Here is a 71531-nt window from a genome sequence, read left to right as displayed (position 1 = left end):
GTAGTAATAGTTCAACATGCTTCCCAAACAATTACCTGTCAATATCTTCATTTTTTCTTGTTTCCCCAGAGACACGCCTCTGCCTTAGAAGGTTCACAAATGTAGCAAAATGCTTTACTGCACTGGGTGTTGGCACATGAATTTTGTGCAAACGACAAAAGATTTCGTCTCCTTACCTCACAGCATCTGTCAGGTAGTGCCAGCACAAATAGATGGTTTTGGAGTAGTACATCAAATTATGATACTGAGACTTGGGACTTGATTTTGTAAGATAGAGGTTGGAAAGCTCTGTGTTCCTGTAAAAGGCTAAAAGGAAAAAGAAGGTAAGTTAACATTTACAAACTTGTCATTGTGCAACGCCTGTTTTACAGCATAATCTTTATAACAAGAACAAGCTGTAGGAATGTAACCAAAGCAACAAAGAAACTAGATAGGCCAGAGATGGGGAAGGGCCCAGGTGCACGCATGCATAGCATACCATATCTACCCATCAGATTCTGCAAGAACTGGAGTGAAGAATTGCAGGATGGAAAAGGCAACCCCATTACCACCACCATTTCTCTGTGAAAGTAGATAAATCATACGGCTGTGGTGGCGTCTCTTTCCACTATGCTTTTTAGTGTTTGTGCTCAAACACACTTTATTTAAATAGTAACACCTAACATACTAGTCTTTTTTGGCCTGGTGAGGAAACCAACGGGAGAATTAAGTCCCCAGGACATAATTCCACCCACTTCTGAGGCCATCTACCGCTACTGAATTTCAGTATTCTCATTGGCTGATTATGGGAGTCATCTCAAAGATGCAAAGTTTTGGGTTCTAACTATGCTTACTATATGTCTTTAATGGACAGACATATAGGCTGCTATATGTGTTCTCTCTTACAACAGAGGCAAACTCCCACTGAATTCAATGAGAGCCAGATTAGGCTTTAAATCTATTCCTCCACTGTGTGTGATGGCAAGACTGAGGGTCTGGGCAGCTCCAGGAGAATCTCTGTGTGTGCTCTACACCCAGGCAGCTGCCACAAAGGAGAAAAGTTCCTCTGAAGCATCCAGCTGAACTTCTATTAGCAGGGTGGATGCTGCCTCATTTGTGTTCCTGCAGCTGGCCTGGTTGCCCTGGAAAGGGTGTAGGTGGCTTCAGAAGTGGCCACAGATTTCTAAGGGCTTGTCTACATGGTGAAATGGACTGGAATAGCTGTTTGGAAAAAGCTCCCCATGTTGACAGCTTAGTTTAATCCATTTTAGAAGTGGATAAAGCTAAATGGAACAAGCCAAATCTTATTCTACTGTGGAAAAGCTACAGCAAATTCCCCCATCCTTATTCCAGAATAACTTCCCCATATAGATGTTGCCTAAGAGAAGAGAAAGTATTTGTAAAAAGGCCACTCTTCATGGATGTGTGTCACAGCAGTCCCCCTGCTATGCAAACAAACACAGTAAGAATAAAGTTTAGGACCCAGTGTACCAATGGGTTTATATTAACCCTTAGAACTTTATTCCTTGATTGCTTGATTCCCCTGGAAAGACTGGAGAGAGGGTCTTGATAGCTGGGAGGGTGTGTGTATGTGTGTGATCTATGAGGAGCAATCTGAGAGGTTGCAAGTAAGTACAACAAACGTGAAGAGGTTTGTGTCACGGGGCCTGGCACGAACGCTGAATACATTTGTCATTCACTAATTTAAATTGATCATTTGGAACTGCAGATTTTTGGAATTATCCAAAGGCAATGTTACAAGTTATTTATTGTTCAAAAACCCCGCTCATAACAACATTTGTATGCTTCCTGTGTTTAATACAAATAATTTTTTTAAAAATGTTCTTGTTTGTTTAAAGCATGCTACTGCTGCTTCTGTAGGTAGATAGATATTGTATCTAGTGTGAAAGTAGAATGAATTATATTGAAATTATAATTCATTAAAGAAATGCTACTTGAAGAGTTTGTTGAAATATAGTTGTCAGGAAGAGAAACATTAAGCAGTGTGAGACAATGGGTCCTCAAGCTAATTAACTTAGAGCTCCTACTGAGCTAGGAGATTGGTAAATGTTAGTATGCAAGTAAGATATGTATGTATATTTGTCAGTTTCTGCTTTCTTTTGTCTCTTACGTTAAATTGGCTTTGGCTTAGCTGTATAAATAAGTTATCTTGAGCCTCAGAGAGGGGCTCACATCTGGGTGCATTAGCAAAGCGCTTTGCTAATAAACAGAGTGGTCTGACAAATTATGTGAGTCCTGAATCTGACTTTGACACTAGGGTGACCAGATGTCCCGATTTCATAGGGACAGTCCCGATTTTTGGGTCTTTTTCTTATATAGGCTCCTATTACCTCCCACCCCCGTCCCGATTTTTCACACTTGTTGTCTGGTCACCCTAATTGTATCTGGTACAGTCTTTTCCTGCTCTCTGTGGGCTTTTCTCCTCATTTCTCCCTACTAAATAGTGTACTGTGGGCATAATTCAGGCTGAAAGCGGAGAACGCACAGCAAAGAAGTTTCTTTGTATACATAGGATTTTCATTCAGGGTTACTTTGTCTGAACACATCTTTTTCTAAGCTATCTGTAAATATTTCTAAAGTACACTTCACATTGCAGAGTTCCAGACCTTCAGCCAGTGTAAACAGGCATAGCTCTGTCAAGTACAATGGAGTTCCACCAGTTTATACCAGCTGAGGATCTGACCTCTTGTCTTTAGCTCAGGAAGTCTGAAACTGCACTTTATGAAATAAAGATAATTAATAAGAAGATATAAAGACAATTGGCCAAGTCAGCAGGAGAGCTTAAAGAAGTCTAAATTAGTGCAACTAATATCTTCTTCTAGCCTTCACGCTATATATATATACATTTACACATCTTACAACACTCTCTTAGATTCCCTTACAGCTGCTTAGTCTCAAATTCCCTTCCCTTATGGGTAATTACTATTGCTTGTGAATTTGGTCCAGTGAGTTAAAGAGGTTCTTAGGAGAGGTAGAAAAGTGACTATGCATCTGTTTTACTCTCTTACTTCTACCAAGTTCAGTTTTTGTAAATCTGCTGCATTGAGATTTTTCAGATCACACTTTACCTCTTCCCTCATTCTGGCATTTTGGCGTTCAATATTATAACTCAGTCTCGCACATGCTATTTAATGAGGCCTTAAAACCAACAGTGATTGAATTGTTAGCCTTCTCCCTTCCCGACAACATTACCTCCTTCACTTTTCATTTCGACTCCCAGGAGCTTTAATCCCACACAGGCATCAAGTAACCGTTCCATTCCGCTGGCGCTGGTGCCCAAACGTTCAGCAATGGCATCTGAAGACAGGGGCCCTTCTGACTCCAGCAATAGATCAAACACTCCCAACTCACAGGCGGTAAACATAATCTGAAAGCAAACGGGGGTGGGACAGGGGAGTAAGAGAAAGTGCAGATGCCCCCCAATGATGAGTTCTAATGTAATTTCCAAGCATTATTTGTATGCTTACCTTTGAGACTAAAAACCCATTGTTGTATTGAAATAAGATCTGAGGATAGTCAAGATCTTGTGTGGAGCTCATTTTCCTTCAGCACTCTGTGAGAGATCCTCTTGCCTTTGTTGTTTAAATAAGCTAATTTTGCACTAGATACAGATCACACTGGGTAGTTCACTTAATCTGATTGGTCAGGGGCTTCCCTAGCCTCTTCCCCAAGGGGGTTGGGGCTGAGGTGTGTTGTTCTGTCCCATCTAGTGGCACGGAGACCATGTAGAGAGAGAGAGATAAAATTAGTCTGCTTTACAGCCTTAGCTAACAGCCAGTTGGCTTTTAGCTCATGCAGTAGAGGCTCGTGCACTAAGCTCTAGAGGTCCCACTTTCGATCCCACCCCCCCAAGACTGGGTTCTGTTGGCATTATGTTGTGACAGTGCCAAATTATTATTATGAATTACTGTGATTGATATGAATGACTGTAGTGAGCATGAGTTTGGTATGGCTTGGTACATCTGAATTTGCGAGAGGATTCTGGGAGCAGGGTTCTCTTGGCATCAGACAGTTGGTACTGAAATTTACTGAGAGTGTTGAAATTGGTTAATCAGAGACTCTATCTGTGTGTGTGTGTTTCAACTTGAAACTTTGGTCATATCAGCTGTTGGGCAGCTCGCAAAACTAAAGACAACACAAAAGACGTGATCAATGAGCTTGGAATATAATGAGCTGGATCAAAATGACCCTTTTGGATGGCAACACATTAAGAGCTCAAATGAGTGATTGATGAGAGGGCAACCGTCAACTGATCTTTGGTCTCTATCTGTTTTGCAGTCCCTTCTAAAATATAATTCGAAATACCAGTAATGAAACACCCACAGGCATATTTCTGGGACATGTGACTCCTTTGAGAGCAAGGGGTATAAGTACTAAGAATATCATATGTGCGGTGTTAATTGGTTAGTTAGTTCCACAATTAACATCTGAAGAGGTCTGTGATGCTGTAAGAGAGAGAGCCTTGGGGTAGCCAAAACCCTGCTTCAGGGGACATTTGACAAGACCAAGTACTTGAGAAGGAAAGAGAAGAGAAGAAAAGAAATCCCCAGCTAGGACTTGTAGCTATACCTGCTTTGTTTGCCAATCAGGATACTGTGCAAGGCCAACATAGTTACTGAGGGTTTACGCTTGGGAAATTGAGGCTTATTAGGACGAGCTATTGTTAGGGCCCTACCAAATTCACGGCCACGAAAAATGTATCACGGAGCATGAAAACTGGTCTCCCTCCATTAAATCTGATCTTTTGTGTGCTTTTACCCTATGGGCGTTGCTGCCTTCAGAGCTGTGTGGCTGGAGAGTGGCAGCTGCTGACTGAAGGCCCAGCTCTGCAGGCAGCGGCACAGAAGTAAGGGTGGCAATACCATATCATGCTGCAACACCCCCTACAATAACCTTGCGGCCGCCCCCCCCACACACACACACAAGCAGTGTTCCCTCTAATTTTTGACATCCACGTGCAGAATGAATTTTGTTATGTGCACCAATATGGAGGTGATGTGTGACACACCACTTTCATACTGGTGCACATAACAAAATTTATGTGGTGGGGGTGGGGCTGAGGCTTTCGGAGTGGGAGAGTGGGCTCAGAGCTGGGGCAGAGGGTTGGGGTATGTGCGAGGAGTGAGGGCTCTGGCTGGGGGTCAGAGCTTTGCGGTGGGGCTGGGGATGAGGGGTTAGGGTGTGGGAGGGGGCTCAAGGCTAGAGCAGAGGGTTAGGGTGCAGGGAGGGTGCAGGCTCTGGGTTGGGGCCTGGAATGAGGGGTTTGGGGTGCAGGCTGCCCTGGGGCTGCAGTGGGGAGAGAGGACTCCTCCAGCCCTCTCTTGCCACAGCAACTCAGAGCTGAGGGAGGGGCTCCTCTCCCAGACCACAGCAAGTCCGGGCAGGTCTGTGTTGGGGGTAGGGGTGGGGCTCCTCTCACTACCGCAGCAGATCCGTGCTGGGGCTGGCAGGGAGAGGCATCTCTCCCCGCACCATCCTGAACCCCTGTGTGGGCTTAATAGGCCGATATGTGGCCGCGCAGCTTAGAGGGAACTTAGCCCACAACTACTTTTTGGGTCAGGACCCCTACAATTAGAAATGTCTTGAAATTTCTGATTTAAATAGCTGAAATCATGAAATGTATGATTTTTAAAATCCTATGACCGTGAAATTGGCTAGACTGGACCATGAATTTGGGAGGGCCCTATGTATTGTATAACCTCTTACGGCTTGTGTGATTCTTTCTCAAATAAACTGCAGAGCATTGAGCAAATTGAATCCAAATTTTCACTGGTATCGGTTACAATCTGCCCAGCTGTGGGCCACTAAAGATCTGTTTCAATAAGGTGGACCTTAGCCCCCCTCTCCATGAGACCCTGACCCTCTCTGTGGCACCACCATTGTCCCGCCCCCACCCGCGCTGCCTGGACTTACCTCTGAGCTGCTGCTGGAGGTGGGCACCTGGACAGTAGCTGCCGCTTTGTCTGCTCTGCTTTCAGAGCCTGGTGGCCACAGAGCAGGAACTGCTCTGTGGGGTGGGCTACAGGGGGCCAAGGCAAATTTTAGAGTGGGTATAATCCCCTGCAAGCCCCTCTCTTCCCTTATCACTACCCCTATTATTAGTTGTGAGAAAGCTATGTTATAAAAAACACACTAGGAAGGCAATGTAAGTGTATGTAACATGTTGGACAGAAGAAATCTGATGAGGTTCAACAAGGATAAGTGCAGGGTCCTGCACTTAGGATGGAAGAACGCAATGCACCGTTACAGACTAGGGACCGAATGGCTCGGCAGCAGTTCTGCGGAAAAGGACCTAGGGGTGACAGTGGATGAGAAGCTGGATATGAGTCAGCAGTGTACCCTTGTTGCCAAGAAGGCCAATGGCATTTTGGGTTGTATAAGTAGAGGCATAGCCAGCAGATCGAGGGATGTGATCGTTCCCCTCTATTCGACATTGGTGAGGCCTCATCTGGAGTACTGTGTTCAGTTTTGGGCCCCACGCTACAAGAAGGATGTGGAGAAATTGGAGAGAGTCCAGCAAAGGGCAACAAAAATGGTTAGGGGACTGGAACACATGAGTTATGAGGAGAGGCTGAGGGAACTGGGATTGTTTAGTCTGCAGAAGAGAAGAATGAGGGGGGATTTGATAGCTGCTTTCAACTACCTGAGAGGTGGTTCCAAAGAGGATGGTTCTAGACTATTCTCAGTGGTAGAAGAGGACAGGACAAGGAGTAATGGTCTCAAGTTGCAGTGGGGGAGGTTTAGGTTGGATATTAGGAAAAACTTTTTCACTAGGAGGGTGGTGAAACACTGGAATGCGTTACCTAGGGAGGTGGTAGAATCTCCTCTCTTAGAAGTTTTTAACGTCAGGCTTGACAAAGCCCTGGCTGGGATGATTTAATTGGGGATTGGTCCTGCTTTGAGCAGGGGGTTGGACTAGATGACCTCCTGAGGTCCCTTCCAACCCTGATATTCTATGATAAGACACAGAAAATATTAATTTAATTAATAACAGTATTCTGTACATTTATACATAGCCCAGAATCCTTGTAATAACTTAGGCCTAAACTTAGGTTGAGTGTCATGAGCAACAGTAGAAGTAAGCCAGGGCAGAAGGCAAAAGTGCCTGAGAGCAGCCTCTGGCCTGAGTGTCCACTCATCACGGCGCACCAGCCAGCGCAGGTGGAGGGACCGGGGTGCCCCACAGTGGCACGGACTGACTGGTTGAAGAATTTAAATCAGCCAGTTACTTCTGTTAGGTTTCTCGCTGTTCTTTGGCTCTCTGTCTATAAAGTACAGACCGGAGAATCACTATGTATTTTATCAGCCAAAATAGCATTTTAAAAGCTAATGAGAAGTTACAGAAAGCAAAATAAAGATGTTTAGATGATAGCGTTTACAAAATGTCAAAAACCTGAACAGGGGATGTTACAGTCTATCAAGACATAATAAATCAGTTACATTAATTCAGGGTCTAATCATAACCATGGTACAACGGCAAACTTCTGTCCTAGTTCTATGCTGTTCTGAGTGGGTGATTTTAGCACCAGTGTGGAACTAACGCTCATTAAATATAGATCCATATTTATCTCCAGTCAAGTTTATCTGCCTGTGGATTTATGGAGTTGCTCATGTCAGTTCAACCACACAAGTCTAAAGCAGAATTTAGAAATTCAGACCAATAATCCCAGATCAGTTCAAAATTACCTTTTCCAGGTATATTTCACCAAGCATTGCCACCTATACGGCACAAAACTATCACTTGTTATACCCAAAATGTAATATGCAGGTATCATTCTGAAGCTATTTTAATTTTTCTGGAATTTCACCGGTATTGTAAACTTTAAACAGAGATTTAAATAAATGGGGAAATCTTTGGTTTATGAACCAGTTCACATATGCTGCTTTTTTTTTTTCTGTCTGCCTATGAAACTGTGGATTCTCTTGACCATAAAAAGCTTTATGTGATTTCTAAGCTGAACTCTTTGAAACACTCAGGGTTTCTCATAGTTCGTTTTTGTTGTAGGCAAGCACAGTTTCCTGTAACAAATAGCAGTAGTAGGCTTATTTAGTGTAATTAGTTTCTCCAGCCTCAGTACTCTCAACTACTTACAAATTTAATGTAATTTCCAGACGAGGCTAAACTTGTAAGTGAAATACAGCTAACAAAACATCATGCGTTTTAGTCACTTGGGCCTTGTCTACACATTAACCAGCATAGCTATTGCAGAATAAGCTATTCCACAATAGTGCCTCATGAACACTCTGTTTCAGAATAAAAGTATACCCCAATTATCCAAAGGTTGCTGGAGACACACAGCCTAAATTTAGACCTAAATTATTACAAGGATTCTGGCCTATGTGTGGATGTGTAGAATGTTATTATTTAGTAAAGCCATATTTTCTCTGTCTTCACTACATAGTGCAACTACACACAGGTTACATGCACATACAATTACCCTTCTATTGTATTCTCTGAGCATGTCTGTCTTTAGAAGCTTGTGCCACCTCTTTGGCTGAAGTTTAAGGAGAGTAGATGAACCTCCTGAAGAGGTCAAAAGCAGAAGTCAGCACTGAGAGAGAGGGGTTTACATTGCACTGTCCTACTTTAAAAGAATGCTATGCTTGAACATTCAGAAGTCATGGCGTGACTATTGCGGATGAACTCACAACCTTAACTCTGTTCATTGTGTGTTTGCACAACACAAACTGTAATGGCATATTGAGCTGCTATTTCTCCAGTAGCACAATATGTCATATAGTGTTTTCTACAGTGTTAGATACACATATCATCTTCTGCACAGTGTACCACTCTGTGTATACCAGAGTCCATTCGAGTTAGTTACATCCAAGATACTGTAGAATCTTTCTCTTAGTCATAAAAAGTTCCTTTCATTAGCTCAGCTTCCCCTGCTGGGATCTTATCAATCCCTTCTTCCTTTTATTAATAAGGGGGATTATACCACCTCACATGGTAGCAACATGGAAGGAAGGAGATAGAGGGACAACTTGCACCCACCTTCTACTATGGGTCCAGCTAGGGGATACGAAACAATAGGGCTGATTGCCCCATAACTCAAACTACCCTGAATTTTCTTCTTGGGGCCTCTTCATATGCAACCAACCTACACCTCCTCCTTATTAGCCCTTTCCTGGCTAGGTGTTACTCGTTAGTGAAGCAGTTGGACCCACATCTGCTTTCCCTGAAGTCTCTCTCTTGATTAATCCCAGGCTGCCCTTATATCTCCCAGAAGGCCTGGTTCTTAGTCACATGGTCTCCAACACATGACTTCTGTACTCATCCCCTTCATCTGGGGAGGCAAGCTAAAGTGTCACACATGAGACTGAATCCCAACCATTGTTCCCTCTAAGCTGTGCGCGTGTGTGCGGGCGCCCACAGATCCTAAACCCCACACACACGGCGAAACACCGCACGCACAACAATTTAAACAGAAGAAATTTTTTGCTCACACGGCCTGTCCAAAATTAGAGGGAACATTGATCCCAACCCCACTCTGCTTACCTCACCTCAAAAGGTGAATTCAGCCCAGGTCAAGGTGTCTGAGGGGTGACTTGCTTCCAGAAAAATTATCCTCCTAACTCCCAATACTCAGTGATCAGTGTTAGTATATAGGTCTGTTTGTTAGCCTGGGATAGAATTTGGGGTTTGACTTTTTGATACCCTTATACTAATATGTGTAAACAAAGGACAAAGACACTGTGATGTTGCTTCTGCCTAGTCAGCTGGATTTGTTAGTACAATGGGAACAGATAAGAGCAGTTAAAGTGTTACTCAGAGCATACTTTAAGATTGCCTCGACCCCTATCTCAAGGCAAAATCAAGCAACCAGGTGGGAGGGGCAAAGGGGCTTGGGGGGGGGGGAGCGATATAAAACACTAAAAGCCCAAAGAACTGCCAACCCAAGCACAACCTCATTCCTTACCCCTCCCATGGTGTACAAAAGGTGTGGGATGAAGACCCCCAGACTCAAAATGGAACATGACCAAAAATTGTAAGGGGTGGTACTGTGGGCGTGCATTGCAGGTATATTTGGGCCTGCTAAGAAGGAGGAGATGGGAATGGGGACACAGGCAACGGTCAGAGCTGGGAAGGGGAATGTGGGGTAAATGCTCTGCGGCGTCAGGGCTGGGAACAGAACACTGGAAAACAGACTCTGCCGGCGTGTAGAGCTATGGACATGCTTGCTTGGAACTAACCCCAATAAACATCACTTTGCCTACACTTCAGATTTGCTGTCTGCGCAACAAGAACCAGGGAAGTGGGAGGTTGAAGGGAAAGTCCTCTAACAATCAGTTGATACTCAGCTGGAATAAGAGTTTTTATTCCTTCCAAAACTCCCGTTTTTTAAATTATGCTTACCACAGCAACTTTGGTTAGCGTAATGATCGGTGCAGACAGCACCTCCACTAACATACAGTGCTGCATTTCTGTTTTAGTGTGAAGCTGTAGTCTTGTATATTGTTATGTGTTGTGTCTGGTCTGGGGAGATTAGTGGGCAGTCAAGTCCTGCCTGTATGTGCTAGAGTCCAGTGGTGAGCTGGAGCTGGTTTGCACTGGTTCGCGCGAACCGGTTGTTAAATTTTGAACCAGTTTTAGAACCGGTTGTTAAAAATTGTTACGGCTCCCTGAGCTCCCGGCCGGGGAGGCTCCCCCGGCCCCTCCCCCGTCTTCCCCCCTCTCCCAGAGCCTCAGCGTGCCACGCCCCTGGCACCAGTGCTCTGGACCGCTCCCCTGCAGCGCCTGCCGCTTTGAGCAGCATGGTCAGGGGGTGGGGCTGCGAGCTCCAGTGGGCCGCGTGGCATCCATACACGCTGCCCTGAGCAGCATGGTAAGGGGGCTGGGCCGGGGCTGGGAGGAGGGGTTGGATAAGGGGCAGGGAGCAGTTGGAGGGGTCGGAGGTTCTGGGGGGGCGGGCAGGGGACGGGGAACGGGTTGGGTAGGCGTGGGAGTTCCGGGGGTTCTGTCAAGCAGGGCCGGTGCAACCACTAGGTGGACTAGGCGGCTACCTAGGGCACCAAGTGGTGGGGGGTCGCCAAAAAGCGGTGCCCGCCCCCATATTTTTAAAACAGTGGAGCACAAGGCTGCCTGGCTCCAGAGGGGACGCCTGCGGCGTGGCCAGTCCCTCCCCCCGGGGGAGCAGCTGGCGGTGGAGCAGGGAAGAGGAGGGTCTAGCAGTAGCAGCTGTGCCTTCTTCCCCATGCCATGGGCCGAGCCAGGCTCCCCGCCGCCCCTGGGAATCTCGGTGGCAGCCCGCCGCCGAGAGCCCCAGGGGTGGCAGGGAGCCTGGCTTGGGCGCAGGGGGGGCTGTCTGCCTGCACCGCCGCTGAGAGCCCCGGGGGCAGCAGGGAGCCCAGCTTGGCCCGCGGCGCAGGGAAGAAGGCGCAGCTGCGCTCTGCTCTTTGGGCGGAGAAGCTGGGTGTCTACTCTGCCTGCAAGGTACCTAGCCAGGCTGCGGGGAGCCGCACGGATCTGCTGAGCACCAGGGGGTGGGCAGGTCCAGTCCCTGGCCTGGGGAATGGTGTATGTGGGAGCAACCCGGGCACCCCTCCCCCAGCCAGTGCTACCCCCTCCAACACCCACCAACCAGCTCCTTCAATCCTGTGCAATCCCTGCACCAACAACCCACCCTGTCCCACCACTTTTGCCTCTGGGCAGCCTCCACCCAGCCACCCAGCCCCCACCCCCAGCAGCCAGCCATGGTCACCTTCACCCCGCATCAACCTCGGGACCCCCCAGCTCACCCCTCCCTGCCACCTTCACCCCCCCTGCAACAACCCCAGGCACATACACACCCCTGTCTGCCAGCCCCTTGCAACAACCCCCTGCTGACCACTTCTCCCTTGTGCCACTCCCTCCCTGCCACTGCATCCCCTGCAACAAGCCCCTTTTGCCTCTGTGCAATCTCTTCCCTGCCACTACACCCCCGCCTCCTCCACCTCTTGGCACATCGCTTAAATCAGAGCTTTTTATAGGGAACCGGTTGTTAAGATTTTGGCAGCTCATCACTGTGCTAGAGTAGCTACTTTAAGTGTTCTAGAAATTGCTTTGTATAAATGAGTATTACAATACTCTTATCTATATAAAAGTTTACTCCTTTTCTGGATCCAGCTAAGCTCCTGGACTCAGTGGTATCCTGTAGCATGAGTGCCACAGACAGTGTGGGGGGAAACACTTCATTTGATTAGTTTTGAATGTGATACTTTTCATTTTTTTTTTTTTGCCTCTGTTTTCACTAACAAGGTCAGCTCTCAGACTGCTGCGCTGGGCATCACAAAATGCGGAAGAGATGGCCAGCCCTCTGTGGAGATAGAGGCGGTTAGGGACTATTTAGAAAAGCTGGACATGCACAAGTCCATGGGGCCGGACGAGTTGCATCCGAGAGTGCTGAAGAAATTGGCGGCTGTGATTGCAGAGCCACTGGCCATTATCTTTGAAAACTCGTGGCGAACCGGGGAAGTCCCGGATGACTGGAAAAAGGCTAATGTAGTGCCAATCTTTAAAAAAGGGAAGAAGGAAGATCCTGGGAACTACAGGCCAGTCAGCCTCACCTCAGTTCCTGGAAAAATCATGGAGCAGGTCCTCAAAGAATCAATCCTGAAGCACTTGCATGAGAGGAAAGTGATCAGGAACAGCCAGCATGGATTCACCAAGGGAAGGTCATGCCTGACTAATCTAATCACCTTTTATGATGAGATTACTGGTTCTGTGGATGAAGGGAAAGCAGTGGATGTATTGTTTCTTGACTTTAGCAAAGCTTTTGACACGGTCTCCCATAGTATTCTTGTCACCAAGTTAAGGAAGTATGGGCTGGATGAATGCACTATAAGGTGGGTAGAAAGCTGGCTAGATTGTCGGGCTCAACGGGTAGTGATCAATGGCTCCATGTCTAGTTGGCAGCCGGTATCAAGTGGAGTGCCCCAAGGGTCGGTCCTGGGGCCGGTTTTATTCAATATCTTCATAAATGATCTGGAGGATGGTGTGGATTGCACTCTCAGCAAATTTGCAGATGATACTAAACTGGGAGGAGTGGTAGATACGCTGGAGGGGAGGGATAGGATACAGAAGGACCTAGACCAATTGGAAGATTGGGCCAAAAGGAATCTGATGAGGTTCAATAAGGATAAGTGCAGGGTCCTGCACTTAGGACGGAAGAACCCAATGCACAGCTACAGACTAGGGACCGAATGGCTAGGCAGCAGTTCTGCGGAAAAGGACCTAGGGGTGACAGTGGACGAGAAGCTGGATATGAGTCAGCAGTGTGCCCTTGTTGCCAAGAAGGCCAATGGCATTTTGGGATGTATAAGTAGGGGCATAGCGAGCAGATCGAGGGACGTGATCGTTCCCCTCTATTCGACATTGGTGAGGCCTCATCTGGAGTACTGTGTCCAGTTATGGGCCCCACACTTCAAGAAGGATGTGGATAAATTGGAGAGAGTCCAGCGAAGGGCAACAAAAATGATTAGGGGACTGGAACACATGAGTTATGAGGAGAGGCTGAGGGAGCTGGGATTGTTTAGCCTGCAGAAGAGAAGAATGAGGGGGGATTTGATAGCTGCTTTCAACTACCTGAAAGGGGGTTCCAAAGAGGATGGCTCTAGACTGTTCTCAGTGGTAGCAGATGACAGAACGAGGAGTAATGGTCTCAAGTTGCAGTGGGGGAGGTTTAGATTGGATATTAGGAAAAACTTTTTCACTAAGAGGGTGGTGAAACACTGGAATGCGTTACCTAGGGAGGTGGTAGAATCTCCTTCCTTAGAGGTTTTTAAGGTCAGGCTTGACAAAGCCCTGGCTGGGATGATTTAACTGGGAATTGGTCCTGCTTTGAGCAGGGGGTTGGACTAGATGACCTTCTGGGGTCCCTTCCAACCCTGATATTCTATGATTCTATGATTCTATGATTATACTGAGGTCCTCTTGTTGTTGTAATGTGAGACTGAATTAAACATCTGAAGAAACTGAAAGATGGCAAATCCTGACAAGAAAAAGTTCACTCCCTTTACACTGTATACATTTTCATAGAATCTCAGTGCATCCCACAGTATTCAGTACAGTGATGTACAGTTTATATTTGCAGAAAGAAAGCTGAGTACAAACCCAGATGGGTCAGACATTATGTTAAATATGCAAAAAATGGGGAAAGTACAAAGTCTGACAGAATTGAAAAATGTATAATGCAAGTAGTATAAGCTTTCCATATTGTTGCTTTCAGATGCTATTTCTTGTTAAATGTGTGTTAATTACTTTATTCCCACAGTTAGAGAGTCCAGAGCCAAACAGGAGTCACATTCAAGCTGGCAGACCGTCAATCCCTGTAGGCTCAACATACATAATGAATGAAAGTTCTAACAGTGTATTGTTGTACAGAGAAAGTGACAAGGTTAACTATGAGCTGGGTTCATTGCTGCAGTCTAGTAAAAGCTGATCACTCCACTGCATTCATACATCTAACAATAGACAAGAAAGAAGAGACAGAATTATTTTCTTCCTAAAATGGCATCATAGAGCTTTCCTGTTTTCTTGACTTGAATCTCTCTGAAACCAGCTGCAGTGAGGAGCTTGCTGTACTGGGATGGCGTTCGTTCTTTTCCTTCAGCCTGAACCAACATGTTCATAGAGTAAAGCTGGGTTTCTATAGGCCCAGTTTTGTCTTCATTCAAAAGTGTTTCAACCAGCAGCACTCCGCCCCCTGGTGGGATGAAGAGATTTAAAAACAAACACATTGATTTGTCAGAGGAGGATACTAAAGCTTATTTTCCAACTGCATTTTTAGGTATTTCCATAACCTTAGTAATCCCCCTTATACAAAAAGAAAAATCACGTTATATTGCTACAGTATTTAATGAAAGAGGGATGCGAGAGGGATTCTATGCATCAATTAACTTATTTCCTGTACTTCAAAGTAGAGAATGAAGGGGAACCTATTAGTTGGGATTGAAACGTTTATTTACTCTGGCAGAAATGAACCCCAGAGGTGTGGTTGCCAAGCCTCTCTGAAAATTAAGCCCTATGGCACCTAAAAATGCAGACTGGAAATTTTCAAAAATTGAAGAGGTGCCTGTCAACATCATTAGGCACCTAAATAACTTTAACTATCTGGCCTTCCATGTCTAAAGTGAAGTGCCCAAACCTAGAAACCAATTGTGAAAATGTTCACATTGGCCATTATTACTCACATGGCCTGGATACAAATCTCTGATTTAAAATGAGAAAAGTTTTCAATGTATGTTTCTTTACTTAGTCTTTCATTTAAATGGCCCTTCAAAAAAAAAAAGTCTAAAACAAATGATGCATATAAATCTCTATTTTGCAAAGAGGAGAACATACCAGGCTTGGAAGCCTTGTGAATTTTTGCTAGTAGCTGCATACACTTGTCATCTGCCCAGTCATGCAGGATTCTAGCCAAAATGTACAGGTCAGCTTCTGGAATTGGATCTTTAAAAAAATCTCCTGAAAAAAAAGAAAAACAATGCAAAAAAACAGGCCTGAATAGGCAAACATTTTAAATTTGGTATTGCAAAAAGTACAAGCTAGCTCTAAAACTACTCAAAAGACTTGCTGGGAAACTACATTCTTCTGGCTTGTCATGCTCACGACCAATGCAAAGCAGTGACTAACAGTGTAGGGCAAAAATTCTCAATGCTGTGTGGCAGTGTGAAGGGGGTATGCTTGTGTTAAGTGTGGAAGAAGCCTGAAAAAATGTAAGCAACCAAACATTTAAGAGACATATCTGATTCTTTGGAAACATTTTAGTGCTTCACAATTTCTCCGAAGAGACGGAAATGAACGTACATACAATGCAATAAAAAGAAAGTATGGTGAGAGTTCCCTAAACAAACCAGAAAAAGTTAATTTTCACCTCCTTCTACATCAATTTAATTTAAAAAACCTCCTCCAATCTAGGTAGTACCACAGTACAAATAAAGAAGATTCACAGCCCACTTAGGGGGCAAATCTCCCAGTATTGGATAATTGCTGATGTGCTCTTTATCCATCCACTTGAATACCAATTTAATTTCTCTCTCTCTCTCTTTCCTGTCTGCTTCACCCATATGAACCGTCTGTCACACTTCTCTGTCTTTGCTTTTAGGTCATTTCTCCCCCACCCCCTCCACTTTTTCCCCTTCTTCACTGCCAGGTCCCCTTTCTCTATCTCTCCCCTCCTCCTCCAATCCCCACCCCCCCAAAACTGACCATTTATTTTGATTTAAATAATAAAAATAGACATCTAAAAGCAAGATGCCTCAACACTCAATTTATATCGCAACAGGACCCCAACAGCATTTATCCCTTCAAACGTAGCATGGACGTCCTTATGGGCCTTTGTGGCCAGTCACATTGCACTAATCTAAACGACCTACTGTTTTCAACAATTTTGCACGCTTTGGACCTGCCCACAATTGTTCAGTGAAGCCGCATCCCCACCGCATGACACTGAAGGGCTAGGATGGACACAGCATGGAGTTTGTTTTTTAATTTTTACTTTGCTGTTTAATAGGGATGATGTTCAAGGCCTTGGTATAGACTTGCATCCTTGGCAACTAATAGCTTCTCCCAGGTGAGTAACCCAATCCACAGGGTGAACGTTGCTCAGTACACTCTGTTATCATCAAACATGGTCCCTTCAGCACATTTTTCTTTGCAGATGAGCACACACAAAATGAACCCAGTTTACCTTCATGGAAAGTGATCCGACGTTCTTCCGGGGGTACAAAACGCTCCTTTGCCACTTGCACTACTTTAGGTAGGTCATAAATTGTGACTGTAGAATTTGGGTACAAAGAAATACATTCCTGGGCCAAACCACCTGCACATCCTTATAGTGAAAGTGAAATACAGGGTAAATGCTCAAATATAACAATACTGGTCATTTTTATAATAGCTTCCATCTCAGAAACTTAAGACTGCAATGAACTCAGACTCATGCTGCCTTGTGAGATAGGTTAACGTTAGTATCCATTTTTACAGAAGGAGACACTGAAGTACAAACAAGGTAAGTGATTTGTTCATGGTCTCCCAGCCTCTCTTTGTCTTCTCTGAAATAGGACCCAGTTTTCCCTGCTCCCAGTCCTGTGATCTAACCACCAGCCTGTAAAGGGTATTGTTTTAATGGTGTGATGCAGCTATAGCTGGCTGGAAACTTTCAAAGGAAGAGTTTTTTCTTTCAAAAAATGAACATTTTGAATATGAAAATATTCTGAAATATTGACTTTTTCTAAGTTTTAGTTGTCATGGAATTTTTTAGGACTTTTTTTTTAAATGAATGCAGTTACTGGGCGTTTATTTCACTGAAAACCTGCATTTTGTTAAACAGGAAATGGAGATAACCATTTCAGTGTTTTCTATCAAACATGAGAAGTTAAACACATGAGATTGGGTCTCTTTTGAATACTACAAAACAGAAACCTCATTTTTTAATGAAAATATTCTGAAAAAATTTCAACCAGCATTACATGAAACTAAAAGCTAAAATACCAGTGACCTACCACAATAGATATTCCCCTTATCTAAAATCAACGAACCATGCTTCTGTTTTAAAGCTTCCATCTTCAATCATTAGGACGGCATATAGTAAATAATAAAGTCTATGAGTCTATAGTGCTATTAACCTATGAATATCAAAGCACTTCACAAAGGAGGCACAATCTCCATTGTAAGGCTGGAAAAATAAAGGCCCAGAGATGGGAAATGACTTGCTTCAGGTCATCCAGCCAACCAAGGGCAGAGCTGGGATAGAACCCAGGTCTCCTAAGTCCCAGGATGGTCACAATCAGTACAGTCCCTGCAGGAATGCATGAAAGTCTGCTGCAGTTTCCATGGTATGCAACCGATGAAGTGAGCTGTAGCTCACGAGAGCTCATGCTCAAATAAATTGGTTAGTCGCTAAGGTGCCACAAGTACTCCTTTTCTTTTTATGAAAAACTCTAGGCACACTTCGCTACAAGCTGGATTTCAAAAGCCCTTACCTCCTCCCATTAGGTTTACACCAAAAGCCAGGTCTTGGTATATAGAAAATGCCACAATGAGAAAAATAACTGAATTGTTAAAAATGGGAAAAATTCACATCCAATATTCACCATTCAAAACATTACCATATAGTTAAAGTTCAGGATGGGTTTTGTCTGTATTGTAAAACAAACCCCAGAGGGGAAAGAAACAGGTGAGGAGCATGAGTTGAGTTAGTTTACCTTAAAAGGACCGCATACGTCAAGGTTATTTCCCCCATGATATTTAAATTCATGTTTTTCTCACTGTTTACAACAATGAACTGAAAACTGACCTGGTTTCTCTGCTTTCGCTGCTTTTGCTCCATCCCACAAGCACATGGGTTTGTTCCTGCAGAGCTAGTCATTTGCATAAGACTGCAGGCAGTGAGCATTCAACAGCGGCCTGCTCCAAAGATCAGTGGAGTCAATGGGACAATTCCCCTCAACTATTTTAGGGTTTGGATTCAGACCGAAAAAGGGCACAGAAAGATTTACTGTATAAGGACTTTGCAAACAGAAAGAAGGGTGGGAGGGAAGCAAGTGGTCCAAATTTTGAGCCTACCAAATTTTATGGTGGCTCTTCAATGTTAATTCTATAAAAACAGCCACCAAGAACACTTTTAAATCCCTTGTAATAAAAACACTGATTCCAGTCTAGGAAGCAGAGGACTGAAATCTCAAGGCAACCAGTACATTTGTCTTGGGGAGAAGGCAGAAGGGGGGAAAGGGACTTTAAGTTGAGTTCAAGTGATGGGTGGGGTGTGGGACAATTTGGAAAGATTCCATGGCTATGAATACGTTAAGCTTCAGAATAACTAACTTACTTCCAGCTTGCCTGCCCTACCTTGCCAGCAACCCATCTGGCAAGCAGTTTTCCAGGATCCCCCAGCTCCCTGGCTCTTCAACTGCTCCTGTGGTGGGGTTGCCCCAGAGCAGAGCTCCCAAGAAGCATCTTTCATTTGAGAAACTTTGAAATATTCCCCCTCCAGGAACACTTTGGTGTTTCCAAAATGAAGTATTGCAGAATATCTCTTCTGCAAAAATGTTTGAGATTTTGGCTTTTCATCCCAGTTTGGGATACAGTTTATTTCTAAAACCTTGAAACTTTTGCAGTGTGAGATTCATTTTCCCAGCCAGATCTACTTAAAATGAAATAGTCGGAGGGCAGACCAGATCATGCTTATGGACCTTGATTCACCCAGGTGCTTAAGCACAGGCCTATCCTTAAATAAAAATGATAATTCCCATTGAGGCTGAATCAGGGCGATGGGCATGGAAGTAACCCAACAAATGTAGTCAAGAAAATTTTGAAATAATAATACATGACACTGAAAACATCATCAATCATCATCACAATCTGCAGCAGACCTTAATACATCAGTCGCATCATGAAAAGCACAGAAGTGATTGCGGTGTAACTGAAAATATCTGCAGAATTTTTACAGCCAAATTACAGGGCTATATTTGCTGCCATAAGGGAACTACACTGGCAGAGGCTGTTCTAATGGTATGCACAGCTCCAGGAGAAAATTGTCATCAATATTAATCGGAAAATCATAGGTAAGGCCATTGCAAGGAAGAGTAAGACACAGCTGAGGCATACTGAATGGCTTTAGAGGTTGAGAAGTGAAAATGGCCAGAACAGATTAGCCAGACTCATTTCTGCTTTCTGTGTTTTAGAAACTTGAGAGAGCAAAACAGCAGGGGAGAAATAGAAATGGAGATTGCGTGGTGCTGTAAATCCTGACAGGACTGAAACACAGAGACAACGGTAAAGCTTTTTTGTGGTAAGATGTATGTAGGCAATTCATCAACCTAAAGTCACTGAATGAAGTGAAGAATAGCCTGGAAGCTGTTCTGGCAGAATTTCTTAAGCAATGGCAAAAGAAAAACCTACCAATCATTGAGAAGGAAAATAAGCTGCTACTTAGATCTATGGGGTTCTTTAGACTGAGGAAAACATTCCGCTTTCTAATGCTTTTATCATTTTCATATTTTTATAGGACTTTGGCTCAAAATGTAAAATGCTTCCCTTGTGATTGATCCTGGCCATGAAGTCTGTTCTGTTTTTCCATTGCTCACACAGGTCGTAGAACAAGTGCAATATGTATCCATAGCTTACCAAAGAAAACAGTTCAAAGTTCTGATGACACTTACCTCCCAGATCATAAATGACCGTGAAAGCTGAAAGGTCAAATGCAGCAATCACATCTCTGCCACAAATACTCCAAATTGCATTTAAACCATACATGAATTTGATCATCTCTTCTTCTGATCTAGTCATTTAAAAGAACATTATTTGTAGCACAAGTAAATTATGACACATTTATTGGTGGCTAGCATATTACTCTTTCACGAACTATTATCTCAAATACTATATTAAACCCTGATTCTACGCCAGCATGCACAATAGACTACTGTGTCCACTATTAAAGAACTTACACTACTAGCTATTCAAAACGTTAAAAATAAATCCACCCTATTTCATATTCCTACATATTAATGAAACTTACCAGAAGAAAAACATGTTACACTTATCATCTAGCAGTGTGTTATGATGCTAAGCCTCAGGGTCCCCAGATGTTTTTCATTGAACGGAATTTTTCAGTATACCAACTATGGTACATAACAAGCTTTTCATGATAAGTTGCAAGTAAGAATTTTTTTCTTTGATACCAAAGTGACAAGCATATTAGAAAAAACAGATATTCTCAACACTGGATACCATTGAAATGACGGGGTTTTCATGTGAATAGGACTAATCATCATATTTCACCATCAAAATGGTAATACAAAATAGAAAAAAACATCGCAACACTAAATTGATTATTACCTGTAGAGAGCCCCAAAGAGGTCTTTTGATGAAACGCCAAATGCTCGCTCATACTGGTTTTTCCCATCTCTTAAAAAAAAGTTAGAAAATTGTGAGCATATTTTTGGTTTAACACCTTGCTGCATTGGTGGCAATTTTGGCTTATAAAGGTACTATTTTATTAAACTTATTAAGGAAAAAGGGAATCACCTGTGGCATTACCCTTTGTTTGATTTCTTGAATCATTCTGAAATCCACAACCAAAAGATTCAGAAAGGAAATCAACCTCTACTTTGTTATTATTTTATGTTCGTTATTGGACACCACTCGGAGGAAGGAAACACAACTGCTATTTGATGTACCAGAGACAGGGCTCAGATCCTCAGCTGGTGTAAATTGACATAGCTCCATAAAGAGCTGTGCTGACCTGTACCGGCTGAGATTCTGGCCCAATATACACTGACTTCCTTCCTCACTTTCTTCTGCCTTTGGCAACAAAACCAATTAGGATCCCTGCAAGCATCCCTCAGTCACTATTCATCATCATTTGCCTGGCCGAGGGCTTCCCTCCACAGAAACTGTTGTCATGATTAAATGTTCCCCTTGGGACACACCAAAGAAGCATAGTATAGAAGTGTATTTCCTGAATCTACAGTGAATTCATCCACTGAAGCACTAGTAAACATGTAATAATAGCAATACTTAGCACTTCAACATGCTTCTGAAACAATTACCAGTCAATGAGTATCATCAGCAGGCAGGACTGAACCTGGGACCTCTGGAGCTAAATGCAGGCCCCTCAAGCCACATAGCTGTTAGCTAACACTGTAGCAGATTCATTAATCTCCAAGTGATCTCAGTGCCACTATGTGGGACAGAGCACTACACCCAGGACGTGTCTGGGTTACATATGTCTTCATTTTCTACTGTTTCCCCAGAGACAAGCCTCTTCCTGAGAAGGTTCACAAATGTAGCAAAGTGCTTTACTGCACTGGGTGTTGGCACATGAATTTTGTGCAAACGACAAAAGATTTCATCTCCTTACCTCACAGCATCTGTCAGGTAGTGCCAGCACAAATAGATGGTTTTGGAGTAGTACATCAAATTATGATACTGAGACTTGGGACTTGATTTTGTAAGATAGAGGTTGGAAAGCTCTGTGTTCCTGTAAAAGGCTAAAAGGAAAAAGAAGGTAAGTTAACATTTACAAACTTGTCATTGTGCAAAGCCTGTTTTACAGCATAATCTTTATAACAAGAACAAGCTGTAGGAATGTAACCAAAGCAACAAAGAAACTGCAGGAGATTCCCCACTCTAGATAGACCAGAGATGGGGGAGGGCCCGGGGGCACGCATGCATAGCATACCATACCATGTCTACCCGTCAGATTCTGCAAGAACTGGAGTGAAGGATTCCAGAATGTTATAAGCACACTCCATCACTACCAGCACGTCTTTTGTGAAAGAGCAAGAGGAAAATGTATAAGCCACACGGCTGTGGTGACATCTCTTGCCACTATGCTTTTTAGTATGTATACTCAAAAGCTTCTTATTTCAGCAATAACACCTAACATACCAGTCTTTTTTTACCTGGTGAGGAAACCAATGGGGAGAGTTAAGTCCCCAGGACATAATACCACCCATTATCCCTAACTTGAATAGCTCAGACACTTCTGAGGCCATTTACTGCTACTGAATTTCAGTATTCTCGCTGGCTGATTATCGGAGTCATCTCACAGATGCAAAGCTTTGGACTCGTACCATGCTCACGATATGTCTTTAATGGACAGACATATGGGTTGCTATAGAATGTGTTCTCTCTCTTACAACAGAGGCAAACTCCCACTGAATTCAATGAGAGCCAGATTAGGCTTTAAATCTTTTCCTCAGCTGTCTGTGATGGGAAGACTGAGGTATGGGCAGCTCCAGGAAAGTCTCTGTGTGTGCTCTCCACGGGGGTGGCTGCCACGGAGGAGAAAAGTTCCTTTGAAGCATCCAGCTGAACTTCCATTAGCAGGGTGGATGCTGCCTCATTTAGGCTTCTGCAGCTGGGCTGTTTTCCATGGAAAGGGTGTAGGTGGCTTCTGAACTGGCCACAGATTTCTAAGGGCTTGTCCATATGTTGAAATGGACTGGAAAAGCTGTTTATTAGAGCTCCCTGTGCTGACACTATTTTTGTAGAATATCAGTATCCTTTTCCAATTTAGATTAATCCATTTTGGAAGTGAATCAAGCTAAACTGGAACAAGCCAAGCTAAATTGAAACAAACTAACTCTTATTCCAGAATAAGAGCATCCATCAGGGGAGCTACTGTGGAATGGCTATAGCACTTCAAGTTCCCCCTTCCTTACTCCAAAATAACTTCCCCATGTAGACATGGCCTAAGAGCAGAGAAGGTACTTGTAAAAAGGCCATTCTTCTTTTATGTTTATTTAGCAGTCCCTCTGCTATGCAAACACAGTAAGAATACTCTTTCTGACCCAGTGTACCAATGGGTTTATATTAATCCTGAGAGCACTGCTTGATTCCCATGGGGAGAAATGGCCCAACTTGATGATCACTTTAGATAAGCTATTACCAGCAGGAGAGTGGGGTGGGAGGAGGTATTGTTTCATGGTCTCTGTGTGTATATAATGTCTACTGCAGTTTTCACGGTATGCATCCGATGAAGTGAGCTGTAGCTCACGAAAGCTCATGCTCAAATAAATTGGTTAGTCTCTAAGGTGCCTTAAGTACTCCTTTTCTTTTTGCAAAGACAGACTAACACGGCTGTTACTCTGAAACCTTAAAACCAACAGTGATTGAATTGTTAGCCTTCTCCCTTCCTGACAACATTACCTCCTTCACTTTTCATTTCGACTCCCAGGAGCTTTAATCCCACACAGGCATCAAGTAACCGTTCCATTCCGCTGGCGCTGGTGCCCAAACGTTCAGCAATGGCATCTGAAGACAGGGGCCCTTCCGACTCCAGCAATAGATCAAACACTCCCAACTCACAGGCGGTAAACATAATCTGAAAGCAAACGGGGGTGGGGCAGGGGAGTAAGAGAAAGTGCAGATCCCCCCCAATAAGCAGCTCCTTAAGTGAGAAAATTTTACAAGAATTGTAAAAACCACCACTAAAGTGTTTTTCAACCATCGCAATGCTGTGATTAAACTGCAGTTGCTTTTAGCACTGAGGCCATTGCTTAAATTGCGCTGCTTCTTTCATTTCTGTTCCATGCTGATCTACCCATTAAATAATCACATATTCAGGCCAGGTATTGTGTATGCATTTTTTTGCCTTTATAGGTTTAGAACAGACCCTTACAATACCACATTTTAAAGGCACTGTGCTATGATTAATAGACTGATGATGTGACGTATTGTTAAAAAAAACTATGAAAGTCTCATGCAGCAAAACCAGAAACAATCCTAAAAGCTTTGGAGCCCTTAGATAGATCTAATAGCCTATCCCCAAATTGTAACAAATGTCTTTTTATATATGTCTTTCTATCTAGCATGGAACGCATAATGCTAGATTGCATATTTTATGGTCATAGAAAACGTTCACAAAAATGCCAGAGCGTGCCAGTTCTAATCTCCTGCTTGCCATGATCCTTTGTAAACCTCCACAGAGTTCCCCCTCTCCTTCTAAGAGATAACATAACACTATCCAGCAGAATCAAAATTACCTTCCGATTATCTTTCAAAAATATATTTTAAGAGTGTGAATTTGAAAAATATTGGCCATTCACTGCCTCTCTGGGTGCTTAGAAAACTGTTATTATTTGAACTAGCCTATATTCTCTCCACAGTGGAAAGGAGACTCATTGGGCATTTAATTCCCCACCACCACACACACACACACACACACACACACACCTATGAATGGTATTTCTTGTTTTGCTGTGTTGGCTTTTGACAGAGCAGGAAATATTAAATACTAATTGGAACACATGGTTTGTAAAAATATCTTCAAGGAGGGAAATGAAATCTCTGGGTTTCCACCTCTGCCTTACTACCATTCTGTTTCTTGAAAGACAGTCATTAAACTAGATCCGTTTTGCCCCCAAGGGATATAATCTGCCAGAATATAAATAAGCCACTGTGTTCTCTTTTGCAGCACAAGGTAAATACAGATATGCAAAATTCACTGTAGGTGAGTATATTTTTGCAAAACTGTGTTATCTGGAGTTAGATTTTGCAAAATCAAAACCAAGGGTCATTTGGATCTGTGGTCTGTTTATCCGAAAACCCAAAATTTAGAGGTATGTGGAGATATTCTCTTAGTAAAACAGACTGGCATGATTTTGGGTGATTTTAATTTAGCAAAACATCATTTGGAAGACTTTATAATAATACAACTTGGTGCAGACCTGGGTTCCCTTTACCCAAAACCCCAAAATTTAAGGAGCTGGATAAATTATCTCAGAGTTGGCCCATCTTTGAAGGTGACATTTCTTACAGGTTTTTTTCTGCAAACTTTCATCATGACTATTTCAAGATAAAATTTGACGAACTCCTAAGAGATTGAGGTTAAAATTGGAACCCCTTGTATTGAGTCTGTTCCTTTCTTGAGATTTAAAATAACCATCTAAATTGAGTTTGGAAATTTCTACCTACCTAGTTTTAATATAATTTCTAAGCATTATTTGTCATTCTTACCTTTGAGACTAAAAACCCATTGTTGTATTGAAATAAGATCTGAGGATAGTCAAGGTCTTGTGTGGAGCTCATTTTCCTTCAGCACTCTGTGAGAGATCTTCTTGCCTTCGTCATTTAAATAAGCCTCTTTTTCACTAAGTACAGATCACACTGGGGAGTTCACTTAACCTTATTAGTTGTGAGAAAGATGTTATTAAAACACACACATATTGGTTGAAGAATTTGAATCAACCAGTTACTTCTATTAGGTTTCTTGCTGTTCTTTGGCTCTGTCCATAAAGTACAGGCTGGAGAATTACTATGAATTTATGTATTTTATCAGCCAAAATAGCATTTTAAAAGCTAATGAGAAGTTAAAGAAAGCAAAATAAAGATGGTTAGATGATAGTGTTTACAATGTCGAAATCCTGAACAGGGGAGGTTACAGTTTATCAAGACGTAATAAATCAGTTACATTAATTCAGGGTCTAATCACAACCATGGTACAACGGCAAACTTTTATACTAGTTCTATGCTGTTCTGAGTGGGTGATTTTGGCACCAGTGTGGAACTATGGGATCCTTAAATATAGATCCTTATTTATCTCAAATCAAGTTTATCAGCCAGTGAAATTATGGAATTGCTCATGTCAGTTCAACCACACAATTTTAAAGTAGAATTTTAAAATTTGGGCAAATGAATTATCAAACAATCCCTAAACAGCTCAAAATTACCTTTTCCAGGTATATATAGCCAAGCTTTGCCACTTATACCAGCACAAGACTATCTCCTATTATACGCAAAATATAATATGCAGGTATCATTTTGAAATTATTTTAATTTTTCTGGAATTTCACCAGTATTGTAAGCTCTTATTTTAAGACAAGTTTCAAATGAAGAGAAAATCTTTAGTTTGTAAGCCAGTTCAAAGCTTCTTCCTTTTTGCTCTTTCTCTAAGAACTGTCAATTGTCTTGACCATGAAAAAGATATGTGATTTCTAAGCTAAACTCTTTGTTACACTCAAGGGTTTTTCATAGTTCACTTTTGCTGTAGATAAGCACAGTTTCCTGTAACAAATATTAGTAGTCGGCTTAGTTAATGTAATTAGTTTCTCCAGACTCAGTACTCTCAACTACTTACTGATTTAACATAATTCCTGGACAAGACTAAACTTGTAAGTGAAATACATCTAACAAAACATCATACATTTTAGTCACTTGGGCCTTGTCTACATAGGGAAATTGACCAACATAGCTATTGCAGAATAAGCTTTCCTCAATAGTGCCTCATGTAGACACTCTGTTCGAGAATAAAAGTATCCAAAGGTTGCTGGAGACACTCAGCCTAAATTTAGGCCTAAATTATTACAAGGATTCTGGCCGATGTGTGGATGTACAGAATGTTATTATTTAAAATGCATATTTTCTCTGTCTTCACTACATAGTGCCACGACAAACATGTTACATGTTACAATACATTACCAATGTATTGTATTCTCTGAGCACATCTGCCATGAAACAGAGAAACCATCCACCAGCATGGAAAGGGTTAAGGAGAGCCTTTGGGCGCAGCTAGCCCTCCCACATTATACCTGCAGCCAATGCCGGGCCCAGAGGAGAGAGAAAAGGAGAGAACCTGGCTCAGTTTGGGGCTGATTAGCGAAGAGGCAGGAGCTAGCTGCCTCCCTGCCTGAGGAGAAGGATCACTGTCCAGGCAGCAAAGGCAGACACCAAGAAAGAAGCACCATCTCCCTAACCAAGGGAGACTGAGGAAGAGGCTGAGGAGCACCCAGCCTAAGAGAAACCCAAGTGACCAAAGCACAGAGACCCTGGGGGGGTTCTGACCCCGCCAAACGTATGGCTGCCCTGCCCAGAGGAACCTGGGACCATGGCAGGGCACCACTCATGATCCATGAGGGGGCACTACTAGAGACAAGCCGCCACAGTGACTTTGACTATAGGGGCCACACCCCAAACTGAAGGGACAGTGGTAGGAAGTAGCCCTGGGCAGTGGATGTAGACTCCCTGCTGGGAGGTCTCCTACTCAGGAGTTGACCTACACAGGGCCCTGGGCTGGGACTCAGTGGAATGGGAAGGGCTGGAACACCCTGCCCCCCGCCTCCACCCCTGCCTTAAAGACTGAGGTCCCTCGACCAAGTAGGATGCTGGAAATCAAGCACTCCAATCAAGAACTCCAAGCAGCCCAACCCTCCTTACAGGCACATGCTGCCTCTGGCTGAAGTCTCAGGAAAGTAGATGAACCGACTGATGAGGTCAAAGCCAGAAGTCAGCATTGAGAGAGAGGGGTTTACATTGCACTGTCCTTCTTTAAGAGAATGCTAAGCTCGGCCATTCAGAAGTCATGGTGTGACTATTGCAGATGCACTCACAGCCTTAATGTTGCTCAAACTGTAATTACATAATTCGCTGCTATTTCTCAGTAGCACAATATACAGTTTTTTCTACAGTGTTAGACACACATATCTTCTGCATCGTGTACCACTCTGTGTATGCCAGACTGCCTACAAGTTATTTATGTCCAAGATATTGTAGAATCGTTCCCTCAATCACAGAGTGATAAAGTTTAATCAAAAAGGGACCACTCGATCATCCAGTGTGACCTATGTCTACCACAGTCCAACCAGCATCACCTAGCACCTACACACAAAACCCAACCACTGAAATTAGATCAAAGCATTATAGCCCAACAGAAACTATACTATTCTGCATCACAGGCAGGAACTTGGAGGGATTTCACATTTAATGAGACAGGGTTTCTGTGGTGCCTTGAGTCCACATTCAGTCCACACTATTATAGAGGACAAACCTTGACAATATTTTTAATCAAGGGCCTACTTGCCTCTGCAAGACTGGGGGATTATTGTTTAAATGAAAAAAATGTTGGCATGTGTGGCAAGTGTGATTTGGAAAGACATAACTTGCCAAATGGCTTCTTTAGTAAGTTATTACCTTCCCAAGTGTCATTTAATTCTTTCACCACCTGTCAAGTGTTATTCACTCCATTGGTATTAGAGTCTTTCAAAAGAAGTCATATATTTTTTTTCAGTGGGGAAAAGGCTTTACTCCTTCCCCCTACTCTCTGTCTATTCAATCAGCTCCACCCTTGTTGCACAAATTGCATTTCCTCCCCCATCCAAAAAAAAAAAAATTGAGAGAGACAGTCACCCACCTTAAAACAGCCAGCAGCCCATTTATTAGGATTTGGAAGATCCAGGCTCAAATCCCTGTGCTAAATTACCTCTTGAAGTCCTGGGAATGTGTGTGGACTTGTGCTCACCCACAACTGAAAGCGCCTTCCCTAGCCCAAGGGGAGAAGCCACTAAGCCCAGGTTCAACTAAATTTGGGGGACAACAAATGATCAAACAGGAATGGGAGTGAACATTATAGAGCCATAAACAGAGCTCCTGAAGGGAACACTGAGCAGAGAACTCCAGACAGCATCCACTACTCCTCAAAAGCGCCTAAGGAGCCAGTGCACGCGTGGCCCAGAGGAACTCTGCCTGGATGTGTGATTGAAGGGAGGGACAGAAATAAGCTTCACAGTCACAGGGTGCCTCTCCGTCCAACATCCTCCTCCTGATTTTATAGGTAGCCATGCTGGCCAGCACCAGGAGGAGGTTGATGAGGAGATCTTGCGAATTCATGGGGCCACGGACAGGGTGTGCGTGGAAATCAGGAGGTGCAGGGGGAAAGTGCAGCCAAACCGTAGGCGAAGGTTCTGGAGAAGCTGGAAAAGGGGCAGCAATCTGGTGCACTTGAGATAATGTGCGCCAGAGTCTCCCTCATGCCACAAAAAGGACAACTGTCACAGGAATAGGGGTGAACCGCGCCATGTTCACACTCCATGAAGGAGCCGCCAGCTGATATCCCCAGTGGACCGTGGAACCGATATCCCCAGTGGACTGTGGAATACAGGCTGGCCAACTGGGGTTCCTCACCCTCCACAGATGGCAGAAGGTCCTGCCACTTAGTATCAAGGTGGGACACAAGGGTGAGGAAATAGAATGCGTGGAGTACAAGTGTGTATAGATGTTTCCTTGGCGTGGTTCATAAATGAACCAGCTGCAGATCGCGCAGCCGGCTCAGACTGTGGGGGGGTGGGGGAGGAAGCGGGCTTGGGGGGCTCACAGGGCAAGGACGTGATAACTAGGTCCAGAGGGCCACCCTGCACTGAATCAGCTGAGCAGGAACTTCAACCAGAATCTCCCACTTCCTGGATGAGTGCCTTAACAACTGAGCTAGCAGCTCTTCTAGGGTGGATCATGCTCTCAGAATTCCATTCTGGCCCTGAGAAACTGAACATTTAAACTGAGTTGTTCCACAGAAGATTTTGGTTTTGATGAATTTGCATTTTCTGATTAAAAAAAACAAGTTGGCTAAAATTTCCCAATCTGCTCTACTTTCAGCATTGCGGCACAGAATTCTGCCAATTGAACTGGAAACAATAATTCCATTAGCTGGCAGCTATTATCCTCCAGCTTGCAGACAGCTTTCCTCAGGTAGAGCAGTCTCTAGACGGGAATGAGACCTTAGCATGAATTACACTTTGGTTATAGGTTCACCACTGTGAAAATGTTTTTTGATGCTTTATTCTTGCTGTAGCTTTGGCTACATAACCAGAAGTTTAAGGGCATAATAACTAACTAAACTGCTGTGTTCCTACAAAACTGACAAACATTTTATTTCAGTCCCAGCAAAGGACAGAAGAGACTTGGGTAATAAAAAGGCCATAGAGTTGATTAAGCCCACTTGGAGAGCTTTTGTACCATGGCTACCAAGATTATTTTTAAGGACACCAGAGATAATCATCTTAGAAGATTACTACAAGCAAGGAGACTGAGGAGTGATGAGCATTGCAGATAACTGCACTAGCCTGATGGTGTTTTGAAAAGCAACATGTTTCCATGTATACTGCTACCGAGGCTTAAACTCTAAGCTCCTGCTAAGATACGAACAAACTCTAAAAAATAAAATTAAGGTTGCTTTCGTTCTCTGGGAGCACCATCAGCCACCTTAGCACAGTGCCAAAGAACATGTGCTATGTAAAGCTGTTACTTTGTTAAATCTGCAAGGAGCTGTATATGCGCTTTTGATTAATGAAGCTATCTTGCCACAAATCACTTGCTGTAGACAAATATTACAACACAAAATAATTACAGCAACAAACAAGTCATGCAGAAGAGGAGAGATTTTTTAAAAACGGTATGGCTGAATCAGATTTGAGAATAAAATGTGATTACATATGAAAAAACAACAAAGCTGCCCATGAAAAATGAGGACTGATACCAATTTACCATGTAATATATACAGTTGATAAGGATAGATATGTTACTAGTATGGGAGTGACTAGGCTAGTGAGATTATGTAATGGTATTATGGAAGTAACTATGCAACTGTATGAAGGTACTGAGCATACTCAATATAAAATAGATGTCTTTAGAAGCCTGAGCAGACGCAGACTGAGCTGAGTGCTTATGAAGATAACACAGTGCTGTGCTTTTTTGCCTGACTCCTGAGTGCTTACTGAACATTGCACTGTATGTCTGTTTGAAGGAATATGCAATATTGATATACAACAAGTTTTCTTTCCTTGTGTATTGTCTTTTTCTTCTAGACATTGAAAAATAAATCCAGTTTCCATCTGCATTTAGCAAACCTTTTGCACGACACACCAGAAATGAAAAGGAGGACTTGTGGCACCTTAGAGACTAACACATTTATTAGAGCATAAGCTTTCGTGAGCTACAGCTCACTTCATCGGATGCGTGCTCTAATAAATTTGTTAGTCTCTAAGGTGCCACAAGTCCTCCTTTTCTTTTTACGGATACAGACTAACACGGCTGCTACTCTGACACCACAAATGGTGACCAAAATGAGTTTCCTTGCTTATGTTAGACTAATTAGCAGACACTTGGAGTATACGGGCCTCCAGAGATTCCCACCACCTCCACCTCCAAACAAAAAGCCGACAGCTTCAATCTTCCTCACACCTGTAGGAGGTCTTTAAGATCTAAGCCTTTTAAGAACAGAGCTGGGGACCAGAAGACATTGTTGCTCCATTCGGTTTTGCAGAGACACTGTCTGTCAGTAACCCACCTGACCTCAGACCTTGCTACCAAAATGAAGCCCCAGAAAAAAAAAATGCTGAAAGCTTTGTGAGGCCTGATAGACGAAGCAGCGTGGCTGAAACTTAAACAAAGGAGAGAGTCAAAAAAGGGAAATAAAGGGGATAGTGATTGGTGCAGGCATGGCTGTAGGGAATGGCTTGCTCCACCATTCATCACAAATGTAGTAGGTGAACACATGCCTACTGGCTACCCCATGCAGATCTTGCCATTACCTGACCTTCTCTCTCCCTCTCTGCTGTTCAAACTAATCTCCACAAAAACTCTAGCTACAGCTTAATCTTGGTATTGTAGAACCACTGGAGTCTTCTGTTTTAGGGTCCTTCACTCTGTGTGAGTGGGGAAATTGAATATAGAGGGGAAAAGACTCATAATGGTGGACATTGAACACCCGTACTCACTCTCTTGGGAGAAACCCCACTTCTTGTTGAGAATAGCTTTCCATGTCACCTGTTGAAGGTTAAGGCAAGCAGGCACAAATGAAGTTATAGATTGAAATAAAGATGGTCGCTATCTACAAGAAGACTTGTGGTAGCACCCCCTAGGATAGTCATTTTTTGACAGGTGGGAGGAGGAGGAGAAGAAAGGAGCACTTTTCCTCCCTCAGGTATCTGGTTGGAAGGGGTTGGGGGAGAACCATTCCCAGTCCTCCAAAGAGTGTGAAGAGACTAATGGTGAGGTTGAAAGGGAGCAGAGACAGGTGGAAGTATAGCAGGCTTCACTTCATGAAGAGCAAGTGGAAACTCGGTTGTCTCCACTGGACATGACTAGCCCTTCTATTCTGATTCCCCCTCCCAGCACCAGATGCCTTAGATGATTGGGGTTGGAGCAGAGAAACTCCTCTCTCATCACTCTGCTCCTGTAGAATTATGCTACCCTTTGCCACTGATAACTCTGCCTAGTTTTACTAGATACATTACATTCAAGCACCCTAGTGTTTCTGGATTCTGCGGGAGCTTAAGAAACATGTCCGTCCCTTGGTAGCTTGTTCCTATTCTTGTTGGAGGACATTCTCCATCATATCTTTCAGAGGGATCAGAGAATTTTTTTTAATGGTCGATGTGAAGTATTTGCCCTGAGGTCTCAAGAGCTGTATTTCAGGAGTGGAGGAAGGCGGTGCCTGACTTTGTAAAATCTCAGCTCCTTTGCCTGTACTGGCTCGAGTGACCATCTCCCCAGAAGTCCCAGACCCTGAAGTGATTCATGACTCCTCCTCAACCCTGCTGGCCTCATTATACAACAGGATGCTGATGGGGGCCAAGAAGAGCATATAATTTTGCACCACTACCTAGCACAGCTAGTTCAGCAACACTCTCTCTCTCTGCCCCTGAGGAGGACCCTGACTCATGGCAGGAACCAGAATCCAAGGCTGTAAAGTTTTACAGTTTACCCTCACTGTTCCCACCAGTAGCCCCTCCTGCTTTGTTGTCACATGCCTGAAGCCCAGCCCTCCCACCACTCCATCCACTCCATCCACAAATGCTCCAGAAGCAAGATATGTCTATAGAACAGTTTTATTGAAAGCCCATGAATCATTGTTACACATTCAGTGGAAGCAACAACAAAGATTATTAATGAACTGTCATTGTGCCCCCATGTCTGTGCATTTCCCAGTGAGCATGCTGGACGCTATAGTCCCAGGGCCATACAGGAGGTAGGGGATGGGTTTGCTCAGGGACTGGTTTGGGGGATAGGGCAGTTTTAGAAAACATACAGTTGTTCAAAGACCCGCCTTCCCCCCTTTTTCCCATCCCCTTATAAATGGTAGTCACACAGAAGTTAGGGGAGGAGGGGTACGTGAGTGGGTTAGGTATGGGCTCACTTAGGCTTAGGAAAGGAAAAGGAACCCCGTAATCACATCAGCTCTTTCTCCCTATTATCCTTAGAAGTGTTTTATAGCATTCCCAGACCCTGGTGTCTAGCCTCTCCTTGTTCTGTGGTCCATAGGTGTAGACTTTGGCTCTTGGGGATCAAAACCCAAAGATATGTAGGCACATAAGTGCCAATGTCAGTCCGCACTTTTCCTGCAGCAGCATAGGGTGATATGTCCCTCGGCATAGAAACAGAAGTTACCTTCTGGTTCCCTACTGTTCCATGATGCATGAGTATATGGCATCCCAGATTTCCCTTGCCCACGGGGAACTAGGACAGGGTGCACAAGGCTGAGCTCCAGCTGTCTGTACAAGATTTGCAAACCCATTCTGTCCTGTGCCTACTTGGTATGGAAGTACTCTCCTTTTCCTTCACAAACATTGTGGATGGCCCTGTAAGCCACTATAATGTGAACCACGATGGCCACAATGGAAGCTAGATAGGTACACAGATATCGCCAATGAGCGTAAAGCCATCCAAACGTGCACCCAACCACCATTCTGCAGCTACTTGGTCTGTACTTGAATTTCTTTTTGTCTGGGGCACTGCTGCTGTCAGGGTACAGCTTCATAAGCCAAGTTAGAAGCAGGTAAGCAGGGTCCCCTAAAATAATTGGTGCACTGAGACGCTGTGCAGAGCTATATTGGTTTTTGGGGAATAGAGTTCCTTCTTCCTTCTGCAAGTATAATCCCAATCTCCTGAGCACCCCTGCGTCATGAATCTTTTTTGTGTGTCAGAACAGAACCACATCTTCCATGACTTGGTCCATGTCTTCTGACAGAACGGGGAGGTAAGTGGGACCTGCCATCACTAAATGTGTGAAGGCAGAGGCCAGTTCCAACCACATGCATCAAGGCTGTTCCAGGAGCATCTCCGGCGATGCAGAAAACTCTGGGATATGGATACCACCCTTGTTAATGCTGCCATTTCATTTTATACCAACAAGGAGCAGTGCGGACGTAGCTATATGCGTGTACCTTGTGTATAACTGTGCCCTGTACAGCGTATGTGGACACACAGTACGGTTCCAGAGTATATGTGCTAGCAGTCCAAGGACAACTACTGATGGATGCTTGCAAGTAACAGATGTAGTTTGAAGGACAAAAAGGGAAATTACAGATAGGAGAGGGTTTGGAAAGTATATCAGGTTGCAGGAGGGGGGTTTACAATCAGGCAATTAGAACAGCATGTCCAGATGGGAACAAAGGTAGGAAGAAGGCAAAAGGTCAGTGTGGTTACAGTGATTTATAAAGGACTATACAGCAGGTCGAAACTGGACAGGTACATTAGCTGGTCAATTCCAGACTTTCTAACGTTTAGGGTTTTTTTTAAGGTGAAATAGTTTATTAGAATTTCTTAACATTGTTATTGGGGCTAGCTAGACTACAATGAAACACTTTCAATCCTAATCTTCAACAGGCTTGTGTAACCTAGTGTCCAGTCCCGAATAGGGTTGTAGAACCTGAACCATATTGATTTCTCAGAATTTTCCTAGTCAAACAATTAGGGAAATATTTTGAGCAGACTGGCACAACAAAGCCAGGATATACTTTGTACTCCACCTAGCACAGTGGTGTCCTGGACCGTGACTGGGCTCCTAAGCATTGCGAGCAAACAAATAATATTGTTAATTTAATAACTATTCGAGTTTACAGTTGGCTTTATTGCATCTCTTTCACATTGAAAGTCCCTGTCCCAAAGTAGTAAGGTTAATTTATATTTTAAATTTAAATTGTTTCAAAACTGATTTGCAAACTACTTGTTAATTTACAGACTTACCTGCAGTGAAAGCTAGAAAGATCCATTACTCTTGGCATTCTTGACATACCAGTACCTCCCCCAGCAATGTTCATTTCACATTTTAAATGAAAAAAAAAAATCAGTGTTTTGGAGTGTAAGCAGTACCTGTTAATTAGGCTAAGAGCCTGCTGATCAGATAGATTAAACTTCAGTGAACAGGAGTATCTGTTTTAAAGCCGCTACAGATGGCCAAGGATAATAGGTTAAATAAATCTCTTTCTGATTATATGAAGATGAAGTCACTCACCAAGACTACTTTAATTCAGTAGAAAAATCACAGAAATAGTACCAGATTTTCATTAGACTGCTCTTGAAAGTCAGTCTTGCCTGTTAAAGTGGTCATATTTTTAGTGATTTATTTTTAAAGAAATCTGTAAGATTTCACATAAAACAGCATATCTAGTGCTACCAAAACATTTTTAGTAGATGCAAAAAATTAGTCACATTTTTAAAATTTGGGTACATTATTTCCAGAACCTGTTTTAGTTTCCACTGGGATCCAATGACATCTGATTTGAAAGCTAAAGACACTACATCACCAGCAAACATGCTGTGATACACAACTGATTCTGAACAAAGAATAGTTACTTATCACACAGTAACTGTGTTTATTCAAGATTTTATAGTCAATGTGGATCCCAGTGTAGATGTGCATGTGCCTTATGCACAAGAGATTGGCATCTTTTGAAAAGCAGTGTCCTCATTTACCCCATCGCCACATATGCCTGTGAGAGGGTATAATGGAGAAGCTGCAACACTTACAGGGACCTCAGGAGAAGTTTGGCAAGCAGTGACATAGACATACACATTGACCTGTAGCCTAGTAGTCTGAGGCAACTATGCACCATCATAGTCAGACTTGACTTTAGGTCATTTGTTAGTGGCAGGAGAGATTGGAACTTGTCCTCTGGGAGGTAGGCTTTGACTGACAAGAGTTGATAATGGTCCTTCTGAACTCGTGTGTGTGATGGGGTGAGAATTTTTCACAGCACACAAGGAGACCTAGCTGGTGAACAAGGAGAGGACATATTCTAGGGCTGTCTGTCCCCCATTGGACCTACCTCAGATCAACCAATCACCTAGGTATGGGTAAAATTTGCTACCACTGCTAGGCCTTTTGTGAAAAGTCTTGCCGAAGTGGAGAATCTGAATGGCTTGCATCTTATACTGGTCATGACTACCTCAGGTACTGTGAATCTCAGGTACTTCCTGGGGCTAGATGGATGGTTATAGGGAAGTACGTATCCTGGAAGTTGAGAGCCATGAAACAGTCCTGAGCTTGAAGTGACAGAACATTAGGAGGGAAGGGTATCATCCTGAACCTGAGAAGGTGTATGTAATTTGCTGAGTTTGCTCAGGTCTAGCATAAGATGAAGACATAAGGAAATCAAGAAGTAGAAGCTGCTTTCCTTGTATTCAATTGGCACCTCCTCTATGGCTCCTAGATGAAGCAACAAAGCCACTTCTGCTTGAAGAAACAGGCTCTTGTGAGAAGTGTCCCTGAAGGAGGTGGAAGGGAGACAGGTAGGGGGTAAGCAGTGAAACTGGATAGAGATCATTGCCCATGGCTACCCTAACATCCAACTGATTAGTGTTGCAGACCATACCTGATTGGACTGGGGCGATGAAGCTTCCAAAGGTCACATGCTCTAAACTGGCTCCAGTGGAGCTCATGATAATCCTGTAAAATTTGCCAACATGCCGCTGGTGCAAAGTACCTCACCAAGAAAGAAGACTCGCATCTCCTTGTGTATCTGAGCTTTTCCTTGGAAGGATAATTGTGCTGTCTGGCATGATCTGATGGGTTCCTCTGGCTCAGAGGCTGGTAGCTATAAGTTCTGTGATAAGAGGCCAGAGTGTAGATTCCCAGGAGCACATGGTAGCCTGTGAGTCCTTCTAGGAATGTACAGCATTGTGTGTGTGTTTGCAGACAACTCCATGCCTTTGAAGGGTAGAGCTTTATCATGGCTTTCACTTCCTTGGGAATACACATGAAGCCAGGATACCTTTTGCATCATCACCATCAGAGCCATGGACCTGGCCAAAGAGTCTGAAGCATCCATGACCACTTGGAAGACCATCTTAGCCACCAGCTGACCTTCCTTGAGGACCTCTTTAAGATCATCCCTGCTCTCAGATGGGATCTTGGACATAAAAGTTATTATTCTGTCCCAAGTTAGGAATTCTATTTGCCTAGAAGAGCGTGACTATTCACCACTTGTAACTGAAGGGAGAAGGAAGGTGTAGACATTTCTCCTGAACAAGTCTACCTTCTTTTGTTCTTTATGTTTTGGGATGCTTTCGTTGGATTTGGACTTTTCCTGCACTGTTGAGACTACCAAGAAGCCCAGAACATATAGATATAAAAACCCTTTCTGTGGGACATTGCACCGCTTTTCTGCTCTGTGTGGCTGATTGTGTCAGGCATTTGTCACAGGGCGTTAGCAGTGTTGAGCAATCCTTCATTTACTGGAAGGGCGATCCTGGCTGGGCCTGATGTCAGTATATCAAACAACTTATGAGATATTTTTGGATAACTGATGTTTCTATTTGTAGTGTGCCTACTATTCTGATAAGCAGATCTTGGAATGTCTTAAAATCATCCAGCAGGTGCCACACCTACCATTTCATCCAGAGATGAGCACAAAAGGTGTTGGGGAAAAGGGTGCGGGAAGACATGAGAAGGATGTTCCTCTTCTGGTTCCATGTCTTTTAGTGTCTCACTTTCTTCCTGGCACGGTTTCAGTGGTCTGGTCAACGATGTCACCCAGGACTGCGATCGCCTCTGCCTGGAATAGGGATCAGCTTTTGGATGTATGTGGAGGACCCCAATTAGGCTAATAGGGCCACAGTAATATGCAACATGGATATATCTGGCTTTTTGGATGATGGCCAGTCCAATACCAGCCCTGGTATAGTTGCTGTCAATATTTCCATGGTCTCACCTGTTAACTTCTGGAGAGCGTCCCTTGCTCAAGGGAGGTGAGAAGGTATGTCCAGGTGACAGGGGAAATCTATTATTTTTCCTTAAGGGTGGCACTGAGGTATTTCACACTCTCAGTACTGGTTTTGCTTCAATGCCAGTTGTTGCCTTGGTAGCAGCATGGGTCTGGATCCTCCAAGGACGTGTCTGACAGTACTGTAAGCGATTCTGCTGATGTGGTCAACACAGATGGTTGTACCGTTGTGGGTTGAGTCAGTGCCAGGATAAGTTTAGTCAGGGCTGTGATAGTACATGGCTCCTTGTCACTGCCCATGAAGTTAGTGAAGGACATCACAAGATAGTCCCCTGGAAGCTTTATGCAGTGTTTCTCCACTTATAGTAACTGCCCTTATGCTCAGAAGGACTTCTCTCTGTGCTGAGCTTTGGTGTCAGCACAGATGGTGCCAGCTGCAGCACCAAATCCCTTTTCTATGCCCGGGTTTACTCTATGCTAGCCTTGGGCATCACACATCTACTGGAGGAGGTGCTTTCCTCCAGTACCTGGCGGAATCTGTCTGACTCCTCTGGGTCCAAAAAGACTTTTATTGATGGCTGCAGCAAGTGGAGCGTCAGTTGAGAGTCTCTAACTTGTGAGTCCTCAAAGAAAATGGTCAGCATATTGAACATCCTATCTGGTATATGGCTCTCATCCAAGCAGAAGAGGCATCTCCTATGCCCACCCGTAAACATGATTAGCCTGTCGCAGGAAGGGTTGGGCTGGAGTCCAAGGGCTTAGAATCTGCCATGCAGCAGCAGCAGTTGCATGTCAAGGATCAAGTTCATTAAGTGTAGTTTCCTACAACACACAGATAAGAGTTCTGAAGTGCTCAGAAAAGTTTAGCCAGACCTAAAGACTAGTGGTGCAGACACTTGCTAGGCGCCGTTTTGCCCCTCATCTTTATGCCCTTGTATGGGAGCATGAGACGGTACAGGGGGCATATGTAGCCCTGACAGAAATCGCTATTCAAAAGATTCTGATCTCATGTGCCTGCACACTCACAGGATCCACACTGACACATATTTTAAGACCACCACTTACCAGGAATTGCTCAGGGCTGCAAAGCAAGTCAGAAATACAACCAGAACTAAAACTCAGGTGTCCCTCGATTCCAGTCCCACATGGGTTCCACTAGGACAGAATGTCTTTCAAAACACACCACACTGTAAGCTTGGGTTGAAAAATGCACTTGCCCACTCACCTACTCAAGTGGTAAATCTTCCGTGCAGGGCTCTGTGACCTAAAGCAATATTTTCCATAGAACCTACCTTTCCATTTTAAAAGATAGCCTGGTCCTTATGGTTAAGGCATTTTGCGATGGGACCCCCACGTAAATTGAATCTACAGACAGATTAAGTCAGACAGTGGGGCAATGCCTTTGCTTCTGCTCATGTCTCCGCCAACCATCAACAGGAAAAGTTGACTATTATTATCTTTCACCAGTGTTACTCATGGGTCTGGAAGTCGGGCAGTCGTTAATCTGATAAGTACTGCAACATTTAGTTGCTAGTTGGAGAAGCAAAAAAGCTAATAGGAGGTGGGCACATATGTTTTTGGACAAAACTTCTTTCACCAAAAAAATGCAGATTTGGGTCAACTGAAACATTTTGGGAATCGGTGTCTATTTTGGTGAATTGTTTCAGATGAAACAAAATCTTTTTTTTTTTTTTTGGAAATGTCAAAATTAAGCATTTTGATTTTTTTTTAAGCTACACTCACAAGGGAATGTAGGCATTGGTCACAAAACCACTGGCATAGTAGCGGCACCACTGTCCCCCTTTTAACCGTTAGCCCACGCACCTGCAACGTGGAAGATTCAGGCTCAATTTCTTGCTTAGGAACAGGGACTTGAATCCAAATCTCCCCTGACACGACCACCACCACCACACACACACACACACAGATTATCCTAATACACACACACTTGAGTTCCCTAATCACCAGGCTATCAGAGATTCTGGAAGGGTCTTTCTCAATCTCCTGTTGAAGCTGTTCCACTCTGTATAAATATTCTTTGGCACAGGAACTGGAACCCAGGTGTTCCCCTCACCCCCATGAGTGACCTAACCACCATACTATAGAATCACACACACTCTCTCTCTGCTCCTATCACTATTGAAGTATTTTATGCAAAGTGGAACTGCTTCAATGGGAGAGATCGAGAGACTCACCCCAGAATAGCCAGTAGCCCAAAGGTCAAGGTGCTCACCTGGGAGAGGGAGACTTGGGTTCAAGTCCCTGCTCCGGAGCAGGGATTCCAACCTGGGTCTCTCCCCCACATCCTTGGTGAGTGCCCTATCCACTAGGCTCTAGGTTATAAGGCAGGAACCACTGCTACCACTGCTTTTGAATCTAAGCCACCATTATTTTTTTTGCTTTAAAAAAAAAATAAAAATTTTAAATATCCTAAAACAAAATGTTTCATTCAACCTACGTGACATGTTTTCAATCCAGCCAAAATTAAAAAGAAAAAAATCTGTTTCCATTGAACCTGAACTATTTTATTTTATTTTTCGGAACTCCCAGAGAATGAAAAATAAAACCAGTTATTTGCCCAGCTCTAAAAACAGATGACAAAGGTACAGGAGCTATTCAGCAGGAAGGAAGGCTCAAAAAGCCGAGGGGTGGGGTACAGTAGTCACATGACAATGAAAATGCAGAGGGTTGGGGGAATGGCTCCTTCTTTTTCAGCAGCTTAAATTTAGGGGAAGGTGAAAAGTTTTCAGCAGACACAGGCTAATAAGAAAATCTAACCCCCTTACACAGAGCTCACCAACAGCAGGTTGGTAGAAACCCATCCCGTTGGGGGAAGTAACTGGGCTGCACACCAGTGTCCTTATTGTTTGTACTGACTCCAGGAAGTAGCCATATATCATACGTTCTGACCCAAAATGAACACTACAAAGTTAGTGATCTCATTCAATATAGTTGAGAATTACAGGGATATCTCAAAAGATGTGTCAATTTCATTACTGAACTACACCTTCAAATAATTTTTTCAAAACAAAATCTCACAACAAAGCAAGTTTTAATATAGTACTTTTGCAAATTTTAATGTACTGACATATGAAAACAGCAATTTGGGTTTACTGGAAATAGATTTTTCAAGTTTACCATAAAAATGAAGACTAAACTGTTCTCTCACCTTCATGTTACAAGATGTTTTAAGATTCCTGAGCTTCAGTTTTAGAAGCAAAACGTTATAAAAATTATTTAACTAGATAAATTGCATCCTTGAATCTGAACATTGCAAGTAAAAAATAATTTAGCAAGAAGGCCCCTTTTCAAAAAACAACACATCTTTATATACTTGAAACATAAATTTAACTGTTTCCATACTATTTTAAATAATTAGAAACAGCCAAAACATTTTAAAGACATGACATAGAGCAGCTTTCTGGCCATTTTTGAATATTTCCTGGTGTTCTAAAAGCATAATAGTGCAACTATTCTGAAATAGAAAAGAATGCTGAAATATATAAGTGATCATTTGGGCCTTCTGATTTTCCACAAAGTAAATAAACCTCAAAGAACAATGGAGGCATTGCAGCACAGTTTAAAAGATATTCTGTCAATATTATGGTCACTTTCAAATTTCATACAAAAATACTGCCCCCGGCTCAATTAGCCAAAATTCTGCTTTGCTACATGTTTTTTCATTGAGTGCATAAGGAACGGTTTGTAGTCAAATATTTTGTACACAATTACTTGCCAAGACTGGAATCCTGATAACTGACACCTATATCTCTCCTAATTCAGAGGATGTTGTGATTGCAGACATTAGAAACTAAGTGATCTAATCAAAAGATTCAGAAAATGGAAACTAATGAAAACCAAGTTAGGTTGGTTATCAGCACTGTAGAAACTCAAGCACATACGGTTATATCTACAGCACTGTCGTAACGTAAAAAAAAGGAGACAAAACAGATCATGAAGAAACATCAAAATCTAGTTATCTGTATCTTGGTTCCATGAACTAGATTCCAGTTAGATAAGTCACCAAACAGCAACTTCATCTTTTCCCCGCAGTAGTCACACAGCTGAGACCTACTTCAGAACTTTCTGGCCCTGATCTGTCCTGTAATGGCCTTTTTTGAAGGTGACTTCCTTTATTACCTACTCCACGGACTTCTCTGCTTATTCAATGATCTCTTTCGGTGCTTTCGTTTCTTGGCCAAGCTTTTGTGACCATGACTTCTCTCTTTTTTATCTTGTCTACTCTCACTACTAGAGGCCCTCTTATGCTGGGTGCGATCTGGGCTCAAGCTTCTTTGGTGAGGGCTGCGACTTTTGCTAGGGTATTTATGGAGTCTTCTTTCTTTCCTATACTTTTCATCTTGACTACTCAAGTCTCTTCTGTGTTTGCTCGTTTCCTTTTTATCTTTGCTATTATCAACACTTGTGTCACTACATGAATGGCTCCTCCCCTTACTTGGCTCTTTGTTACACTTGCCTTGCTCAGAGGATAAGTCCTTCCTGCACGCATTCTGGTCATAGCTTGGTGTACTCTTGTGTTGCAGGTTATTGGCAGGAATACAAGAAAGCACACCTGAACTCCTTTTATCAGAAGAGCTTTCGGTGCTATTGAAATTAAGTTTGTTGCTTTCCTTAACATTAGCTTCCTTGTGAAGGTTTCCATTTAAATACTTGGATTGAGAGTTCACACTTTCATTGGATATTAGTTCCCTCTGACAGGCCTGATTTGGTTTACCCATAATGGACTGTACCGAGGTAGATGTTATACAGCTGGATGACACAATCTGTGGACCACCCACAACAGTTTTCAACAGGCCAGACTGAGATGCTTTAGTTTCTTCCTTACTCTGATGTGTGTCATCTGTTTTCTTGCTCAGAAGATTGCTTAATAGCTTCTCCCTTAGCTCTTTCTCTTTTCTTTGCAGTCCAAGTGCTCTCTCTTTTTCCTCCTCTACACGTCTGAGTTCAGCCTCTTGCAGCCTTCGTCTCTCTTCCAACTCCTGAAGACGGACTCTTTCTTCATTATGTTCCTGCTCCAGAAGCTTTACTGCCTGAAAGACATTCAGGGGGAGGGAGAAAATGAATGAGAAAGAAAGTTTATAAATTTGCTTATGTCTCCCAAAAATCTCTCTGTTAAAGAAATCAGAATTTTTCATATACAAGGGAAGCCTGTAAAAAAAGGGAACCATTTAAAAAAAATAATTTACATAACTCTGTGCACTAAGGATATTGTTCAACAAATAAAGCTGAAATGAAAAAGCAGCCAGCTCAGTTTAAGTAACTGGTAATGTGACTTGGTACTTTTCGCCTCCAGGTTACTCGTCAGAACCCAATCTGAGCAAAAATCATTACTATCCAACAACTATTCAGGAATCTATATCAAATGAGTTGAGCTTAGTCCAGTTACCAGTGGACAGGTGTCAATGTTACAGTAACCAGCACTGGGATTAGTGATTTTGTTGGCAGTCACAAAACTCAAGGATTGAATGGGTTTAGATGCTTCAGGTAAATTACAAAAATTGAAGTTTTTATTCTGTTAAGTATGTAAATGTTTAATACAATCAGCAATATTGTGTGATTTAAATATCAGATTTACCTTACTTTGACCCTAAACAAAAGAGGCTTAGTTCAGTCCTTTGCAAGTTTTACCCTAGGCGTGAAGGGAAAGACAGCTATCCACAGAAAATGGTGCAATAATTGATATCCTCAGGTATTGCTTCAGTGCACAACACAGTAGTATCTAAACAACTTTGATGAACCACAGTGATGAACACACTATAAGAATCTAGATATTTTTTAAAAAAGGAAAATCTTATAAAAATTCTCTAAGCATTATTTTACTTGGAGTGAGACTCTCTCTCAGTGGGGATCAAGAGCTCAGGAATTACTATGTGATGTACATATGATAATGTGATGGATGGAAAGGAATGCTGCGTTAAAATGTTAACGCTACGTTTATGCTAATATACAGATTAAAACACCCCTCATGTATGATGGCAGCAAGAAACAAAGCTGTGCATTTCTGCTTACTTAAAACAGTTACTAAACATTAGCCATTACTCCAAAATATCTGTGATTACAACTTTTTCAAGAAATAAGACAATATTGCGTCCTGTTTAGGGAACATATGGAAACAATGTTGACGACTGCAGACTCAGACATGATTTGACAAGTCACCATCACTGTCAGTGGATATCTGTATTTTTGTAATATTGTTACACCTGCTTCTTCAAAAGTACTTTTCAAACATTAGTAAAAGAAACCACAATAATCCCCACTTAATAAATGGGAAAGAGAGCAGTTAAGTGAACTGCTCAAGGCCACAAGTGATGCAGTGGCAAAGCCAAAATTAAAACTTGGAATCCTCTGTCTTAGTCCCCTGCTCAGTTCTTTATGCCATGGTTTCCACACATTTCTTTTTTTGGATCTCAAAGTAGTGAGCAGGCCTCTTTTCTCACCTGATGCACAATGTTATTCAGGTCAATAATTTCAGGTTCTCTTTTTACTCCATCCCTGCCTTCCTAGGGAACAGATGCATAGGCAAACATCCTATGGCTTCAAGACAGGCTCTTGTGAGTTCACAATCCATAATATTCAGAGGAGTGACTGTTGGCACATGTAATAGCTAAATGGTTTGGCTTATGAACACATATGTCACTTAAAATTTTACTCTACCAGTTTTCATTTTTGTTAGCTTTTGAAATAATATGGAAAAGACAGCTTTTCAAAGTTACCTTTGCTCTGCTAAGCAGTTCTGCAATTAGTCTAATGGACTGAAGATTTCTTTGCGCTAACAGGAGCTTCCTCTCTTCTAGTCTTATTTTCTCTTGCAGTTTTTTCTGCTCTTCTGCTTGCATTTTTTCAAGTTTCTTTTTGTTTCTACGAACTTCACGATCTTTCTGTTTCTGTTCTCTTTTGCGTAACTTCTCTTCTCTTTTTCTCTCTCTTTCAAGTTCTTCAAGTTCCTTCTGTTTCCTAAGAGTGATTAATTTGTACATTAGCTATGACAAGAACAATTTTGGATTTTGACTTGTATTACAATTGAAGTTATAAATAAAGGATTTTGTTATTTTTTTCAAGAAAGACAGGTCTTACTGATTGCTGACAGCTAGACAGAAGTAGGAAACATCACATATGCATTCAGTGAACATCTTTAAATATTTCCCTTCCCACACAAAACCAAACTGACATCAGATAGACAGTTCTAGGCATAAGCAAAAATCTAAATATCAGATGTTTTAGGAACCAACACAAGTAAGATCATACAGCATTTTACTGCTCAAATTAGAAATACAGTCATTTTGAGTCAGTTGGCTGGGCAATCCATCCTCCAGAAGAAAAACTTTGAGCAGATATCAATTTTAAAATGTGCAGATAGTTGCAAAGACCAAGATTTTCAAGAGAATACGTGCCTAAACAGTGGCATGATTTTCAGAAAGAGGCAGCAGCTTCCACTGAAGAATTCTACTTTAACCACACAAAAGTAAATGGATCTAGACAACTTAGCTTCCTTACTCAGGCAAAATTTCTGTTCAAGTCAATAGTTTTGCTTTATTAAAGGGTGAAGAACAGTGCTCTTTGAGAGTTATCTATCATCTAAATGATAAAAAAAGATCACAGATGCATGGGCTCCAGCTTCCTTAACATACAATCGCTGAAATGATTTGGTACCATCAGATTTATGGTCCATATATACCTGGCATCCCTGAGATATTTGTATGTATACACATACTTTTTTCCTAGTAATACATTCTAAAACTTATATCCCATCCCTGAAAAAAACCTATCTACATTAAAAAGCAACAAGCTTTGTTAAAGCACAGCCATTTCAATAAAACGATTTACTTGTACAATTAGCACATGGTCTTCCAATTTTCTATCTAGAAAACAGATTTTAAAAACTTCATGATCCAAGCTAAACCAAATCACTGTAGTTTAAATAGTTCAATTATCCAGTTCTAGGAAGTACCTTTCCATCAAAATATCAAACTAGCTCACTTTATTTTGGCTCTCTCACTGCCTGAACCCTCCTTCCTCAGAACTAATACATAGTTGTCATTCTGGTCAGCTGTCTTCTAGGAACAATGGCAACACAACAACTGGGGCTTAGAGGAATGACTGCTTCTAGGAATGTAAAACCCACCACAACTGAAAATCAAACATAATACGTTACCTTACCATTGTTAATTGCCCATATAGTACTTCTGATGTGAATGAGGATTTTCAAAGGTGAAGATGTTTACTCACTATCTTTAACAGTAAAAGCTTTTAGTTTGTTACCAGCATTGGTATATATATTTATCAAAATCATCCATTTTAGTTTAAACACGTTTTAAAATAGTCCAGAAACAATAACGTTATGCAGAATTATAAGAAATTATAGGTATTATAATAAATTTACCAAACTTTCAACTTCAGTGATGGCCATCTCAGCTCCAGATTGCATTGCACAGGATCAAAAATTAAAATCTGCAAGTAGAGTAAGGATCTGCAACAGTTTCTACCAGTTGAAGATAGTTTATAGGAAAACTGGTCTTAAAAGATTTGGAAAACATAACTAACTCTTGAAACAACTGAAAAACTCTGCCTTTTATTACTAAGGTATTTCGAAATTAGAAGAGGATTAAGAATTTGGAATCTGATTTGCTCGCACCACTAATGTAAGTGATCAAAACACGTTTAAAAGTAGAGAGAGTTGCAAGATAAAGAGATTTTAATATTATGTTTGGAGAATTCTGTGAAGAGTCTCCAGGGAAAAAAATGGGACTCTGATTTAGAAGACTGAATAGTTAAAGCTAACAATATATTTTGAGTCAATACCAAACTTAAAGACCATTTAATATCTTTACTGAACTAGTCAAAACACTTTGTAACTGATTGCGTATGTCAGTTTTAACATAAGATTGGATTTTTGTTTCTGTATGTGGAAAGATCTTGCCCATAAATTAACTTTTTTTGGGTTAGAAATATGATTGCTAGTGCAGCATGAGAAACAAAAAGTATAGTAAAACCTAGAGTGAAAAACAGAGGTTGTTCGTAACTCTGAACAAACCGTTATGGTGGTTCTTTCAAAAGTTTACAACTGAACATTGACTTAATGCAGCTTTGAAACTTTATTATGCACAAGAAAAATGCTGCTTTCCCTTTACTTTTGTAGTAGTTTACATTTAACGTAGTACTGTACTGTATTTGCCTTCTTTGGGCGGGGGGAGGGTCTCTGTTGCTGCCTCATTGTGTACTTCTGAGATGTGTAGTTGATTGTTCAGTTTGTAACTCTGGTGTTTGTAACTCTGAAGTTCTAACTGTATATAAAAGTGAAGTTATAATATGATCAAATTAAACATTCCTCATTTTGAATGGAATGAAGAAATGTGGGGACCCAAAGTTTTAGCCCTGCAAGAGACTGAAATTTAGTCCAATTGCTCATTCATTCATTCCTAATGCGAAGGAGATAAGGGGAAGGAAATGCAGTTTTATTGTATTTTATCATTAAAATTAAAAAATGTAGATATAAGTTAGATCTACCTTTCCTCCTCCTTTTTCTTCTCTTCAGCTTCTTTCTCTCTGCGTTTTTGTTCCTCTCTTTGTTGTTCAAGCTCTTGAAGCTTTTGCCGTTCAAGCTGCCGTTTCTTAATTGATGCATCACTCAGGTGTTTTGTTGAGTCAAAGGAAACCTTTACAGAGCACAATTAAGAAACAATGAGTTTAAGAGGTAAAAAACAATTCTAATCTAGTACATTTAAGCGTCAGCTTTGCTTTCACTTCATCCTGAAAACTAAGGTTTGGGGACTTTTGGATTTTTTTATACTTGTTCTTGCAAGTCTTGTCATGTGAGAAAAAGTAAAAATATTTTACTCATGAGCCTGGGGATTTATCCAGTAAAAAGTATACAAACAATTTAATGTGTAGCTCCAACACATTCAAACTTTTTCCATGAACCTTACGGGATACTTTCTGAACTGCACGCTATTGACTGACTTGCTTTTCATAACAAAGCCCACATTTTACTCAATTATCAAATCGTAAGTGCATGGCTCCCTACTTAAAACATGTCAAAGCAAATCTTACTAAACCAAATTAAAAAAAGAAAACTAAATACTATTTTCTTGTGCTCCATGAATTTAGATTCTGTCTGAAATTGAATTTATTCATGTTTTTCTATTCAAAAGTAGTACTGGTATTTGTGATTTGAAAAAGTGAATCCTAGTGAGCTTAACCTAAAATAATAAATTTCAATTTTAAACTGTCTTCTGAACATCAACCCCCTATAACTGCAAAGTAGGAGAATATTATACCTCATTATATAGCCATCAAATTAATACTTAAAAATTTGGCCTTTGTCTCTGTAGACATCATACACCCATGACACATCTGTTATCTGATAGTATGGCCTTTCAAATTTGTTATAATAGCCTTGCTATTCTAATTGATGAGCAGTGGCTGCAAAAACAAGCCTTTTATCGTGACAGAAGCAATAAGATAAATATGCCAGATTTTCAGGTATCATGGAAATATATTTTTATTAAATTTTCAAGTACAGTTTAAAAATGGGTTGAGATCACACAATGCAACAAATTTTTCATAAATTTTGCTTATATCTGCACTTCAAATACAATTCAGATGTCTGCTCAGTTGTATAAATTGCATTTATTTTCATTCTACAGATGTTTGCTGATTTTTTATTTTAATGTTGTATCGTTACCCCTCTTTAAAAAGGAGCTGTATTTTAAAAGTTTAATTTTCTTTAGTTTTCCTAGGAATGTGCTGAACAAATATATAGTTTAAGTTCCGCGTGTGACGTGTATTCATAAATACACACACACAAATACACTGGCAGTGTGCTCTTAAAGAGTTTTATGGGTAAATCTGAGATGTACAGGCCACGCAGACACAAAGCAATTAGATGATCAGAGCTGATCTGGAGAAGAGAAAGGTGCTCTGTCTTGTGATGGGGTATGCTGAATAGGTTAACGTAGGTTAACGCTGAATAGGTTAACGTAGGCCAGAGGGGACAATTAACCTATTAGGCTGCAAGATGGGGGAATTAAGGCTGAGCGGAAAGCCTTAATTAGTGGAAGCTCACTTGTGCAGGAACAGGCAGGGCATATATAATGCAAAGGAGTTGATAGTGGAAAGGGACTGCAGGTAAATAGTCTGCAGTCACTCCCTGGGACAAGAGAGCTGTGTTCGGGACAACAGAAATTAGTCTGCAGTTACTCAATGTAAGAAGGGAGATTGTGCTAGCAAATCCAGAGATGGGGGAGCCATGATTAGGAAAGGTTCAGGGAAAAAGCAAAAAGGTTCAGGATGATGAAGACTTTGCTACTGATTAGAGGATCCCTCAGCTGGAACCCAGAGGAGAGGGTGGAGCTGGAACCCAGCCACAGGGGAAGTGGCACTATAGGGGCAGTGAATGAGAAGACTGCCTAAAACTGCTGGTAAGGAAATTGATACTCCAGAAGGGGGAAACATGCATAGTGATCTGGCCAGAGGCCCAAGTCACAAAGAGGGAGCATCCTGGGTTGCACAGAGCGAGAGAGAGCAAGAGAGCAGCAGCAGGGCATGCAGTGAGCAGCAGAAGGGGGCCTCAGACCTGGAAAGAGCTAATCCGCACAGCAGTCAGAAAGAGGCACCATCTGCGGAGAGTTGACCCCAGGACATATCTGCTGGGTGCTAAGATACGGGATGTGGACCTTAGGCTAAAAAGGATCCTAATGGAAGCAGGAAAGAATCCACTCATTGTCATTCACATGGGAACAAATTATAATGCTAGATTCTCAGGGGAATGCATCAAAGGAAACTATGGAGAAGACACTTAAGGAAATGGAGGCTGAGGTGATCTTCAGTAGGATTCTGCCTGTCCCTAGAAGAGGAGAATGAAGGCGAGACAAGATTACGATGATCAACAGATGGCTCAGGCTGTGCTACAAGGAGGGTTCTGGAATGCTGAACCACTGGGAGTCATTCATGGACAGAGGACTGTTCTCATGGAATGCCCTCTACTTGAATAGGCAGGGAAATAGATTTCTGGGATGGAGGCTGGCACAACTGATTAAAAGATTTAAACTAGGAATCTGGGGATACGGTTGGGAGATGCTCATGTAATATCCATGCCTAATACTAATATTGAGCAGGAGGAAAATCAAGAAAGAGGATACAGCAATGGAGAAAGAGTAGGAGAATGGACATCAAGAGAAAAGATAATGCCGATACTAATGACGATAGTATCGTCTATCTATCTGCTGACAGTAGAATGACTGTACCCAACTGGGTGAGGAATCTGAGTACAGACAAGCAGAAATAACTAAGATGTTTGTACACCAATGCAATGAGCCTGGCTAACAAAATGGAGGTACAAGAACTAATGGTACAGGAAGTGAAACCAGATATTATAGGGACAACAGAAATATGGTAGAATTGTAGTCATGAGTGGAGTACAGGGATTGAAGGGAATGTGCTGTTCAGGAAAGACAGAAATAAAGATAAAGGTGGTGAAGTAGCATTGTATATTACTTAGGAGGTAGACTGTAAAGAAATTAGAAGTGACGGAATGGATAAAACAAGAGTCCATTTGAGCCAAACCACTTGGGGGAAAAAAGTGACCAGATGGTCGCCACGGATAGCACTTGGGGAATGCGACACACCCCCAGGATCTGATCTGGATATGAACAGAGACCTCCTTAATGTTTTTAATGAAATAAGTACTACTGGGAATTGTGTGATTATGGGAGAGTAATTTCCCAGATATATATTGGAGGACAAATGCTACTAATAATGGTAGGGGCCACATTTTCCTGGATGTGATAGCTGACAGATTTCTTCACCAAATAGTCACCAAACCAACAAGAGGTAATTCCATTTTAGATTTGCTAATGGTGAATAGTGAGAAGAACTGGTTGTAGGGGACAACCTTGGTTTGAGTGAGCATGAGCTAATTAAGTTTAAACTAAATGGAAGGATAAACAAAAATAGGTCTGCAACTAGGGTCCTTCATTTCAAAAGGGCAAACTTTAAAAAATTAAAGGAAGTGGACTAGGCTGAAAACTCAAGGATCTGAATGTGTAGGAGGCTTGGAAAAGTTGCAGAAGCTATCTGAAGCCTGCATCACAAGCAAGGGGGAAAATATTGTAGTGAAGGGTAGCAGACCAAACAGGATGAACAAGCATCTCAAACAGGTTATTAAGGCAGGACGCCTACAAGGAATAGAAGATGGGCTGGATCAGGAAGTAAAGCTAAGTATTGGAAGTCAGAAAGTATAGGGGGAAAAGTGAGAAAGGCCAAAATCCAAGCAGAGTTGGACACTGCAAAGGAAATTAAAACTGGCAGCAAAAGGTTCTATAGTCATACAAATAAGAAATCAAGGAAAAAAGAATTGGGACCACCAAGCACTGACCATGTGGGGGGGTTAAAGATAATACAGGCATGGCCCAACACCTAAATGAATACTTTATCTCAGTTTTTAAATAATTGTAATGAAGAGTTTAGGGGTAGTGGTGGAGTGGCTAATGGAAATGAGGATATGGAAGTAGAAATTAATGAAGCCAAGATCAAACAGCTTAATGGGACCAAATGGAGGGGCCTGGATAATCTCCATCCAAGAATATTGAAGGAACTGTCACATGAAATTGGAAGCCCAATAAAAGGGATTTTTAACCAACCCATACATACACCCACAGGGTTCATATCCTATGCCTGGAGAATTGTAATATAGTACCTATTTTTAAGAAAGGCAAAAAAAGTGATGCAGGAAATTACAAGCCAGGTAGTTTGATCTCAATTATATGCAAGGTGTTGGAACACATTTTGAAAGAGAAAGTAGTTAAGGACTAGAGGTAAACTTTAATTGGGATAAAATACAACATGATTTTACAAAAGGTAAACTGGACCTTGAAAACTGGAGTATAGAAATGGGATCGATCGATTTAATAGTGCAAAGTGCAACATCATGCACTTAGGGGCTAACAAGAATTTTTACTGTAACCTAGGGACTTACCTAAGAACATAAGAATGGCCATACTGGGTCAGACCAAAGGTCCTTCCAGCCCAGTATCCTGTCTACTGACAGTGGCCAATGCCAGGTGCCCCAGAGGGAGTGAACCTAACAGGTAATGATCAAGTGATCTCTCTCCTGCCATCCATCTCCACCTTCTGACAAACAGAGGCTAGGGACACCATTCCTTACCCATCCTGGCTAATAGCCATTAATGGACTTAACCTCCATGAATTTGTCCAGGTCTCTTTTAAACCCTGTTATATTCCTCAACCTCCTCAGGCAAGGAGTTCCACAGATTGACTGTGCACTGAGTGAAGAAGAACTTCCTTTGATTTGTTTTAAACCTGCTGCCCATTGATTTAATTTGGTGGCCCCTAGTTCTTATATTATGGGAACAAGTAAATAACTTCCTTATTCACTTTCTCCACACCACTCATAATCTTATATACCTCTATCATATCCCCCCCTTAGTCTCCTCTTTTCCAAACTGAAAAGTCCTAGCCTCTTTAATCTCTCTTCATATGGGACCCATTCCAAACTCCTAATCATTTTAGTTGTCCTTCTCTGAACCTTTTCTAATGCCAGTATATCTTTTTTGAGATGAGGGGACCACATCTGTACGCAGTATTCAAGATGTGGGTATACCATGGATTTATACAAGGGAAATAAGATATTCTCCATCTTATTCTCTAACCCTTATTTAATGACTCCTAACATCCCGTTTGCTTTTTTGACTGCAGCTGCACATTGCGTGGACGTCTTCAGAGAACTATCCATGATGACTCTCCTGATTAGTTGTAGCTAAATTAGCTCCCATCATATTGTATGTATAATTGGGATTATTTTTTCCAATGTGCATTACTTTACCTTGTTTCAGAGTAACAGCCATGTTAGTCTGTATTCGCAAAAAGAAAAGGAGTACTTGTGGCTAAGACTAACCAATTTATTTGAGCATAAGCTTTCGTGAGCTACAGCTCACTTCTTATGCTCAAATAAATTGGTTAGTCTCTAAGGTGCCACAAGTACTCCTTTTCTTTTTACTTTACCTTGATCCACATTAAATTTCATTTGACATTTTGTTGCCCAATCATTTAGTTTTGTGAGATCTTTCTGAAGTTCTTCACAGTCTGCTTTGGTCTTAACTATCTTGAGCAGTTTAGTATCATCTGCAAACTTTGGCACCTCACTGTTTACCCCTTTCTCCAGATCCATTTATGAATGGATGAACTACCCGTTGGAAGTGAGAGAGGAGGAAAAAGGCCTGGTGTTTTGATTGATCACAGGAAGACTATGAGCTGCCAATGTGATGCAGCAGCGAAAAAGGCTAATGCAAGAGGATGCATCAGGCAAGGTATTTCCAGTACAGCTAGAGAAGTATTAGTATCATTATACAAATTATTAGTGAGACCTCATCCAGAATACTGTGCGCAACTCTGGTCTCCCATGTCTAAGGGCTTGTCTCCACTTACACAGGGATCGACATGCAGCAATCGATCCACCAGGGGTCGATTTAGCAGGCCTACTGAAGACCAAATAAATTGACCACTGAGTGCTCTCTCGTCAACTCTGGTACTCCACTGGAATGAGAAGCATAAGGTAAGTCGACGGGAGAGTTTTTCCTGTCGACCCAGTGCGGTGTAGATACTGCAATAAGTCAACCTAAGGTATGTTGTATAACTTAGGTCAACTTAGCCCCGTAGTGTAGACCTGCCCTAAGAAAGATACTGTACCAGGTACAGAGAAGGGCTACTAGGATGATCAGAGGAATGGAAACCTACTTTACGAGAGGAGACTCAAAGAGCTTGGCTTGTTTAGCCTAACCAAAGGAAGACTGAGGGGACATATGATTGCTTTCTATAAATATATCAGAGGGATAAATACCAGAGAGGTAGGGAAATAATTTAAGTTAAGTGCCAACATTAACACAAGAACAAATAGATATAAACTGGCCACTGACAAGTTTAGGCTTGAAATTAGACAAAGGTATTTAACTATCAGAGGAGTGAAGTTCTGGAACAGCCTTCCAAGGGGAGCAGTGAGGGCAAAATACCTAACTGGCCTCAAGACTGAGCTTGATAAGTTTATGGAGATGGTATGGTGAGATTGCCTACAATGGCATGTGCACCATCTGCAACTGCTAGTAGCAAATATCCTGAAAGGACGGAAATGGGACATTAGATGGGGAGGGCTCTCAGTTACTATAGAGAATTCTTACCCAGGTGTCTGGCTGATTGGTCTTGCCCACATTCTCAGGGTCCAACTGATCACCATATTTGGGGTTGTAAAGGTATTTTTCCTCAAATGAGATTGGCAGAGATTGCCAGGGCGGGTTCTGCCTTCCTCTGTCGTGCAGGGCATGGGTCATTTGCAGATTTAAAATCGTGTAAATGGTGGAGTCTCTGTAACTTGAACTCTTTAAATAATGATTTGAGAACTTCAGTACTTCAGACAGAGGTTATGGGTCTATTAGAGGATGGGTGAGCGAGGTTCTGTGGCCTGCAATGTGCGAGGTCAGACTAGATGATCATGATGGTCCCTTGCAGTCTTAAAGTCTATGACAACCTAAATATGTGCCAATAAAGCCCATCTACCACACTTATGTCTCCTGTAATGCCTCCTGTTACAGGAAAACTATTTTAGAGAGTTTAAATATTTTATTAGGACTCTCTCTCTGACACACCACTGCCTGTAATACTAGACATCTTAGTCACCGTCAATCCAATATTACAGGGTTCAGAGGGACCATTAAAAACTTGTTAAAATCTCATTTAAAAACCTAGTTTAGTTTACTTTTCTACACACAAAGAAGTCATGACCAGTAACTCCAGGTCTTCCAGGGCTAGTGATAGTTAAATGTGTATTCCTCCGAAAAGCCGGAAAGTTCCCATTTCTAACCCTATAGGCCATGAGTAAAGAGACTTTAACGTTGTGATATTTTTGTATAGTAAAGCTATTTCTGGGGCAAGAATTAATCTCAATGTCCTGGAGCCTCAGGACAAAGTATTTTTTTCACATTTTGGTGGAGCAGTGGATAGAGGAGAAAATCCACCTCTAAAAGGTTGATTTAAAGATAAAATTATGGCTGTTTGAAATTACTCATGGTGCTGGAATATTAAAATAATATTAATATTTACAAACACAGCTTGTTTGGTTGTTTAAGAAATTAAATGTGGCAATTAGAACACAGACCTAGTTCAAAGAGAATAGGAGTACTTGTGGCACCTTCGAGTCTAACAAATTTATTTGAGCATAAGCTATCGTGGGCTAGAGCCCACTTCATCGAATGCATAGAATGGAACATATAGTTCCTAGTTCACATATTTAGCTCCCGTCATTGTGTTACTCCTAGCCCAAGAGTTATGCCAATGTTAAGATTTTTTTTAATTTGGTACAGGATTTTGTGTATTACATTTTACCTCCCTATCACACCTTACTTTTGAAATTCCACTACGGATGTTGCAAGAGACTGTTTTTATGCTGTCACTTCATCAACAATCTGACTTGATATCAGAATAAAATGCAGCTGTAGAATTTAACATACACGGAAAGGACATTCAACAGTATTTTTTCCCCTTAAGGTCTATTACAAAATAACTCCGCAGTTCCTCACCTTTACATTGCAAGCCACTGCTTTGCCATCATCACCTTTGTACATCAGTTTCATCCCTCGCAGGGCATTCATGGCTTTGATGAAACCTACATACTCACGATATTGAACGTAAGCTTCAAAATTCAAATGGCCTCCAAAACTGAAGGTGTGAAAGTTTCTACCAGTCATTTCTTCTCTATATGGGTCCAGCATGGGTATGTCCACATTACGTATTTCCCCAAATTTCTTAAATACTTTTATAAGAACTTCTTCACTTGGTTTTTCTGAGCCAGAGTCCTTCAGTGCAAACCATTTGCAAGGTAACCCCTCTAAGTGAATGGTGTCTGGTCTCTCCCCTGGCAAAGTTTCGTTCATATCTTTCGCATCACGGAAAAAGGAGTCCCAGTCATGTCTAGTAGGAAAGTCAACTTTATATTCTGCAGCACGAACTTTTAAAATGTCAGAGAAACCACTAAGTTTTATTGTTTTGCCATCAAGGCATGCTAGAAAGGACTTAACCAAACTCTTGTTTTCAACTTCTCCTTCAAAACGGATGAAATCCATGGTGCTTTTGGAAATCCGTAGTGTGGAAAACTGATGAGTTTGCACCATTCCCTTTAGTCTTTCCATCACTTCCCAATTGGAAATGGATTTTCCTGGTTGCTTCAGCTGAGGAAGTGCTACGCTGATAGACATTTTTGTAATGGGTTTAAGGTATAAGCCATAGGAAGCACAGAGCTCTACTGCTTCTGATGCATCATGAACTATTGTAGCAGCCGCCATAGCACAAAAAAAAAAGTATAAAACCAGTAAGAAAAATATATACTCAGTTAACTTGTAGGAGACACTAACTGACGAACGTGGTCCTTATCTGTAAATAATTGACCGGTTCTGAGACTTAAACGTTACCAAGTAAAACCATTGATTCTTGGCATGAGAGTTAATTAGGAAATTTAAAATTAACAGCATTGCCATTATAAACTGTTTTCTAACCATCACAATATATGAATTCCGTTCCAAGACTTACATACTACAGTCATAAGCAGTACAATTATGTCCACAGAGAAACTGAAAAGCTGATGATATGAATAAGTGTGGTTTGATACTCAGAGAGTAGAATTACTGAGCAGAATTACTAGAGTGTCAACTCGCAACAGTTATACTGCAGCAGTCCAGCCTTGAAGAAGAATTCCATATCCTCAACTAGATGACTTTATTCTGAAAGGAAAAAAAACAGATGTCCATTTATAGGGAAGAATTAGTCTTATAACTCTTGCTCAGACCTGAACAAACTACACAAGGTGCAACTTCAACGCAGTGAGGTCCCCTCTCCATGATGGTAATCATCAACACAAATCCCCATTTGCTTACTAGAGCCACAAAGGGGGAGGGCAGAAGGGCTGGTGTAATTAATAGGCAACAGAACATTCTTTCTAAAATCACATTTATGAGTTTTAGCTACAGCATAAGATAATTTTAAAGAGAGAGCTCATACATATAACCACCCACAGATCTGCCAGAGATTTACAAACACAACCATTATAATTCATAACATATAAACAGACTGGGGAAAAGTTGAATTTTATCAGTAAATCTCAAACATCTATTTCACCTTGCGCACACATACCTATGAAAAAATATTTCCATCGATAACAAGGGAAATTTACAGACCGGCAAAATAAGAAAAATGCTAACTGAGAACCTCCCAGGTGTTGGGTCCCCAGTGGCACTAACACACACGTGACACAGGCCAGGGTAAGTAAAATGAAGGGAATTTGGAACAGTAATTTTATTAAGATAATGTTGAAGTAAAAAGTAAACGGTACAGAGTTTAGGCATAGAAGTTTCTGGTTATCAGGGAATAAGATACAGTTTACCAAGGGGTGCGAAATTCGGTTTAGGAGCGGGTGGCGTAAGGAATACATTATCTGCAATCTCCCCGATTGGGGGTAAAAGTTTAACGGGTCAAAGTACAGACATTGAGATATGGGGTATGTTGTCCATATAATGGCTATGTTCAGGTGTGAAGCATAATGAGTGGATACGATGATGAGGATGGATCTACCCTCATTTGGTGGGATTTAATGTTCAGTGAGTTTATGGTTCCAGTTCATATGGTCCAATGGAAATATTACATCAGGACCCTGTAGGGTTGCCAGGTGTCCAGTTTTCGATGGGATCATCCGGACGAAAAGGGACCCTGGCGGCTCCGGACAGCAGCACTGACTGGGCTGTTAAAAGTCCGGGCGGCAGCGCAGCAGGGTTAAGGCAGGCTCCTTATTAGAGTTTGTTTCACAGCTAATTACTTTGCACATTTTGACACGCGCTGTAGAAAATGTGTCTTTTTAAACCATTACAGAAGCTTTAACTTTCTGAATCGACAGCGAGCGGGTCAGCAGGGGCTTGGTGTCGGAGTCTCCCCCGGCCCCGCAAGAATTCTGCACGACGGTGGAAGTTTCAGCCGACAGACACAACCTGTCCATAGCTTTAAAATAACCTCGCGCTGCGCAGGCCGGCCCCGGGCGCAGCCTCGGTCAGCGGCGGCGGCGGCCGCTTCCCCACGCCCCCCGCAGCCTGGGGAGCCCCTGGCCGCGGGGCGCCGGGCACCGAGCGGGGGCGCTCGCCCGCCCCCCCCGACCGCGCGGCGGATCCATAGTCGGGGGGGGGGGGGTTGGCGAATATTTATGGGGGGTCAAAGGTCACATCTAACCCCGGGCAGGTCTCTGCGCTCCCCGGCCCGCACCCCGAGCGGAAGGGTTACGAGCCGCGGCCCCCGCCGCCCCCGGGACTGACTCACCCGCCACGTCGGTCTCTGGCCTCCAAACCGCGGCCGGCGCCGCCGCTGGCGGCATCGGACCCAAAAGAAAACAGAACAGCCGCCCCGCTCCCCGGCGTCCCACAAACCCCTGCGGCCGAACTTCCGCTTCCTGGTTGGCTCAACCAGCGGGAAGGAGGTGGGGTGGGGGCGAGCGATTCCAGAGCGTCCTGGAAGTGGCCGGGCTGGGCCGCTCCTCCGCGTCTATGGTTCCAGGAAGGGGAAAAAAAAAAAAAAAAAAAAAAAGAACCGCGCGAGCCCGGCGCGGAATGCGGCCGCGCGCCCCCTGGCGGGCGGAGAGGTGGTGGCAGCGCCGCCTTTTGCGGCCCGGCGGGAGTCGCCCCCTGGGGGGCGTTGGGCCCCCAGTGGGACTAGCGCAGCGGCGTGAGCCAGGCCTGGCTCAGTCCAGTGGAGGGGATTTGGGGCAGTAATATTACGTCGGGGCCCGTAGGGTTGGCAGGCTCCCTGTGGTTCCGGGAAGCAGCAGCATGTCCCTCCTCTGGCTGCTACGCGTAGTGGTAGCCAGGGGGCTCCGCATGCTGCCCCTGCCCCAGCCGCCGGCTCCGCAGCTCACATTGGCTGGGAACCGGGACCAATGGGAGCTGTGGGGGCGGCGTGGGCCGCATACAGAGCTGCCTGGCTGCCCCTGAGCCTAGGAACCAGACATGCCGGCCACTTCTGGGAGCTGCCCGAGATAAGCACCACCTGGCCAGAGCCTGCACCCCATATCCCCTCCTCCACCCCAACCCCATGCCCCAGCACTGAGCCCCCTCCTGAACCCTAACTCCCTCGCTGAGCTTGCCTCCTCTCCAATACCCCAACCCTCTACCTCAGCACTGAGCCCCCTCCCGCACTCTGAACCCCTCATTTGAGGCCCCAGCCCAAAGCCTGCACCCCTAGCCCGAGTCCTCACCCCCTCCCGTGCTCCAATCCCCTGCCCCAGCCTGGTGAAAGTGAGTGAAGGTCTGGGAGAGCAAGCGACAGAGGGAAGGGGAATGGTGTGATTGGGGGTTGGGACTCAGAGAAGGGGCAGGTTAGGGGCGGGCAAGGGTGTTCAGTTTTGTGCAATTAGAAAGTTGGCAACCCTAGGGCTTTTTGAGCTGTGAGGGGCCTTGCCAATTGCTCAGTCTCTTCATGCTGAGTGCCACCACTGATAACGTGACTTCAGGTGCTGAGGCTTTGACAAACCCCTCTACGTATCACAGGAATTATTGCAAGAATTGCCAGTGCTGTCTCCTGTACTGCTCCCATTCTCAACCTCCAGCAGCGCAGAAGCACCATGACCCTCACCCCTCATAGCATGGGGTGCTGCTAGGGTTGCCAACCTTCCTGGACTGGCTAGGGATCTCCCAGAATGGGCCTCAGTCCTCCGGTAGCTATTGAAGCCAATCTGGGAGATTTTAGGCCCCTAAAAATTCAGTCAGCAGCGTAGCAGGACTAAGGCCAGCTCCCTACCTTCCCTGGGTCCACACAGCTCCTGGAAGTGGCCGGCATGGCCCTCTAGCTCCTAGGTGGGGGCAGCCAGGGGGTCTCTGCACACTGCCCCAACCCCGACTGCCAACTCCACAGCTCCCATTGGTCAGGAACCGTGACCAATGAGAGCTGCAGGGGCAGTGCCTGCAGGCAGGGCAACATACAAAACCACCTAGGCTCCCCTGAGCCTAGAAGCCAGACATGCCGATTGCTTACCGGGAGCCGCCCGAGGTAACCACCGCCTAGCCAGAGCCTGCACCCTGAAACTCCTCCTGCACCCCAGCTCCCTGCCCCAGCCCTGAGCCTGCTAATGCACCCAAACTCCCTCCCAGAGCCTGCACCCACTCCTGCACCCCAACCCCGTGCCCCAGGCTCAGCCCGGAGCCCCCTGCCACACTCCGAACCCCTCCGCCCCACTGCCCAGCCCAGAGCCCACACCCTCTCCAGCACCCCAACCCCCTGCCCCAGCCATGAGCCCCCTCCTGTACCCCAATTCCCTCCCAGAGCCTGCACCCCACACCTCCTCCAGCACCCCGAGCTCCTGCTCCAGGCTCAGCCCAGAGCCACCTCCCACACAAGAGACATAGTCAACTTGGGCCCCAATCCTGCAACGTGGAGCGGGTGAGTGGACCCTTGTGCTTATGTGGCACACCATTGATTTCAGAATTAAATAATACAATAATAGGTATGATGTTTTCAGACCGGTATGTAATTTTTAAAGCCATGATCCTACAATGCAATTTGCATGGTTCCACTTGGGTGCAGGGATCCACCTGGTAGAGATAATTTCAGGTTTGGAGCCTTAATAATGCACATGGCAGCCAGGTGAGAATCTTACACACACCAGAAAGGGGAGGGCAGAAGAACAAGCAATGATAAACATAAGTTACAGCTGTATAACAATGTGTCTTGTCCATTTAGTGACTTCAGTTACATGGCTGTTCTTGTCTTGCTCCTCTAAGCTGAATAGTAAGCTCAGTGTTTTTTGCAAATGCTAAATAACATGAAATAAAACAAAAAAGAACATAAAAAACGACATAAAATGAAAAACTCACCCTGCGGTGGTGGTGGTCCTTGTGGTTCCTGTCCCAAGGGGCTGGACCCAGATGCCTGGTCTGAGCATTTCGAGGTCGCAGGTCACTCACTCAAATTTGGCTCACCTGCCCTGTGTCATGATGATGGAGAGATGACAGGGCCAAACCTGAGCAGCACTGTGACCCTGGGCACCAGATTGCCACACCTAGAGCAGGGAGCTGGCCCCAGAGCTATGGGACAGGAGTCACCGCTGCAGGGTAAGTGCAGGGTGGGCCCTACCACCCACCCTTTGGGCAAGATCCAACATCCTCCCAGGGCCTTGTGAAAGTAGAATGAATTATATTGAAAGTATAATTCATAAAAGAAATGCTGCTTGAAAGGTTTGTTGAAATATAGTTGTCAGGAAGAGAAACATTAAGGACTGTGAGACAATGGGTCCTCAAACTAATTAACTTAGAGCTCCTACTGAGCTAGGAGATTGGTAAACATTAGTATGCAAATAAGATATGTATGTATATTTGTCAGTTTCTGCTTCCTTTTGTCTCCTGTGTTAAATTGGCTTTGGTTTATCTGTATAAATAAGTTAACTTGAGCTTTTGCAGGGGGCTCACATATATCTGGGTGCATTGGCAAAGCGCTTTGCTAATAAACAGAGTGGTCTGACAATTTCAGTGAGTCTTGAATCTGACTTTGACAATTTGGAGGTTCCACCGAGATGGCAACCGTCTTCACTGGGGCCGTGTGACTCCTGACCATTCTTAGGACGGCCGTGGTAAACCAGCACTTGGGCATTTGGCCCAAGCAGTCCTCCGCCAGAACGGAAGGGTGCATGACCACAGTGAAGTCTACGCCATCAAACCTGTTGGTTCCCACTCTGTTCTGGTAGGGATCCTGGGATCTGACATCAGGAATCTGGTTAGGTAATTATTTCTGTGTTTTGTCCGGACTGAGGACTGTCTTGTCTCTGTGTCTATCCATCCTCCCTGTGGTGTGTTTGAGTCTGGGCGCCGTCTCCGTCCGGGGATCGGCTGACCAAAAGGTTCCTGTCCCCATGATCTGAGTGAGTGAAATCTGCACAATCGCAACCGCACTGCGCCTTGGGTAAAACCCTTGGTGTGAAAGCAAGGGCGACTGAGGCAGTAGCCTGTGGGCTCCTTTTGTGTGTTGCACCGGGCATCGCTCTGACGAACCTGACTTTCCTTCTTGTGTGATTGGTGTGTAAAGTCCTCCTCTATGGGTAACCAGATGTCTAAATCGGGACAGTTCCCTAAAGGAACGTCGGCTCATTTTATGTATTTTAGGAAGGGTCCGGACTCCTGTAAATTTCTGGGAAAATGATCTAGGCTAACTCAGGAGAATCCCAAAATGCAGTGGCCACTGTTAGGATCTTGGGACAAAGACCGAGTAGACGTCTTAAAAGGCAAACTCGGCCAACCTAAAACTAAATTGGCAAAAGAAGAGGTTGATTGTTTCATGCAGTGGTGGGAAGAGGCAAATCATAGGTGGACAGAATCAAAACTTGCCTCTCTCAAAGATTCTGGCTTCTATCTCACCAGATGCAACTCATTTTACTGTTGTTGATTTGTGCTCTGCTTTCTTTTCTGTCCCGGTTCACCCTGACTCCCAGTTCCTGTTTGCCTTTTCTTACAAGGGGCGACAGTACAGATGGACCACACTGCCCCAGGGGTATACTGAAAGCCCATCATATTTTTCCCAAGCATTAGCCTGAGACCTTGCTGACCTTGTTTTCCCGTCCAGGTCCACACGAGTCCAATATGTAGATGATCTACTCCTTTGTTCCCCTTCACTGTCTGCCTCTGAAACTGACTCTTTAGTGCTCCTTACTGCCCTAGCAAATAAGGCTCACAACTTCTCGCTCTAAACTGCAACTCTGTCAAGCTTCTGTCACATACCTTGGCTTTCTCCTCTCCCAGGGTTCCCGTGCACTTTCTCCCACCCGTGTCCAAGCTATCCTTAGCTTTCCCCGACCCCACTCCCCACGCCAGGTCCGGAAGTTTTTAGGCATGGCTGGATTTTGCAGACAATGGATTCCCCAATATGCCTCCCTTGCAAAACCTCTCTAGGAACTCACTCGCTTCTCTGTGCCTGACCCCATGCTTGGCCCCCTGAGGCCAATTCTGCCTTTGTTTCCCACAAACAGGGTTTGGCTTCTGCCCTTGCCTTAGGGCTGCCTGACTATTCTAAGCCTTTTACCCTTTTCTGCCACGAACAATCTAGGTGTGCGCTTGGAGTTCTCACTCAGATGCACGGAGAAAAGAACTGCCCAGTGGCTTATTTCTCTGCCACTTTAGACCCTGTTGCCCAAGGCTTACCCCCTGCCTGCGTGCTGTGGCTGCTGCAGCACGCCTAGTCGAAATGTCTGATTCCCTTGTTCTCTGCTCTCCTCTTACCCTCCTGGTCCCTCACTGACCTCGCCCTGCTCCAAGACTGCCCCAGAAACCGAGAAAGAATCCTGGGTTGCCCAAGGTTGCTCTTTACATCCCAATTCTTTTTGGCGCTCACCTACTGGCGCCTTTGTAGCCCCCTTTTCACTCTACCCGTCTCTGGCCACCCTGCTACATGGTGTTTCGCATGTCGGAAAGGAGGGGATGGTCTCTGCTGTACCTAAGATAGGATGGTGGGCCCCCCATTTTAGCTCTTTTGCAGCCCGCCATTGTGCAGCCTGTACCATTTGCCAAAGCCATAATATTGGTAAACCTGTAAAAGTGGTCCAGGGGTTCCGGGGCCTGCCTCAAGCACCGTTCTTGCATTGGCAACTTGATTTTGTACAAATGCCTAAGTGTCAACAATATGAATTTATATTGGTTATGGTATGTTTATTCTCTGGTTGGATTGAAGCCTTTCCTTGTCGCAAAGCTGACTCACTGTCTGTTGCCAAATGTTTCTTAAATCATATTATGCCTGTTGCCGGCACCCAGTGCCGAGAGGCAAAACAACAGCAGGGGTTCATTACCCCATGTGTTTTACTTAATAATCACAACGGGATGGAGAAACAGAAAAGTTTATTTGCAGCTGCAAACAAGGTACAGGGAGAATAGAATCTCAAATCCTGCACACCAGAGCAGGTCATTACACACACTTTTATATTCCTTAATGCTACTGCACTACACATCAGCCAATTAAAACTTTGCACAAATACTCTGCCTTTTTTATATGGGTTACAACAATGTTTATTTTTTGCAACCTCTAACAAGCATTCCTAGCAACTTAAACAACCAGCACATTCTGTCTGGCCTTGTAACTATTTCCTATTATCTTTAGCTTGGCGTCAACAAACCTTACACTATGAGGCATTATTTGCAGCTGCAACATTGTTTTAAGAGCAAAAGAGCTTACTTAAACCAGCCAGGCCTGAATTCTATTAAGGGGGTTTGAGAAGAAGCCCTTAGGCCTTCAGCACGGAGACTTCCTCGACCCTTATGGCCTTCCATCCCCTTGACTTAACTAGTGGCCATGCCCTGCGGTCTCCAACAATTCCCTTCTTTGAGAATACTTATTTTTATTGCTTGAGTTTTTTTATTTTTATTTACTTACTAGCGGGCTATGCATAAGAATAAAATTTTTAAAACTATGCAAAATAAGCATTTTTACACAGGACCACATACAACACAGTACACATAACATGATTAATACAGGGGAAAAAACCCTTAAATAATAGGCTAAACAACCCACTTAGCCACGGGGAAAGGCCCTAACTAGAAAATAAAGAGCCTAGCCAGTCCTTCCCAGTTTGCTAATGAATTCCCTTTACCAGCTGCTTTAGGCGTTGTAAATCAGCTTCTACGGATGGCCCTGCATCTGTTATATTAAAGCAACACATGCCTGCAAACTCCTGGCATAGGTGACCATGGCGTAGAAGCAAATAGTTCACAGCCAGCCTGTTTTGTAGCATACCCTGACGTACTTCCCCTAACTCATGTAAGAGTTGGGCCAGGATGGTTGAGGTTAAATTAATGGCCTTTGCCACCATGCAGGCAAGGTGCTCTACTGTGTGATAATTATGCACCACAAGCCCAGAGATACCAACTAAGGAAAAGGCCAGAGCTGCTGCCTCGCTCTCTGAGAATAAGGTTCTCTGAGAACGACGTTGCGTTCACTGCACTCTGGGCCAGTGCCAGCCAGGTGTTTACGGGTACAATGCCTGAAACAGCAGTACCGGTTAGGCACCTGGCCAAGAGGGGGAATAAAATATACCCTCCCATCTATTTTCCTGCCTTCCCGGCGGGCTGCCATTTAAATAGTAACTTTAGTCCAAGATTCTTAGTGGAGGGTGCTGAATGCACGGTCCACCTTTCAGCCGGGGGGGTAGACACTGCTTTCAGCCGGGTATAATGAATCCAATTCTTGTGTTCCTTGACCTTTGCTGCCATGTGGGAGACCAGCAGAATAGTAAAGGGTCCACTTTTCCTGAAGGGGCTCATCTTTCCAGGTACGTACGAGCACTGAATCACCAGGCTGCAGGGAGTGGATGGGCGAATCCAAGGGTAGAGGCTGGGAATCCTTAGTATACCTGTGAAGAGACAAAAGAACACCAGACAGGGAACACATATATGGAGACAAAAACCCATTCCCCAATTCCCACTTTCCCCCGACACAACCGGTGTACCATTCATAGGCCATGCTCTTCCAAACATAATTTTAAAAGGACTGAGCCCTAATCTACCCTTTGGGAGAGCACGGATGCGGAGCAGAACTAGGGGCAGGGCATCAGGCCACCATAGGGAGGCCTCCTGGCATACTTTCGAGAGATGTCGCTTAAGGGTCTGATTGGTCCACTCCACTACCCCACTGGCTTGTGGTCTCCAGGGTGTATGGAGTTTTCAGGGAATCTGTAAGGCATCTGAGATGCTTGGGACGATTTTTGACGTGAAGTGTGTTCCATTGTCAGATTTCATCCACTGGGGAAGTCCAAAGTGAGCAATAATCTCCTTAACAAACCTGAGAGCCACTGTCCTGGCAGTGCAATTGCGACATGGAAACGCTGAATCTATCCACTATAACAAGGAGATACTTAAACCCTTGGGTCCGGGGAAACTCAGTAAAGTCTGTTTGCCACACCTGTCCGGGGCCTGGAGTGGGTTCCAGGGCCGCTGGTGGTACTGGGTGTCCTGGTCAGGGGTTATTCTTTTGACAAACTAAGCAGTCCGCTTGTACCTGGGCAGCCAGGGGTCGGAGTCTGGAGGTTATGAAGTACTTTCCCATTAGTTGGATAAGTGCCTCCCTACCAGCATGAGTGGTTTGATGTAATTTCTGTAATACTGGCAGAATTAGGCCCTTTGGTAAGAGGACTTTCCCTTCCAGGGAATGAAGCCATCCCTCCTTTTCCTGGAGATCAAGTTTGTCAGCTAGCTGTTTCTCCTCCCCAGAATACTGAGGGTTCGGGAGCTCCCCCACTGATGGGATAAGGGCATGCATATAGGTATTCTCAGTCTGAGGGGACATCAGGGTGGCAGCATGCTTCGCCTCTCTATCTGCCCTGGCATTACCCCGGTCACATTTTGATCCTCCCTCTGATGGGCCTTACAGTATACCACTGCCACTTCCGAAGGGAGTTGCACTGCCTCTAGAAGCCGGAGAATTTGGGGCCCGTACTTGACTGGAGATCCTTGGACTGTCAGCATTCCCCTCTGCTTTCACAGGCCAGCATGCAGCACACCAAAAGCATATTTGGAATCAGTGAAAATATTGACCCGTTTTCCTTTAGACAGTTCGAGTGCACGGGTCAGGGCCACTAGCTCAGCCAATTGGGCAGAGGACCCAGCGGGCAAACTTTCAGCTTCCACGGTATCTTTGAGAGTCACAATAGCATAACCCGCCCTTCTTTGCCCATTTATCACCATGCTGCTACCATTAGTGTACCACTCATAATTTGCATTTGGGAGGGGCACATCCTTCAAGTCCGGGCGGCTAGAATATTGGGCATCTGTGATCTTCAAACAGTCATATTCCTATTTCTCAGTTTCTGGTAGGAGGGTGGCAGGGTTAAGGGATGGACAAGGCCGCAGCTTGACCTCAGGGTTTTCTAAGAGCTTTGCTTGGTATCTTTGCCTGTGGCTCCTGTCACAGTGAGGGAGTCTGCTACTGGCAACTGAAGGAGTTGATTTACAGCAGTTTGCGCCGCTCCAGAGTTTACTAAAAAATCTATTTTTTCATTTCCCACCCACATTTTTACTCGGGGTTCCGGGGGTAGGATGATCCGTCTCCCCTGACACCCCTATTTCTGTTCTTCTATTGCCATCATAGAGGTACCCCCTCTTTCCTTTTTGTTTGGGCACTCATTCTTCCAGTGTCCCTCTTGCCGACACAGGGCACACTGATTGTGCCCCAGTCGTCTCTCCCGCGGGCCTGGATGTCCGCGTCCACGGCCCCTTCCTTCTTGTTTACTTTCCTTTGTACTTGCCTGCACTGCCACTACCATCAATCTCACTTGCTTCTTCTCCTTCTCCACTTCTCTTAAACTATATACTTGATTTGCTGCTTCTAAAATCTGTGCCATGGTCATACCCATCAAATCCTCCTTTTTCTGTAGCTTTCTCTTAATGTCAGGGGCTGCCCTGCTTGTAAATACTCCTTTAATAATTGCCTCAGTTTGTGTATCATTAGGATCTGCATTGGTATACTGTCGGATCGTGTCTTGAATGCGCTGTAAAAAGGCTCCAGGGCTTTCCTTTGGATCTTGCACTACCTTATGTGGTTTAGTCCAATTATTCTGTCTAACAGCTGCATGACGGAGTCCATACAGTAGCAGCTCCTTATAGGAGGTAAAGTGGGTCATAGCCTGATTGTCATTTGGGTCCCACCTAGGATCCTTTATAGGAACCTGATCATCTGGGGTCAGGATATTGTTACAGTCCTGGTCATATCGCCTCTTTGCTTCCTCCCTTGCTTTAGCTATGACCTGTTCTCATTCAACCTTAGTCAATAATGTTCACAGAAGGACATTACAATCATCCCAGTCTGGCTTGTAGCTACTAAGACATCCCTCAAAAACCAATTCAAACTTGCTTGGGTTGATAGAAAATTCTCCAGCCTGTGCTTTGAAAGCGGCCAGGTTCATAGGATTAAAAGGATTAAAAGATTAAAAGGAGTATAGACCTACATAGTAAGAGCAGCTTGTTCTTTCTATTGCATTACGGGCGATTTTTAGTCTCGGTAAGTAACGGGTATAGTCCAACAGATGGAGCTCGAACCTCACTATGAGCTTCACTAGGAATTTTACTCTGAGCCTCGCTCTGTGTGGGTGTAGGGGCCAAAGGAGACATCGGATCTGCCATTACATTTGGGGTGGGGGTCTGGGGACTGACATTAATTGCTACCGGGCCAATCGGGGTTAAATTACAGCATTGTAAAATATCAGTACGAAACCACAAGGTCATAAACAAGTAAGCATACGAATGCTCATTCCACTTCCCCGTTCGCTGACAGAACAGGAGTTAACTGGAGGATTGTATTATGATTTAGTGATCCTCTGGGAGGCCACTGTTCCTGGTCCTCTAATTGGTACTGAGGCCAGTCAACCATACAAAATCGCTTCAATTTACCCTTAGTCATTGGATCTGATCCAAATACCTTCCAATTTACTAAAATACACTCTAGGGGCGTGCACCGTACCCTACCTCCCGTGCTCTGTTCCTGTCCCATACTTACAGGGTAACTCTGGGCATCCCCAGTTTCCAACAGAGCATATAATCCGGATTTCAAAAGGTTCCTACCTTATCCAAGGGACCAGTTCTCCCAGCGTCGCCCACAGCTGCTTCTCCACTATGTGAGTGCATTGCACCGTTGTGCCCTCTGGGGTCGATCAAACTGTGTGTCCTCCGAGGCCGCTGATGAACTCACCGGTGCGCGCTGGGCGTCGGTTGTCACTGCAATCCTCAACCTCCGGAAGGGATCCGGGCAAGGCTAAATTGCAGCCTCGTTGCCTACCCAGGGACGCCAAAAGCTGTTGCTGGCACCCAGTGCCGAGAGGCAAAACAACAGCAGGGGTTCGTTACCCGGTGTATTTTACTCAATAATCACAACGGGGTGGAGAAGCAGAAAAGTTTATTTGCAGCTGCAAACAAGGTACAGGGAGAATAGAATCTCAAATCCTGCACACCAGAGCAGGTCATTACACACACTTTTATATTCCTTAATGCTACTGCACTTACACATCAGCCAATTAAAACTTTGCACAAATACTCTGCCTTTTTTATATGGGTTACAACAATGTTTATTTCCTGCAACCTCTAACAAGTATTCCTAGCAACTTAAACAACGAGCACATTCTGTCTGGCCTTGTAACTATTTCCTATTATCTTTAGCTTGGCGTCAGCAAACCTTACACTATGAGCATTATCTGCGACTGCAACATTGTTTTAAGAGCAAAAGAGCTTACTCAAACCAGCCAGGCCTGAATTCTATTAAGGGGGTTTGAGAAGAAGCCCTTAGGCCTTCAGCAGGGAGACTTCCTCAACCCTTATGGCCTTCCATCCCCTCGACTTAACTAGTGGCCATGCCCTGGGGTCTCCAACATGCCTGCCAAGGGGATTCCTGGTATTCTGTCCAGTGATCGGGGTACACATTTTACTGGACAACTTGTTCAACACCTGGACCATATATTGCATATCAAACACCTGTTGCACTGTCCCTACCACCCACAGAGTGCAGTTGCAGTTGAAAGACGAAATGGTGTACTTAAGAATAAGCTTGCTAAAATTTGTGACTCTACAGGATTAAGCTGGCCAGTAGCCTTACCATTAGCCCTTATGGACATGAGATCCACTCCATCCCAAAGGCACAAATTAAGTCCCTTTGAAATTGTTATGGGACGCCCTATGCGAGCTCTGACTACCATTACTCCCGTTCCAGATTTGAACTTGACTCACAGTGCGCTCCTTCAGTATTGCAAGGGACTAATGCAAGCTGTAAGTCACTTCCATTCACAGGTTCGAGCCGCCTGGCCCACGGAAACCACCTCTGACGCTTGCCACAACCTCAAGCCAGGTGATTGGATCTACGTATGGCGCCATCATCGAAAGCACACCTTGGAGCCCCGGTGGAAGGGTCCTCATCAGGTACTGCTTACTACACAGACGGCTATTAAACTATCTGGCATTGCAACGTGGATACATGCTTCACAGTTTAAGAAGGCACCATCCCCAGAGAACCAATCATCACGTCAGGACAACGCAGAGTCAATTTTGACTCCCGAAGAAGACTTAGAGGAACAGTCTGCAATACCTTACAATCTACGCTCTCGTAAGGGTTGCCAGAAGAAGACGACAAAAAAAAAAAAAAAAGCAGTAGCGACTGCCTGGTGGGCGTAAAACTGTGACTGCGGTTCCCTCAGTTGAGGTTGTCAGAACCAGAAGAGCCTTGCCTCCAACATGCGCCTCTGCCTGTTCCTCGGCTGCTGGTATCTTACGGTCTGGGGAGATCATGATGATAGTTCTTTTATCCAGCAGCAGGTGTGGATAGCTCAGACCCTTAATATTTCTAATTGCTGGGTCTGCAGCCACATCCCAGCCCACTCTCAAACTGGTGTTCCTGTCCTGGCTATCCCACTCAAGTCCCCAGACCTCACTGGAGGGCCTCGTCCGTTTAACAAAATATGGAACAGCAATGACACTTGGGAAGCGGTGGGAATAAATGCATCTAAATGGATAAGTGTGGTAGAGGGAAAAGGTCATTGGTGTTGGGTGTGTAATGGGACAGGGCTGGATCTGGGGAAAAACCGTTGCCTTCAGCATATTGTGGCCAATGGTGTATGGGATTATTCAAACAAAACTAAAAAGTGGCGGGCCGGGTATGGAGATATGAATTTTTTTCTCAACCTGGGATCAAACAGAGAAATCAATCTCATGTTCCCCCTACAGTCATGCAAATAACACCACTCCTCGTAAGGAGAATTACCCTGTACCCTTTGGGGGATACTCCTCCTCCTTTGCAAACACCTATATGACAAATGGGTGCAACCGACCCTTTCTGGCCTTAATAGGCCATCACTGGGTGTGTGGGACCAGAGCTTATACCGCACTACCAGCTAATTGGTCAGGAATCTGTTATCCCGCCTGACTCTTCCCACAATTCTGAGTGCTAGGAACCTTCCCTCGAGAACGCCTTCGCAATTTCAGGTGAAAAAGAAGGGACTTAGAATCATAGAATCATAGAATATCAGGGTTGGAAGGGACCCCAGAAGGTCATCTAGTCCAACCCCCTGCTCGAAGCAGGACCAATTCCCAGTTAAATCATCCCAGCCAGGGCTTTGTCAAGCCTGACCTTAAAAACCTCTAAGGAAGGAGATTCTACCACCTCCCTAGGTAACGCATTCCAGTGTTTCACCACCCTCTTAGTGAAAAAGTTGTTCCTAATATCCAATCTAAACCTCCCCCACTGCAACTTGAGACCATTACTCCTCGTTCTGT

General features: G+C 43.6%; 3 protein-coding genes across 5 annotated transcripts in view; all 3 read right to left on the bottom strand.

Annotated features, from left to right (window-relative positions):
* Window positions 1-3539, bottom strand: part of LOC140905125 (acetylserotonin O-methyltransferase) — a 12143-nt gene extending 8604 nt beyond the window's left edge. The window contains exons 1-3 of one of the 2 annotated variants that reach the window (XM_073327822.1): window positions 3468-3539; window positions 3193-3367; window positions 177-306 (exon numbers count right to left, since the gene is read on the bottom strand). In XM_073327822.1, coding sequence (XP_073183923.1) covers window positions 177-306; window positions 3193-3367; window positions 3468-3539 — 377 coding nt within the window. The remainder of the gene's footprint in view (window positions 1-176; window positions 307-3192; window positions 3368-3467) is intronic. The other variant, XM_073327829.1, reaches the window with a different exon arrangement.
* Window positions 3540-14139: 10600 nt separating this feature from the next.
* Window positions 14140-25516, bottom strand: ASMT (acetylserotonin O-methyltransferase). Of its 2 annotated transcripts, none has more exons than XM_073327799.1 (8): window positions 25445-25516; window positions 23636-23810; window positions 21843-21972; window positions 20819-20887; window positions 20143-20261; window positions 16674-16814; window positions 15326-15448; window positions 14140-14687 (listed from the first exon to the last, which is right to left on the bottom strand). In XM_073327799.1, the coding sequence occupies exons 1-8, from the start codon at window positions 25514-25516 to the stop codon at window positions 14476-14478; spliced, it is 1041 nt and encodes a 346-aa protein (XP_073183900.1). In that variant the 3' UTR covers window positions 14140-14475. The 2 variants fall into 2 exon arrangements, with proteins under 2 accessions (XP_073183900.1, XP_073183910.1); XM_073327809.1 differs by having other exon boundaries at window positions 23645-23810.
* A 16815-nt stretch (window positions 25517-42331) lies between these two features.
* AKAP17A (A-kinase anchoring protein 17A) lies at window positions 42332-58689 on the bottom strand. Its single transcript, XM_073353957.2, has 5 exons — window positions 58579-58689; window positions 55803-56999; window positions 47725-47873; window positions 44934-45174; window positions 42332-43250 (listed from the first exon to the last, which is right to left on the bottom strand). Exons 2-5 carry the CDS (start codon window positions 56562-56564, stop codon window positions 42336-42338), a joined length of 2067 nt encoding a protein of 688 aa, XP_073210058.1. The 5' UTR covers window positions 56565-56999; window positions 58579-58689; the 3' UTR covers window positions 42332-42335.
* Window positions 58690-71531: the final 12842 nt, after the last annotated feature.

The sequence above is a fragment of the Lepidochelys kempii genome, chromosome 1 (assembly GCF_965140285.1).
Source record: "Lepidochelys kempii isolate rLepKem1 chromosome 1, rLepKem1.hap1, whole genome shotgun sequence".
Taxonomy (NCBI): domain Eukaryota; kingdom Metazoa; phylum Chordata; order Testudines; family Cheloniidae; genus Lepidochelys; species Lepidochelys kempii.
The sequence above is the reverse complement of the archived record's forward strand: the minus strand, read 5'-3'. Positions and strand labels throughout refer to the sequence as shown.

Bases quoted from the DNA above. Each gene is read 5' to 3' on its own strand.
- ASMT (XM_073327799.1), bottom strand. From the start codon at position 25,516: ATGAGCTCCACACAAGACCTTGACTATCCTCAGATCTTATTTCAATAC. The intron at 20,888-21,842 runs GTAAGGAGATGA...CTTTTTTTTAAG, and splicing joins TACCTGACAGATGCTGTGAG to AGATGGGAAAAACCAGTATG. The intron at 14,688-15,325 runs GTATGTTCTCCT...TCATCCCACCAG, and splicing joins TCACAAGGCTTCCAAGCCTG to GGGGCGGAGTGCTGCTGGTT.
- AKAP17A (XM_073353957.2), bottom strand. From the start codon at position 56,564: ATGGCGGCTGCTACAATAGTTCATGATGCATCAGAAGCAGTAGAGCTC. The intron at 47,874-55,802 runs GTGAGGAACTGC...TGCTCTGTAAAG, and splicing joins CAGTGGCTTGCAATGTAAAG to GTTTCCTTTGACTCAACAAA. The intron at 45,175-47,724 runs GTAGATCTAACT...AATCACTCTTAG, and splicing joins AAGAAAAAGGAGGAGGAAAG to GAAACAGAAGGAACTTGAAG.